Here is a 72,089-nt window from a genome sequence, read left to right as displayed (position 1 = left end):
TCCCACCCGATCCTGCAACCTGGCAGTAGAGCTGGAACGTGTGAGACTCTCCTCTGGACGTGGGAACCGGGCAGAGGGAAAAGGAGCCAACCCCTTTCAGCAGTCCAGCCGATGGTCTCGTCGCCAGCGGAGGCCGGTGGAGCGTGCGGCGAACGCGGCTTTTTCCGGACGCCGATCGCCCGGGCAAGTGGGGGACGAATATGCCTCGCTGCCGCTGCCTTTTCTTTCTTCCACGCGGACGGCCGGGGAGGCCGACAAAAGGCGCCCTCTCTCCCTTCCGTCCCCTCCCCTGCGGTGACCGCCTCAGCTGTCCCTCTCTCTGCGACGTCACCCTGCTGCCGTCTCTCCCTCCCGTCTACTTTTCCGAGATTGATAGATAGATAGATTTTGCCTGCCGGTGGTAAGCTGTTTTTCCTCGCTTCTTTCTCTGCCAGGTATCTGCTTTTGCGTGATGCGTTCGATGCCTCGCACTGACTTCCTCGGTCATGTTATCTTCCTGCGAAGATCTCTCTGCCATGGTGCATCGCCTGACGTCAGAGTCAAACGAAAATGACACGAGGGCATGGCTTTGGCTAACACGTGCAGTAGTGTTGAAAACCATGTGCACAAATTTTTCTCAAAACTATTTGGACACTATATCTGCAGCTTTATTAGATTTTGGTCAAAATCGTGGTTTGGGGACCAAATCAGTATGCCAAGATGGTAATTTTTTGTGAAAACGGGGGGATTAGACATGTGATGTGTTCTGTTTTAAACACCTGATGTAAGAACACCCATGTGATGTGATTGTATCGACTCTATCCCTGCTTGCGTGTCAAAGTATGTTACTCCCTACCCTCTTAATTGCATAGTTACTCTTTTAAATTTGTCATCGACAATGATCCATCATATCTGGGTGTTTCCCCCATTATGGTATCGAGGTTACATTTTCTGAATCAATGTTGCGTAAAAGTGCTCCCCGGACCCCTTTTTCTAAACGGAAGCAAAAGATTTGCCTTATATATAATTAAAAAGGGAATAAAGTTTGAGTTACAAGGTCCCCACAACCATCAACAAGATTACTCTCCCAACAACAATGACCCTAATTTCTTACTCTTCCCAACAACAATGACCCTAATTTCTTTTGCATGCGCGGTACCAAAGCTTCATTTCGTCGACGACCATGTTAAGCAAGATCGCAGGGGGGTGCTTTTATGGGAGAAGAAGTGTTTCTCTCATTCCAAATTGACCAAGAAACAAGCATGGTTAGGATGGTCATGGCCTTCCTATTGGGGATGCCAAGACCGAACCGTTAGCCCACCAATCCTCGACATTGTGCTCAAGGTACCATGATGATGTGTCAATGTTGTCAAGTTGCGGTTTTTCTATGACCATATTCCAAAGGCGGAGAGTGAACCGCCACTTGAAGAAGAGGCGGTTGCTGGATTCTTGCACCCTCTTGCAAAGTGGGCAAAGACCACAATTTGACCACCCTTACTTGTCTAGTCTATCGGTGGCCCAAATTCGATCTTGGATTGCCAACCACGAGAAAATTTAACTTTTGGTGGTGCCCAAACTTTCGACACGGTATGCTCCATCGAAGAAAGAATCTTCCCAAGGAACTGAGCCTTGTACACAGAAGTTGTCAAGTAGTGCCCGCACTAGTCGTGTGCTTCCACACAATGTCATCTTGGGTGTGCTCATCAAGATGCGCCTCATGGAGAAGCATCCAAAGCGTGAAAAATTTGTGAAATGTGTTGGATGGAGATAATGGTAGAAGGCGATGTTGAAGATCCAAGCATTGTCTCATAGAGCGTCTCTAACTTTCCAGTTATTTATCGAGGATGCCTCGAAGATAAGAGGTGCAATATCCATGGGTCTACGCCCAAGAAGCCAATGGGAGCTCTGAAAGGATCGATATAGTTGACTAGAGGGGGGTGAATAGGCAACTAACAATTTTTAGCTTCTCTTTACCAATTTAAACTTTGCATCAAAGTAGGTTGTCTAGATATGCAACTAGGTGAGCAACCTATATGATGCAACAACAACAAGCACACAAGCAACCAAGGGACACAACACAATATAAGCTTGCACAAGTAAAGGTAAGAGATAAACAAGAGTGGAACCGGTAGAGACGAGGATGTGTTACCGAAGTTCCTTTCCTTTGAGAGGAAGTACGTCTCCGTTGGAGCGGTGTGGAGGCACAATGCTCCCCAAGAAGCCACTAGGGCCACCGTATTCTCCTCACGCCCTCACACAATGCGAGATGTCGTGATTCCACTATTGGTGCCCTTGAAGGCGGCGACCGAACCTTTACAAACAAGGTTGGGGCTCTCTCCACAACCGAATTGGAGGCTCCCAACGAAACCACGGAGCTTCACCACAATGGAATGTGGCTCCGAGGTGACCTCAACCGTCTAGGGTGCTCAAACACCCAAGAGTAACAAAATCCACACAAGAAAGTATGGGGGAATCAAATATCCTTTGGTGGAAGTGTAGATCTAGGTCTCCTCCTTCAATCCCTAGCAAATCAACAAGTTTGAGTGGCTAGAGAGAGAGATCAGGCAAGAAAGCTTGAAGGGCATTAATGGTGGAGAGAGAGAGAGAGAGGCAAGAGCTGAATGTGGTAGGTGGAAGAACCTCCTATATATAGCAAACCCTAAAATCCAACCGTTACTGCGAAAACAGCACTGCAGCGGTACAACCGCTCATTACCCCGGTACAACCGGGATTCATGGTTACACTGCAGAAAACCTGACAGGCGGTAGTACCGGTTGTGAAGAACAACCGGAACAACCGCTCGGCCACCGCTCGACCACCGCTTTGAAACAGTAGGGAGTCACCCCTGTGAGCGGTGATTGAGCGGTAGTGCGCCGGTGCAACCGCCTGGCCCTGGTACCCTGGGTGGCTAAGTCCTAAGCGGTAGAACCGCTTAGGGCACCGGTGGTACCGGTGTGCGGAGCACAACCGGAACAAACGGGCCACCGCCGCCCAAGTACCACATCAAAACATAATCATGTCCGGTTGTTGAGCGATACCTGGCCGGTTTAACCGCCAAAGAACTCCATAGATATTTTTAAGCGTGGTGGCGGTACCACCGCCCGGGGGCAGCGGTACAGCCGCTTGGTCATATACTAGGAAGTTCAACCCCGGGGTATCACCCCTGGGGTGGTGGTTGGGCCGGTACCAAGGGCCAGCGGTACAACTGCTCAAGCGAGCAGTACATCCGCTGAGAGATCACCGCAACAGTTGAAAATAAGGAGAGCTCTCTCTCAAGCAAGGAACGGAAGGCAAAGGTGGGTGAGGAAAATGTGTACGTGCAATGATTCACCCAACTCCTTCCGATGTGGGTTCCCTCTTAATAGTACGGGTTTCCTACGACCAAAGAGATAAACACGTAGACAAACACCGTCTTCGATCTTTTCCTTCCAGAGAGAATACCAAATCGAAGCAAGCCTAATCACCGAGAACCTGAAGCACTTAACACAAGATTAGACCAACAGAGAGTTGTCATCATCATCCAAAACACAAAGTAGGGAAATGACCTTACAATCTCCCCCTTTTTTGGTGGATGATGATAACAATTTGCAAAGGAGAGGTCTCAAAAATATAGACGGGACTCCCCCTAGATGTGTGCACTATTTTGAATTTGCTTTTGGAATGCAAAGGCACGCATTAGGAGCAAGACTCCCCCTAGATTTTATAGACCCACAACACTACTAGACATGCGAAGATAAGCAGTAAGCGCATAATAAAGACTTCAAGGATAACTGACATTAATGATAGATAGAGTAGCACATGTCTCACGCCATGCAAGATGAGATAAGAAACAAGGTCCATAAACTGAAGTTCAACACCAAGCACGAAAAACACAAACCCAAGCAAATCCCATGCAAATCCCGAGACCTAATAGAACTCTCTCCCCCTTTGGCATCAAGACACCAAAAAGGAAAAGAGCGAAGCTAGCGCCCCAGAGCTCAATAGTCCTCCTCTGACTCCTCGGTCGCATCTGGATCCTCATCATCATCAGACTCCTCATCATCGTCCTTGTCAGCGTCCTCCATGATATCATCATCAGCAGCAAAGGAGGTAGAAGGCTGGCGAGGAGCCTCATCATCAGACCATGTGCTGTGCGCAGAGATCCACCGGTCCTCAGGGGTGATGCTCTTCTCAGATCCACTCTTGATAGGCATGTTGAGGTGTTTCATCATAGCAATCTGACGATGCCTGGCAAGCTTCTCATTGACATGGGCCTCATACATCTTCTTATGAATGTCGGTATGAAGGCAGAAAGTCTTCTTCACTTTAGCAGTGAGCTTGGTCACCCAAGAGGGCTTGGCCCCTGGATCCAGCTCAAAGTCCTCGTCATCTGAAGTAGCATAGACATCCTCGGGACCATTGGCAGGAAAGTGAGGCTCGGCATGCTTCTTCTTCTTGAGTTGCTTGACCTCATGCACGGTGAGGTTATCTGGGGAAGTGAGACGCTCTCCAGGGCGGCGAACAGCCCACACTGAGTTCATAAAGCACATGACAAAAGGAGCATAAATGGGGACCTTTCTGTATATGACCATGTTGTACATCTCGTGCCACATCCAGTTGGACACATCAAAAGTAGCACCAGAGCCCACCTTGGTCTTCATAGCAACAAGCAAGTCAACAAGGTACCCATAGACTTCATCCTGATTTCCAACCTTGGGCAAAAGCACATTGCGGAACACCCGATGCATGATATAATAGACCTTCTAAAGATCCTTGGATTCTCCAATAATGCCTCATCCACGAATGTATAGAGGATCAAGTTTCTCCTTAGGCATAGAATGGGGATGGTCGTGAGGACGAATGCCACCATTCCCTTCGAGGCCGATATCCTCATACCCAATGGCATTGCAGAAAGCCCTCCAGGGCACTTGAAATAGCTCATCACGACACATGAACGAGAGAGTGCAAGCGTCATCTTCTCCAAAGTGAACAGTGGCATAAAACCGATGAATGAGTTGAACATCAAAGTCACAGTTGACAGACATGAGCTTGACCAAATCAAACTCCTCACAAAGAGCCAAAGCCTCACCAAAATGCTCCAAGTTGCCCCTCCAATGATCAAGATAGATGGTCCACTGCTTGGCATACCTATTCTTATTGTGCTAAAAAAGTTCATGAACGATCCTCACTTGCATCTCATTCCGGAACTGAAAGGTGGTCCAACGAGGCGCAATGGGAACCTCGTATGGATTTTTTGTCCGGAAGGCTTCCCAATCCTTTGCTTTCCACCGGTGCAAGGGCATAACCACACGTTGCTTGGCAGCGGCAGACTTCTCACAACGAGTGGGCTTGGTGGGAATCACAACTTCTTCTTCTTCATCAGTCTCAACCGGGCGCTTGCATCTCCGAGCCCTCTTCTTGGTCTTGCTACGAGGAGCAGAGCGAGAACCAGAGCCACCTGCACACACACACACGGGAAGAACACAAGAAACCCAACAAAGATGAGAGGATTGCACACACGAGCATAGGAATAGATTGCTTGTGAAACAGAGAAGATAGAACAGTGCTACGTGGTTCAGACATCGCGGTTGTACCGGGTCTACAACCGGTAGTACCGCTCCAGTGGTTGTACCGCCCCTAGAGGCGGTAGAACCGCTGGGAGAGCAGCACTACTAGTTGTAGAAAGACTATCCATGAGATTTGAATCAAACTAACAATATTCTAACTTCTAAGAAATGCAAACAAGGCAGGAGGCATATATAGATCTCTTCCACCCAATAGTTTGAACAATAAACGCGGAATGTCAAGTAATGCCCTAGAAGAAGGGAAACCCTAGGGAGAAGAAAACAGGGCATTACCGGCATCCGTGGGAAGAGATCGGGAAGGAGGGGGCCTCCACGGAGCGGATCCACCAAGACCCCACGGATCCGAAGTGCGACGAGCACTCCGAGGCAGGGGCAATGGCGACTGGCGGCTAGGGCAGGAGATGGAGGAGGAAAGGGGATGAAGGGAAAAGAAAACTCTTCGGCCCCGACCCTATATATATGCCCGCAGACGCGAAGCGGTTGTACCGCTCCTAGGAGCGGTTGCACTCCTTCCTGATACAAACCAGTGGTTGCGGGCGGTACTTCCGTTGCCTGGAAGGCAGCAATAGTACCGCCTGTAACCGAGTAGTAGTACCGGCCAGGAGCACGACCTGGGGTCGAGCGGTGGAACCGCTTAGACACCCCTGGGAGTCCTCCTGGGACGGTACAAACCGAGTGTACCAGCGGTTGAACCGCTCGGGCCACCGGTTGTACCGCCCAGCCAGCATTACCCATACCAAGATCAAGATGTGTGCAATTGGATTAGATGTTTAAGAGGTAGAGAAAGGCTTGGGATGGAGAAAGACACTGGAATATGGTGTGATGATCTCCAAGAGCAAGAAGCAACCAACGAGAAAAACCACAACTTGGAGATCACAACACCTAGGACCTAATAAAGGACTAGGCAAGAGCGAAAAAGACCCAAGGAAACCAACTCCAACTCCCCTTCGAAAAGGAAGGGCGGTGGCCGAGGCCACCTATGTTTGAGTGTAAAGGCATGGCACGGCGAAGATTTTAACCTTGGGCCCATGATCAAAACTCATCTTTAAAGCACAAGTACCATCAAAAATGGGTAATGTGAAAGACTTAATCAATTTATGCATAATGGGGGGAGGAAAAGTTCATTGAGAGAACAATACTCCCCCTATGTACATGCCTACACCTAGAACAAGACATCACGATGAGTATGATGGGGTGTGCAAAGGTTCAAGCCACATTGCTTGAATTAATGACATTTAGCTCATGCCTTAACTCGTGAAATCTTGCTTCATCCAATGGCATCGTGAAGATATCTACAAGGTTATCATGAGTGTTGACATAGTTGAGCTTGATCTCCCCTCGCCTAATATGATCTCGGATGAAATGATACCGTATCTCAATATGCTTCGTCTTGAAGTGTTGCACCGGGTTGAGAGAAATCTTGATGGCACTTTCATTGTCACACCAAAGAGGCACTTTGTCACAAATGACACCGTAATCCTTTAAAGTTTGCCTCATCCATAGAAGTTGTGCACAACAACTACCGGCGGCCACATACTCCGCTTTGGTGGACGAGAGAGACACACAACTTTGCTTCTTAGAAGACCAACTCACCAAAGAGCAACCAAGAAATTGGCACCGTCCGAAAGTTGACTTCCTATCCACTTTGTCTCCCGCCCAATCTGAGTCCGAAAAGCCCACAAGGTTGAAGTTTGCTCCTCTTGGGTACCATAAGCCAAAGTTTGGGGTATGAGCCAAATATCGAAAGATTCGCTTGACCGCCACATAGTGGCTTTCCTTAGGTGCGGCTTGAAACCGTGGACAAATTCCCACACTCAACATGATATCCAGTCTAGATGCACAAAGGTAAAGCAAGGAGCCAATCATGGAGCGATATACCTTTTGATCCACCGCTTTACCATTGGGATCTATGTCAAGTTAGCATTTGACGGGCATTGGACTGGAAGCTGGCTTCACATCACTTAGCTTGAATCTCTTGAGCATGTCTTGAGTATATTTGGCTTGGTTGATGAAGGTTCCTTCTCTTCTTTGCTTGATTTCGAACCCGAGAAAGAACTTCAACTCTCCCATCATGGACATCTTGAACTTCAAGGTCATGAGAGCGGCAAATTCCTCATTGAAAGCTTTGTTAGGGGAACCAAAGATAATATCATCAACATATAGTTGGCATACAAACAACTCCCCTTTGACCTTCTTAGTAAAAAAGAGCGGGGTCGATTTTCCCAATTTCAAACCCACGATCTTGCAACAACTCGGTAAGGTGCTCATACATGCACGTGGGGTGTGTTTAAGGCCATATAGTGCCTTATCGAGTTGGTACACATGATCGGGAAAATAGGGATCCTCGAACACCGGGGGTTGTTTGACATACACCAACTCATTAATAGGGCCATTAAGAAAAGCACTCTTCACGTCCATTTGTTGCAACTTGAAGTTATGATGAGACGTATAAGCAATCAACAGACGAATAGATTCAAGGCGAGCAACGGGAGAAAAGGTTTCACCATAGTCGATACCCTCGACTTGGGAGTAGCCATGTGCTACCAACCGAGCCTTGTTGCGAACAATGATTCCATGAGCATCTTGCTTGTTCTTGAATATCCACTTGGTTCCAATGACATTATGGTTCCCCGTTGGTCTCGGCACCAATCTCCACACCTTGTTGTGCTCGAAGTTGTTGAGTTCTTCATGCATGGCATTAAGCCAATCCGGATCCTCGAGCGCCCCATAGACCTTTTGGGGTTCAACACAAGAAACAAACGCGTGATGTTCACAATAGTTTGCTAATTGCCTACGAGTGCTTACCCCCTTTCTTAAGCTTCCAAGCACATTCATCATGAGATGATATTTGGTAGTGAGCTTGGATGCAATCTTGGCGGCACGACGCTCCAATTCCTCCTCAGGAGAGAGTTGAGAAGCGGTAACTTGATCATCTTGAGCTTGTTCTTGATCTTGAGCCTGCTCTTGATCTTGAACTTGCTCGGTGGTGAGAACTCGACCTTGGGCATCACTTGGTGGATCACCACCAACTTGAGGTTGAATTGCCCTTGATCTTGTTCATTTGGTTGAGGGACTTCACTTTGTTCTTCGGAAGCATGTGGGTCTTGGGTTGGTGATGGTTCCACTTGAGTGGAACATTGTCCTTCTCCTTCGGCCACAAGGGGTTCCTCAATGGGTAGGATATGACCAACACCCATTCTTCTTATGGCTTGGGGAGGAATTTCATCACCTACGTCATAAGTACCACTTTGCTCCACTTGGGAGCCGTTATTCTCATCAAACTCCATGTTACACGTCTCCTCAATAAGTCCCGTGGACTTATTAAGGACACAGTAAGCATGAGAGTTTGTATCATAACCAACAAATATGCCCTCATGAGCTCTAGCCTCAAATTTAGACAAGCGAACACCTTTCTTGAGAATGAAACACTTACACCCGAACACCCGGAAGTACTTGAGGTTGGGCTTGTTGCCGGTGAGTATCTCATATGGAGTCTTGTTCAAACCTTTGCGGAGATAGAGCCGATTGGATGCATGACAAGTGGTGTTGATGGCTTTGGCCCAAAAGTTGTATGGAGACTTGAATTCCGCCATCATGGTCCTTGCCGCATCCATCAACGTCCGGTTCTTCCTCTCCGCTACACCATTTTGTTGAGGGGTGTAAGCTGCGAAATATTGATGCTTAATCCCCTCGTCACTAAGAAACTCATCCAAGGTGCAATTCTTGAACTCGGTGTCGTTGTCACTTCTTATTGTCAAGATCTTTGTATTGTGTTGACGTTGAGCTTCATTTGCAAAGTCAATCACGGTTTGTTGGGTCTCACTCTTCCTCTTGAAGAAGTATACCCAAGTGTATCTTGAATAATCATCCACAATCACCAAGCAATACTTTCTACCCCCAAGACTATCAAAGGATGGAGGCCCAAAGAGATCCAAGTGAAGGAGCTCCAAAGGCCTCTTCGAGTAGATGATAGTCGTGGGAGGGTGAGCCTTCTCATGTAGCTTTCCTTCGATACAAGCACTGCAAGCACGATCTTTGGCAAAACTAACATTTGTTAGTCCACGGACATTGTCACCCTTGAGAAGACTTTGCAAAGATCTCATATTGGCATGGGCTAAACGGCGATGCCAAAGCCATCCCACGTCAACTTTAGCCATTAGGCATGTCGCGGTCTTAGTGGGTCGCTCCGAAAAGTTAATCACATAAAGACCGTTCTCGACATGCCCAACAAAGGATACTTTAAGAGTCTTGCTCCACAAGAGGGCGACGGTATCAATATCAAAGAAAGTGGCAAAGCCCATGAGTGCAAGTTGACGAACGGAAAGTAAATTATAAGCAAGGGACTCAACAATCATGACTTTCTCGATCGTGAGATCATGAGAAATGACAACCTTGCCAAGACCCAATACCTTAGAAGACGAGGCATCACCCCACTCGACATTGGTGGGCATAGATGAAATCTTGTGCATGTCCACCACCAAGTCCTTGCTTCCGTTCATATGATTTGCGGCTCCACTATCGAGCAACCATGATCCCCCACCGGAAGAAAACACCTACAAGAGATCAATGCTTGGTTTTAGGTACCCATTTTGTAATGGGTCCTTTGATGTTAGTAACAAGGGTCTTAGGAACCCAAATAGACCATTCAATGTACTCATAAGGAGAACAAACAAATTTAGCATAAACATGCCCATCACTTGCACGACATAACACATAAGAAGGGTTAAAGTCGTCGGCTTTGTTGGAAGGGGTGGCATTGCCCTTCTTGACACCACCACCCTTCTCCTTGTTCTTCTTCTCCTTATAAGCACCCTCTCCCTCCTTCACAAAAGTTTGCTTGAGAGGTGGAGGTCGTTTGGCCTTGTCATTCTTCTTCTTGTTCTTGGGCTTGAGAGGAAACCCAATTCCCTCCTTGGCCACAACTTCCTTTTGATTGCTCAAAAGGTCGTTGAGGTTCTTCTCACCTTGTATGCAGGACACAAGGCCTTTCTCAAGTTGCTCCTTCAACTTAGCATTCTCCTCCACAAGATGCACATGCTCACAACACGGGTTAGTAGCATTTGCATTATCAATAAAACCATGTGGAGAAATGTGGCTTTCTCCTTGGTTAGCTTCACTTGGAGTTGATCATGAGACTCTTTAAGGCTAGCATGAGTACCCTTCAAGGCCTTGTGAGCCTTGTAAAGTATATCAAACTCCCCCTTGAGTCTAGCAAGATCAACCCCAAGTTTGGCCTTCTTGGAATTGAGCACACGAGATACAACAAAAGCATGATCAAGATCTTTCTTTAAATTAGCATGATCATCGTTGTGTGACTCCTCAAGAGCCAAACGATGACCACGCTCTTCCTCAAGCGCATTAGAGAGATCCGATATCTCATCGGTATAGTCACGACTATGCCCCTCCATCTTAGAGATGGTTTCTTCATGAGCCTCGATCATGTCATTGGCTTCACCAAGTTGTTCCAAGAGAGCAACAAAGTGCTTCTTGGATTTACCCTTGAGCTTACTCATAATAGACTCAAATTCATTTTCCTCCTCATTAGACACATCACTTTCATCAATGCAACACGTCAAAGAAGGATTAGTAATGATGATGGCTTTGATGTTGGGGTACCTGTTAGTGCCTTTAGCCATGAGGCACTTGGCGGTGATATTGTCATTGGACGAATCAAAGAGGGACACCCGTGGAGTTGAGGCAATGGCAACGGAGGCCATGGCAACCGTCTCACCGTCATCATCATCCTCATTGTACTCTTCTTGTGCCACCAACCCCTTGGGAGGAGTCTTCTTGGTGAAGTTGTTCTTGTTGGGGAAGGACTTGGCCTTGTCTATTCGGATAAGCTTGCCACCATTGTCTTCCCTCTTCTCATATGGGCACTCCGCAACAAAGTGGCTCACATTGCCACAATTATAGCATGTCCTCACACATTGCTTGCCCTTGGTGCCACTAAGGTTGTTCTTATTGAAGTTGGGCCTTGAGTTCTTCTTGCTCCAAAATTGCCTTGAAGCGAGAACCATGTGCTCATGATAAGCATATTTTGTATCTTCGGGGTTACTCTCCTCTTCTTCCTCTTCATCCTCTTCTTCCACACTAGCCTTGGCCTTCAAGGCAAGGTTAGGCTTCTTTGTGCGTTGAGAATGCAACACCGCATTGTCGGCGGTCTTGTCCAAGATCCTCATTGCCACAAACTCATCCAACACTTCACTTGAGGACAAGGTGTGGAAGTCCGGCCTTTGACGGATGACGGAGGACATGTGAAAGTGTAACTATCCCTGGGTGGTTTTGGTAATTACTAACAACATATAGCTCATTGAACTAATACTATTTCAAGATGATCATTTCAGAAAGTTCAGTGATTGCCATGGCATGGATCAGGAATGTGGACCCCTCAAAATGCTAAGGACACACATTGGCTCAAGCTCAAGACTCTACATTTTCATTTTAGTGATCCAAGATCACATTGAGTCCATAGGAAAAGCCAATACTATTAAAAGGGGATGAGGTGTTGCTTAATGGCTTGCTTGCTCAAAATGCTTAGTGATATGCTCTGATACGTCTCCGTCGTATCTATAATTTTTGATTGTTCCATGCCAATATTCTACAACTTTTATATACTTTTGGCAACTTTTTATACTATTTTTGGGACTAACATATTGATCCAGTGCCCAGTGCCAGTTCCTGTTTGTTGCATGTTTTTTGTTTCACAGAAAATCCATATCAAACGGAGTCCAAACGGGATAAAAACTGACAGAGATTTTTTTTGGAATATATGTGAATTTTGGGAAATGGAATCAACGCGAGACGATGCCCGAGGGGCCCACGAGGGTGAGGGGCGCGCCCCAGGGGGTCAGGCGCGCCCTGGGCCCTCGTGGCCACCCCGTGAGGCGGTTGGTGCCCTTCTTTCGCCGCAAGAAAGCCAACATCCGGATAAAATTTGTGTCCAAATTTCAGCCCAATCGGAGTTACGGATCTCCGGGAATATAAGAAACGGTGAAAGGGCAGAATCAGGGAGCGCAGAAACAGAGAGAGACAGAGAGACAGATCCAATCTCGGAGGGGCTCTCGCCCCTCCGCCGCCATGGAGGCCATGGACCTAAGGGGAAACCCTTCTCCCATCTAGGGAGAAGGTCAAGGAATAAGAAGAAGAAGGGGGGCTCTCTCCCCCTCTCTCCCGGTGGCGCCGGAACACCGCCGGGGCCATCATCATCACCGCAATCTACACCAACACCTCCGTCATCTTCACCAACATCTCAAACACCTTCCCCCATCTATCTATAGCGGTCCACTCTCCCGCAACCCACTGTACCCTCTACTTGAACATGGTTCTTTATGCTTCATATTATTATCCAATGATGTGTTGACATCCTATGATGTCTGAGTAGATTTTCCTTGTCCTATCGGTAATTGGTGAATTGCTATGGTTGGTTTAATTTGCTTGTGGTTATGTTGCTGTCCTTTGGTGCCCATCATATGAGTGCGTGCGTGGATCACACCATAGGGTTAGTTGTATGTTGATAGGACTATGTATTGGAGGGAAAGAGTGACAGAAGCTTCAACGTAGCATAGAAATTGATGCATACGGGATTGAAGGGGGACCAATATATCTTAATGCTATGGGGTTTTACCTTAATGAACGTTAGTAGTTGCGGATGCTTGCTAATAGTTCCAATCATAAGTGCATAGAATTCCAAGTCAGGGATGACATGCTAGCAGTGGCCTCTCCCACATAAAACTTGCTATCGGTCTAGTAAAGTAGTCAATTGCTTAAGGACAATTTCACAACTCCTACCACCACTTTTCCACACTCGGTATACTAACTTTATTGCTTCTTTACTTAAAACAGCCCCTAGTTTTTATTTACGTGCTCTTTATATTCTTGCAAACCTATCCCGTTACACCTACAAAGTACTTCTAGTTTTATACTTGTTCTAGGTAAAGCGAACGTCAAGCGTGCGTAGAGTTGTATCGGTGGTCGATAAAACTTGAGGGAATATTTGTTCTACCTTTAGCTCCTCGTTGGGTTCGACACTCTTACTTATCGAAAGAGGCTACAATTGATCCCCTATACTTGTGGGTTATCAAGACCTTTTTCTGGCACCGTTGCCGGGGAGCAATAGCGTGGGGTGAATATTCTCGTGTGTGCTTGTTTGCTTTATCACTAAGTAATTTTTTTTGCTGTTTAAGTTGTTCTATATGTTTAGTTATGGATATGGAACACGAAATACCAAAAAAAATTAGGTTTACTTGTTACTCATGGAGATGGGGAACCTCCTAAAACCCTCGATGCTCATTATGTGAAAGATATTATGTACTACTTTGATAATCCTGAGAAAACCCCATTCAATTATGTTATGGGAGACATGTTGGATCAACGTGAATACTTTAGGGATTATCGCTTGACTCAAAAAGGGAAACTATTATGGGATCAAATTTATATGTTGTATTCGTATGCTAGGCAACTATGCTTGAGATATGATTATACTTGTTGCTCCAGGATGAAGGCTCCACACCTTCCCTTTTCATGCATATTTAATGATAATAAAACCTTGGCTTCTTATGCTAATGGTATATATGATTACTATGATGTGGAACAAATAGAAGAATTTGTTGCTTTTAAGGGTGCATGTGAAATTGAATCTTTGTTTAAAGAGTTCAAAGATTTTGATGATTCAGTTTATAGACCTGAAAATTTAGCTATCCTTAAATATTGCTACGAGAATTATGAATTCAATTCCGATATTGATGATTTTATTGAGAGAGTCTCCACTGTCCAAGAAGAGACTAATATTTGGCAGGAGTCTACGGAAGAAGGAATTGGTGAAACTGTGGGCTCATTGGATGAAAAAGATGATGAGGAGAGAGAACAACAAAAGGAGGAAGAGCGGATTAGCTACCCGTGCCCACCTTCTAATGAGATTAACTCTTCAACTCATACATTGTTTAATTTCCCTTCGTGCTTGCTGAAGGATGATTGCTATGATGATTGTTATGTTCCCGTTGATTCTTTTGAAATATCCCTTTTTGATGAACTTGATGCTTCTTATGCTTGTGGCCATGATGCCAATATGAATTATGCTTATGGAGATTAACTTGCTATAGTTCCTTATGTTAAACATGAAATTGTTGCTATTGCACCCACGCATGATACTCCTATTATCTTTTTGAATTCTCCCGACTACACTATATCGGAGAAGTTTGACCTTATTAAGAATTATATTGATGGGCTGCGTTTCACTACTACACATGATGATTTTGATAGATATAATATGCATGTGCTTGCTGCTCCTACTTGCAATTATTATGAGAGAGGAACTACATCTCCGCCTCTCCATGTTTCCAACACGATAAAATTGCAAGAAACTGCTTATGCTATGTATTGGCCTTTACTTTGTGTGCATGAATTGTTCTTTTATGACATGCCGATGCATAGGAAGAGAGTTAGACTTCGTTTTTGCATGATATATGTTACTTTGTGCTCACTACTAAATTACAAATCATTGTTAATTAAAATTGGCTTTGATATACCTTGGGATCCGGGTGGATCCATTACTTGAGCACTATATGCCTAGCTTAATGGCTTTAAAGAAAGCGCTGCCAGGAGACAACCCGGAAGTTTAGAGAGTCATTTGTTTCTGTTTTGTGCTTTCATAAAGTTTAAAAACAAAAATAATGTGCCAAGATTTGCCTTTAGGATGTTTACATTGCTTGTTGGTTTGTGCGGTACAAAACAGAAACTTAGGCTGTAGTGCGCGATTTTATATTTTTTACTGGAACGTCAAACGGTTCTGAAACTTGTTGCACTGTTTTTTTATACAAATTTTTAATTTTTCCTATTTTTTCAGAATTTTTGGACTACCAGAAGTATGGTGAATGTTCAGATTACTACAGACTGTCCTGTTTGAGACAGATTCTGTTTTTGATGCATAGTTTGCTTGTTTTGATGAAACTATCAATTTCTATCAGTGGATTAAGCCATGGAAAAGTTGTATTACAGTAGCTACAATGCAAAAACAAAATATGAATTGGTTTGCAACAGTACTTAGAGTAGTGATTTGCTTTATTATACTAACGGATCTTACCGAGCTTTCTGTTGAGTTTTGTGTGGATGAAGTGTTCGAAGATCGAGGAGGTCTCCATGTGAGGAGAAGGAGGAGAGGCAAGAGCTCAAGCTTGGGGATGCCCAAGGCACCCCAAGTAAATATTCAAGGAGACTCGAATGAAGGAATTGGAAGATGCTTCATGGCTAAAGGTCCAAAGGTATCACACCCCGAGTATGTTGATTTCAATAGTGATGAAGATGACTTGCTAGGTGATGATGATTTACTTGTTGACAACTCTAGTGATGAAAACAATGATGAATTTGCTATAATCATGCTAATCAAGATAAAATGAATGATGATGATAAGAAGGATATTGAGCGGCTAACTAAAAAACTAACCACTCTTAAGTTAGCTCATGAAACTACCTTGGAAGATCATCGAGAACTTTTAAAGACTCATGAGAAGTTACGCTTTGAAAGGCTCAACCTTGAGCAAGAGCATGGGTTCTTAAAAGCAATCAATGATGATCTTCGCAAGAAAAGTTCTTCTTACATTGCCAAGCATTTACTCTTGTCTACTTACATGCCACAAGTTAAAACTAGCAACAAGAGTAAGAAAGATTCTTCTTCTAGTAGTAACAACAATCATGTCAAATCCAATGTTGTTGGTTCTAGTAGTTCTCTTGATTCCACTAATGATTCTCTTAGCCAAGTTACACTTGAGCAAGAAAATAGCTTATTGAAGGGAATTATAGAGAAAGGTGTTTACAAGAGCCTTGCCGGGAGTAAGCAATTTGAGGAAATTGTACGCAAGCAAGGAAGGCACCGGAAGAATCAAGGTGTTGGTTTTGAATGGAAGTTCAATGCCAATGGAGTTGAGTGGGAAGAAGATCAATACCCCAAGACGAAGTTTGTCCCTCAACATGAGAAGTATGATCCTACTTCTTTCCAAGGGACACAAGCTCAAGATGATCTTCCACAACAAGACCACAAGCAAAAAGGCAAGGACAAGCTTCAAGAGGAGATTGATGCATTTGAAAAGCTCCTAAGGCCTTGGTCAAGTGGGTTCCCAAGACTACATCAAGTTCTACCTCATTAAGTACGACTACAACACCAAGGATTCCCATCAAGATGATGTGGATCCCGAAGAAGAAGAACTAGAGAGTTCTTGAGGGTGACTCCGCCAACATATTTCACTCATATCATCTTGGCAAGAACATGTGCAAACCACTTCCACATCTTGCACTAGTTCAAGGAGTCACAAACCCTCTTGTTGGTAAGACAAGGGACAAGGTAACCTAATGCTTTCATGGACATCATCTTATGTGTACATCACTCTATGTCTATGGATATCCTTGTTTGTTCCTTGTGGGACTAACCCATGTAGGTATTGAAAGTGCAACTCACTCCAATGGATTGCTCCGAATGATCTACATCAACATTGAGCGTCCACATCTTCAACATCTATATGAAGTCATCATCGACAAAACCCAAGGTTAGTTCATCCCTCTTAGGGGAGATATCACATCTAGGGGAGCTTTACTCTAATCAATTGAGCTAAAGCAACTCTAATGGTGTGAACACAACAATGCTTTATGTAAAAGTGGTAACCCCAATGTTCTCATTTGACTCCTAATTCAATATACTCATATATAGATGACCTAGTCATCGCCAATTGCTTGATAGATGCTAGAGTGTTTGTGCATGCTTTGTCACATATTTCATTTGCCATTTTATTGTGTGAGCATGTTGATTGCATATTTATTTCATTCGAGGACATCCACTTGTCATTTTGATTGATTGGCTCTTTTTCTTTTGCCAAGTGGATGGACAAGAATGCCTAAGAACGCCCTCTAGCTATCTATGCTTCTCTCGTCTCAAACTCTATTCATGCTACATCACAAAGTTTGATCAAGTCAGATTCGAACCACTCTGTGTGAGGAGCACTCGGAGTCCCCGATTCATCATAGACTTAAACTTCCAAAACCTCTCTGTGCATTTCGGTATGACCGATCCATCCACTTCGGTCACACCGAGTTCACTGAGTTGATCTAGGTTTTCAATCTCGGTGCAACCGATTTGAACTTTTCGGTCACACCGAGTTGCAGTAACCGCTTGCGATTCTGCATCTCGGTGCCACCGAGTTGTTCCACTCGGTCACACCATAGGGTCAGGATATATATACCCATGGGTGAGATTTTGGAAATTTCTTCAAAACTCTCCATCCCGCGCGTGTCCTGCTCTGCCGCCTCGGGTCTCCGGATCATCTCTTCGTCGCCAGCGACCTCCCGCCACTAGTCTCCATCGCCGTCAACGGGATTCTGCCCCGCCGTTGTCGCCGTAGAGAACTCCCACCGAACTAGGGTATGAGTTCGACCTTGTGTGCTAATTCCTTACTCCGATTCCTAGCACATTGCTTTGCCATGATCATTACCACGTATGAAATCAATCTATCTAGAGAAAACCTCCTTTAGGTTAGGTTTGATTCAAAAATTTAGGGTTAGGTCTCCGTCGAACTCATCTCGGACCGACCGAGTTGTAGAAATTGGTCTCATTGATTTGGCTTAGGCCATTGCACATGCGTTTTTTGGTCTGACCGAAAATTGCAAATCGGTGCGACCGAGTTCAATTCTCTGTGAAACCTTAGCAATCTTGGAGCCACCGAACTGTGACTCGGTCTGACCGAGTTCACTAGTTTAGACTACAAAAGTTGCTTCGGTGTCACCGAGTTTAACAAATCGGTAGCTCCGAAATGCTTTCTGTGGAGAACTAAAACTAAGTTTTTGACTCATCTGTTTTGCAAAAACTCTGCACTTTGTGATGCTCATCCACTCTACCTCATCTATATCTATTCACAGGGTCTACTGTCAGTTTGCTTGCCAGAATGTCTGACCAGAGTGATAGCCAGAACAAATCAGAAGAGCAAGTGCAAATGAGTGAGGTCACTAGTCCCTCAAGCAGCTATGATGAGGGCAGCGGGAGCACTCCAAGTAATTTGCCCAAGGCAGCCACCAGATCAAGGAAGAAGAGAACCTCAGGTTCTGAGGATGAGGACTATGTGGCTGTTGAGGAGGAAGTGAGCTCCAAGAAGAAAGTGCTGAAGAAGGAATATGGAGCTGCAGCTGCAACAAAGCCTGGCTTGAACAAGAAGGCACGAGCTAAAAGAGTTCCAATGTCTAAGGCCAGGGCCTCCACTCAGGAACCTTCCAAATCAACTGGAGGCTGCTGGTGAGGGTAAGAAGAAGAAGGAGAGAAAGAGAGGAAGATGGTGCAAGAAGGTGGACCCCATGGCAGAATTTGAAAGGCACTCATTAGATGAAGATGAAGAAGATGATGATGCACCAGCACCCAAGTCCCAAAAGCTTATGGGGGATGCAATTAAGTCAGGGGCTGCTCCATCAAAGCCCAAAACTGCACCCAAAGCTACTGCTCAAGCTCAGAAGTCTTCTAAGCCCAAGAGAAGCACCAGGAACATACCAGCTAAAGAGAAGAACAAGGCCCCAGTGCCTGAGGTTGAAGAAGAAGATGCTGAAGCCCAAGTGCTGAGAAAACTGAAACCAAAGATTCTAGACCACAATGACACTCATCCAGTGGCTGAGGACATGCACATCAGGAAGGATGTAGGACTGAGACTGTGGAGACAGTCTGATCCCTATGCTGTGAGGAGGAGGACTGCTGTGGACTACAGGTTCCACACCAAAGAACAACAAGATTTCTATGAGACCATTCTGTTGGACAAGAAACACATAGTTTGTGATATGAAGTGGGTTGATTGGGAATTCATTGATGAGACTGAAGATTATTTTCCAGGAGTGCATGAAAGCTTTAAAGCTTGTGGAGTTGAAAAGTTTGTGGGACAGAAGCTTACCAAATGGAATGATGAGCTCATTATGCAGTTCTATTTAACAGCTCATTTCTATCCAGATGGTAGAATAGTATGGATGTCTGAAGGTACAAGGTACCAATCAACTGTTGATGAGTGGGCCAAGTTGATCAATGCCCCAGAAGAGCATGAGGATGATTTGGATGTGTATGCCAAGAATAAAAAAGACCACAACTCTATGGAAAATATGTACAAGGAGATCCCAGACAAAGCTTTGGAAACCCACAAGTTTGGATCTGTGCATTATTTGTTGTCTGGTCTACCTACAATCAACACAATCTTGAGGCACACTCTGTTACCCAAATCTGGAGATCACAAGATGATTAGAGGACATTCAATCAACTTGCTGCAGATATTTGATGTCCCTCAAAAAATTCAAGGTCATGAGTCTGATTGTTGAAACAATCAAGAGGACAGTTGCTGATCAGAAAAGATCTTGTGGGTATGCTCCACACATTCAGGTGCTCATCAACTCCAAGATGGGCACAGGCACTTACTTGTTGGACAAGGAGCATTTACCTTTGCACCCAGAATTTGAAGATAACACTGTTATCATGAATGAGGATGATCCCACCTCAGTGCAAGCACAAGAGAAAAGAGCAAAGGCAAAGGCAGAAAAGGCTGCAAAGATGCCAAGTGTTGAGGAGGCATCTCAGGTGTTCTTAAAAAGCAAACAAGATCAGTTAGCCTATCTGATTCAAGTAACTTTGAGGATTGAGAAGGGCTTGGCCACCCTGACTCAGAATCAGGAGAGCTTGGAGAGGATCATCGAGACCAAGTTTTATGATCTTGATCTGAAAATAACTGAGATACAGACAACTGTTGACCAGCTCCAGGAGGAAGCAGAGGAGAAGAAAGGACAGGGTACTACAGATGCTTTTCAGTGAGTGCCAAGAGGTCAGAGGTCAGCTGCAGTGCCAGTGCCAGATACAAGAGCTACTTCGTCTGCACCAGCAACAACAACTTCAGTGCCACCTCCAGGTTCCACTCCACCAGCTCCAACAACTTCAACTGATGCCTTAGTCCTTGGAGTTCTCTCTATACCATCTCCCGAAGACCAAGCCTGAGAGACGCATAGCACTATGCATTTTCAAACTTTTTGGTAACTTGTTGCCAAAGGGGGAGAAATGCATAGATCATAGGCTTCGAGAGATGGTGTTGCTTTTTGTCTCTCTTGTTATTTGGTTGAAACTTTTGTGTGCTTGTTTGATACTTTATGTCTGTGTGTGAGATACTTGTATGGTCATGTGTTTGATCATATCATACTTTAATATTTGCTTGGTGATGAGTGCATGTTTTAATTCCTATCATTTTGAGCGCTCCACCAAGATGTATGGGACATGGAAGAGTAACCCATGATCCTAATCGATTGTGCATTTGCATTCAAAAGCAAATTTTAAATAATGCACAAATTTAGGGGAGCTCTTGCTTATCACATACTTCTCAAAGCGATGATGTATTTCAATCTTATTATCAATTGTCGAAGCTTTGATCTATATGTTGTCATCAATTACCAAAATGGGGGAGATTTAAAGTGCAACTATCCCTGGGTGGTTTTGGTAATTACTAACAACATATAGCTCATTGAACTAGTACTATTTCAAGATGATCATTTTAGAAAGTTCAATGATTGGCATGGCATGGATCACGAATGTGGACCCCTCAAAATGCTAAGGACACACATTGGCTCAAGCTCAAGACTCTACATTTTCATTTTAGTGATCCAAGATCACATTGAGTCCATAGGAAAAGCCAATACTATTAAAAGGGGATGAGGTTTTGCTTAATGGCTTGCTTGCTCAAAATGCTTAGTGATATGCTCCAAAAGCCCTCAACCACTTTCTCATTTCCACATATGTCCCAAACCAAAAGTCGAACTCGGCCCTACCGATTTGATCTATCCGGCGCCACCGAGTTCATTTGACATAGCCACTGCCAGAAACCCTAGTCACTTCGGTCTCACCGATAGGGATCTCGGTCTCACCGAGATGGGATATCAAACTCTCTGTTTCCCTTTCGTAACATTTCAGTCCAACCGAGATGAGCGATCGGTCCCACCGAGTTCGCAATGAAAACTCTCTGTTTCCCTTTCGTAACGTTTCGGTCTCACCGCGATGAGCGAATCGGTCCCACCGAGTTTGCCTGACCAACTCTCTGGTTAGCTTATTACCAAAGTCGGTCCTACCGAGTTTGTGTAATCGGTCTCACCGAGATTATGTTATGCCCTAACAACCCTAATGGAATCGGTCCCACCGAGTTGACATGTCGGTCCCACCGAAAAGCCTGACGTTCACATTTTGAACTAAATCAGTCTGACCGAGTTTTCTGATTCGGTCCCACCGAGTTTGGTGAATTGTGTGTAACGGTTAGATTTTGTGTGGAGGCTATATATACCCCTCCACCCTTCCTTCATTCATGGAGGAGAGCCATCAGAACGTGCCTACACTTCCAGCATACATTTTCTGAGAGAGAACCACCTACTCATGTGTTGAGACCAAGATATTCCATTCCAACCACATAAATCTTGATCTCTAGCCTTCCCCAAGTTGCTTTCCACTCAAATCATCTTTCCACCATATCCAAATCTGTGAGAGAGAATTGAGTGTTGGGGAGACTATCATTTGAAGCACAAGAGCAAGGAGTTCATCATCAACACACCATCTATTACCTTTTGGAGAGTGGTGTCTCCTAGATTGGTTAGGTGTCACTTGGGAGCCTCCGACAAGATTGTGGAGTTGAACCAAGGAGTTTGTACGGGCAAGGAGATCGCCTACTTCGTGAAGATTTACCCTAGTGAGGCAAGTCCTTCATGGGCGATGGCCATGGTGGGATAGACAAGGTCGCTTCTTCGTGGACCCTTCGTGGGTGGAGCCCTTCGTGGACTCGCGCAACCATTACCTGCGTGGGTTGAAGTCTCCATCAACGTGGATGTACGATAGCACCACCTATCGGAACCACGGGAAAAAATCTCTGTGTCTACATTGCGTTTGCTCCCTCCAAACTCCTCCCTTTACCTTCATATGCAATGTTTTACATTCCGCTGCTATACCCTTAGACTTGCATGTGTAGGTTGATTGCTTGACTTGTTCTAAAGTTGCTAAAATCTGCCAAGACTTAAAATTGGGAAATGGCTAGATTTTTATTTGGTCAAGTAGTCTAATCACCCCCCTCTAGACATACTTTCGATCCTACAACATGGCCTTATGGTAAGGCATCATGGCCTTGAGAAACTTGCGCTTGATCCAATTGTCATCCGTATCCTTGCTCCCATGATCTCGGAGTGAGACCGCGAGAGTGGTTAATCTCCGGTAAAGCTCACGAGGTTCTTCATCTTCATTCATTGCAAACTCATCGGCTTCATCTTGAACCACTTCATAGTTGGAGCGTTGAATGCTTGCACTTCCATTGTAAATGGAAACAGCATGTTGCCATGCTTCCTTGGCCACGGTGAAAGGTCGGAGATGCGCAATATCTTCGGGAGGGATGGCCTCTTGGAGAATGCAAAGAGCGGACTCGTTGAATTGATGATCCGCGGCTTCTCTAGGAGTGAAGTTGCTTGGGTCATGCGGGTAGAAACCTTGCTCAATAATTCTCCAAAGGTTAGTAGAACTATGATTTAAATTACGTTTAAAGCGATAGACCCAAGAGGCAAAATCCTCATTTTTCACAAGCTTAGGAGGAGGACCAACATGATTCAAATGAGTGGAAGGAACCGGTCCTCCATAAGTAAGTGGAGGTTCAACATGGGCAAAGATGCCATTTCCACTTCTACCACTAGATAAAGGAACTTTGTCACTAGTAGCTCCCCCCTTGTTGGAGTTAGCATCCGTCACCTTGTTAGAGGGATCACCCACTTTCATTGGTGCGGTGGATAATTTAAGGCCTTATAAAAACTTATTGAACATGCCTTCAACCTCGGTAGTCATGGAGGTTTTCAATGTGTCCAAAGCCGCATTGAACTCCTCACGAGAGACCGAGGATCCCCCATCGGCCGTAGACGAGGACGGAATCACACCAGGGTGCTCCTCCCCACCGTCTACGGTGTCAACCATACTCTTCGGACGGCAAAGTTCTTAATAAAGAGACGAGGCTCTGATACCAGTTAAAAGGATCGATATAGTGGACTAGAGGGGGGTGAATAGGCAACTAACAATTTTTAGCTTTTCTTTACCAATTTAAACTTTGCATCAAAGTAGGTTGTCTAGATATGCAACTAGGTGAGCAACCTATATGATGCAACAACAACAAGCACACAAGCAACCAAGGGACACAACACAATATAAGCTTGCACAAGTAAAGGTAAGAGATAACCAAGAGTGGAACCGGTGGAGACGAGGATGTGTTACCGAAGTTCCTTTCCTTTGAGAGGAGGTACGTCTCCGTTGGAGCGGTGTGGAGGCACAATGCTCCCCAAGAAGCCACTAGGGCCACCGTATTCTCCTCACGCCCTCACACAATGCGAGATGCCGTGATTCCACTATTGGTGCCCTTGGAGGCGGCGACCGAACCTTTACAAACAAGGTTGGGGCAATCTCCACAACTTAATTGGAGGCTCCCAACAAAACCACGGAGCTTCACCACAATGGAATGTGGCTCCGAGGTGACCTCAACCATCTAGGGTGCTCAAACACCCAAGGGTAACAAAATCCACACAAGAAAGTATGGGGGAATCAAATATCCTTTGGTGGAAGTGTAGATCTAGGTCTCCTCCTTCAATCCCTAGCAAATCAACAAGTTTGAGTGGCTAGAGAGAGAGATCGGGCAAGAAAGCTTGAAGGGCATTAATGGTGGAGAGAGAGAGGCAAGAGGTGAATGTGGTAGGTGGAAGAACCTCCTATATATAGCAAACCCTAAAATCCAACCGTTACTGTGAAAACAACACTGCAGCGGTACAACCGCTCATTACCCCGGTACAACTGGGATTCACGGTTACACTACAGAAAACCTGACAGGCGGTACAACCGGACAGACAGGCGGTAGTACCGATTGTGAAGAACAACTGGCACAACCGCTCTGCCACCGCTCGAGCACTGCTTTGAAACAGTAGGGAGTCACCCCTGTGAGCTGTGATTGAGCGGTAGTGCGCCGGTGCAACCGCCTGGCCCTGGTACCCTAGGTGGCTAAGTCCTAAGCAGTAGAACCGCTTAGGGCACCGGTGTTACCGGTGTGCGGAGCACAACTGGAACAACCGGGCCACCACCGCCCGAGTACCGCATCAAAATAGAACCATGGTCGGTTGTTGAGCGGTACCTGGCCGGTTTAACCGCCAAAGAACTCCATAGATATTTTTAAGCGCGGTGGCAGCACCACCGCCCGGGGGCAGCGGTACAACCGCTTGGTCATATACTGGGAAGTTCAACCCTAGGGTATCACCCCTGGGGTGGTGGTTGGGCCGGTACCAAGGGCCAGCGGTACAACCGCTCGAGCGAGCGGTACAACCGCTGAGAGATCACCGCAACAGTTGAAAATAAGGAGAGCTCTCTCTCAAGCAAGGAACGGAAGGCAAAGGTGGGTGAGGAAAATGTGTACGTGCAATGATTCACCCAACTCCTTCCGATGTGGATTCCCTCTTAATAGTACGGGTTTCCTACGACCAAAGAGATAAACACGTAGACAAACACCGTCTTCAATCTTTTCCTTCCAGAGAGAATACCAAATCGAAGCAAGCCTAATCACCGAGAACCTGAAGCACTTAACAAAAGATTAGACCAACAGAGAGTTGTCATCATCATCCAAAACACAAAGTAGGGAAATGACCTTACAAGCTCCAAAAAGGTGCCCTCGCTGGCGGTAATGGTGGTGGAGACATAGATGAAGTTGAGGCCATCCTCATCACATGGATTGCACATCCCCACCCATAGCTTGGAAGGCTCCTTCTACTCATACCATGGCCATCGAAGCAAATTTGTCGGTATTGAGCACACCAAGCCCACCATATTCCCTAGGCCTACAAACTGCCCCCCCAATTGACCTTGCATCTTGCGTCGGCCGTCTTGTCTGAAGCGGACCAAATGAAAAATCATTCAAGATTTTTGACATCATCAACAATATCCAGCAGCACTACTAGGGATTGAAGGAAATATGCCCTAGAGGCAATAATAAAGTTGTTATTTTATATTTCCTTATTCATGATAAAGGTTTATTATTCATGCTAGAATTGTATTGATCGGAAACTTAAATACATGTGTGAATACATAAACGAAATACATGTGTTTCGGGATGCACCGGTTAGTCATCGGGTCACCAGAAGGGGTTCCGGACACCCCCCGGTAGGTATATGGACTTAACGGGCCAAGCAGGGGACAAACCAGCCCATAGGCGGCTGGTGCGCCCCTCTCCCTGGCCGGCCAACCCTAGGGAAGGAAAGGGGGGAGGGCTAGCCCCTCCTGCCTTCCCCTTCTCATGGGAGAAAGGAAAGGCGGGGGGGGCTCCCTCCCCTGCCTTTCCCCCGCACCTAAACATGGCAAGGGGGCGCCACTTGGGAGGAGACCCCAAGTAGGATTCGGCCTACTTGGGGCGCCCTCCTGGCTGCTCCCTCCTCCCCCCACCTATATATACTCGCCGTCTTGCTGGATCGAGATGTTGGAAATATACCCTAGAGGCAATAATAAAATGGTTATCATTGTATTTCATTGTTCATGATAATTGTCTATTGTTCATGCTATAATTGTATTAACTGGAAACCATAATACATGTGTGAATACATAGACCACAACATGTCCCTAGTAAGCCTCTAGTTGACTAGCTCATTGATCAATAGATGGTTATGGTTTCCTGACCATGGACATTGGATGTCATTGATAACGGGATCACATCATTGGGAGAATGATGTGATGGACAAGACCCAATCCTAAGCATAGCACAAGATCGTGTAGTTTGTCTGCTAGAGCTTTTCTAATGTCAAGTATCATTTCCTTAGACCATGAGATTGTGTAACTCCCGGATACCGTAGGAATGCTTTGGGTGTGCCAAACGTCACAACGTAACTGGGTGGCTATAAAGGTGCACTACGGGTATCTCCGAAAGTGTCTGTTGGGTTGGCACGAATCGAGACTGGGATTTGTCACTCCGTATGACGGAGAGGTATCTCTGGGCCCACTCGGTAATGCATCATCATAATGAGCTCAATGTGACTAAGTAGTTAGTCGCGGGATCATGCATTACGGAACGAGTAAAGTGACTTGCCGGTAACGAGATTGAACGAGGTATTGGGATACCGACGATCGAATCTCGGGCAAGTAACATACCGATTGACAAAGGGAATTGTATACGGGATTGATTGAATCCCCGACATCGTGGTTCATCCGATGAGATCATCCTGGAACATGTGGGAGCCAACATGGGTATCCATATCCCGCTGTTGGTTATTGGCCGGAGAACGTCTCGGTCATGTCTGCATGGTTCCCGAACCCGTAGGGTCTACACACTTAAGGTTCGATGACGCTAGGGTTATAGGGAATAGATATATGTGGTTACCAAATGTTGTTCGGAGTCCCGGATGAGATCCCGGACGTCACGAGGAGTTCCGGAATGGTCCGGAGGTAAAGAATAATATATAGGAAGTGAGGTTTTGGCCACCGGAAGAGTTTCGGGCGTCACCGGTAATGTACCGGGACCACCGAAGGGTTCCGGGGGTCCACCGGGAGGGGCCACCAACCCCGGAGGCCTGCGTGGGCCAAGTGTGGGAAGGGACCAGCCCCTAGGTGGGCTGGTGCGCCTCCCACAAGAGGCCCAAGGCGCAGGGAGGGGGGAAGGGGGAAAACCCTAGGCTCAGATGGGCCTAAGGCCCACCTAGGGTGCGCCCCCCCTCTCTCCCCCTCTGGCCGCCCCTCAGATGCATCTAGGGCTGGCCGCCACCGCTAGGGGGGGAACCATAGATGGGGGCGCAGCCCCTCCCCTTCCCCTATATATAGTGGGGTTTTTGGGGCTGCCAGAGATATGAGTCTCCCTCTCTCTTGGCGCAGCCCTACCCCTCTCCCTCCTCGTCTCTCGGAGTGCTTGGCGAAGCCCTGCTGGAGTGCCACGCACCTCCATCACCACCATGCCGTTGTGCTGCTACTGGATGGAGTCTTCCCCAACCTCTCCCTCTCTCCTTGCTGGATCAAGGCACGGGAGACGTCACCGGGCTGCATGTGTGTTGAACGCGGAGGCACCGTTCTTCGGTGCTTAGATCGGATTCCGCCACGATCTGAATCGCTTCGTGTACGACTCCACCGACCGCGTTCTTGCAACGCTTCCGCATCGCGATCTTCAAGGGTATGAAGATGCACTCCCCTCTCTCTCGTTGCTAGTTATTCCATAGATTGATCTTGGTGATGCGTAGAAAATTTTGAATTTCTGCTACGTTCCCCAACAGTGGCATCATGATCTAGGTCTATGCGGATTCTATGCACGAGTAGAACACAAAGTAGCTGTGGGTGATGATTTGTTCAATTTGCTTACCGTTACTAGTCTTATCTTGATTCGGCGGCATTGTGGGATGAAGCGGCCCGGACCGACCTTACACGTACTCTTACGTGAGACAGGTTCCACTGACTGACATGCACTTGATGCATAAGGTGGCTAGCGGGTGTCTGTCTCTCCCACTTTAGTCGGATCGGATTCGATGAAGAGGGTCCTTATGAAGGGTAAATAGCAATTGGCATATCACCGTTGTGGCTTTTGCGTAGGTAAGAAACGTTCTTGCTAGAAACCCATAGCAGCCACGTAAAACATGCAACAACAATTAGAGGATGTCTAGCTTGTTTTTGCAGGGTATGCTATGTGATGTGATATGGCCAAAAGGATGTGATGAATTATATATATGTGATGTATGAGATTGATCATGTTCTTGTAATAGGAATCACAACTTGCATGTCGATGATTATGACAACCGACAGGAGCCATAGGAGTTGTCTTAATTTATTGTATGACCTGCGTGTCAATGAAAAACGCCATGTAATTACTTTACTTTATTGCTAACCGTTAGCCATAGTAGTAGAAGTAATAGTTGGCGAGACAATTTCATGAAGACACGATGATGGAGATCATGATGATGGAGATCATGGTGTCATGCCGGTGACGAAGGTGATCATGCCGCGCCTCGAAGATGGAGATCAAAAGGCGCAAGATGATATTGGCCATATCATGTCACTTTATGATTTGCATGTGATGTTTGTCATGTTTACATCTTATTTGCTTAGAACGACGGTAGCATAAATAAGATGATCCCTCACTAAAATTTCAAGAGATGTGTTCCCCCTAACTGTGCACCGTTGCGAAGGTTCGTTGTTTCGAAGCACCACGTGATGATCGGGTGTGACAGATTCTAACGTTCGCATACAACGGGTGTAAGCCAGATTTACACATGCGAAACACTTAGGTTGACTTGACGAGCCTAGCATGTACAGACATGGCCTCGGAACACAAGAGGCCGAAAGGTCGAACATGAGTCGTATAGTAGATACGATCAACATGGAGATGTTCACCGATGATGACTAGTCCGTCTCACGTGATGATCGGACACGACCTAGTTGACTCGGATCATGTATCACTTAGATGACTAGAGGGATGTCTATCTGAGTGGGAGTTCATTAAATAATTTGATTAGATGAACTTAATTATCATGAACATAGTCAAAAGGTCTTTGCAAATTATGTCGTAGCTTACGCTTTAGTTCTACTGTTTAAGATATGTTCCTAGAGAAAATTTAGTTGAAAGTTGACAGTAGCGATTATGCGGACTGGGTCCGTATACTGAGGATTGTCCTCATTGCTGCACAGAAGGCTTATGTCCTTAATGCACCGCTCGGTGTGCTGAACCTCGAGCGTCGTCTGTAGATGTTGCGAAACATCTGACATACACATTTTGATGACTACGTGATAGTTCAGTGTGTGATGCTAACGGTTTAAAATTGTGGCACCAAAGACGTTTTTGAAACGTCGCAGAACATATGAGATGTTCCAAAGACTGAAATTGGGATTTCAGACTAGTGCCCACGTCAAGAGGTATGAGACCTCCGACAAGTTTCTTAAGCCTACAAACTAAGGGAGAAAAGCTCAATCGTTGAGCATGTGCTCAGATTGTCTGAGTACTACAATCGCTTGAATCGAGTGGGAGTTGTCTTCCAGATGAGATAGTGATGGTTCTCCAAAGTCACTACCACCAAGCTACTAGAGCTTCGTGATGAACTATAACATATCAGGGATAGATATGATGATCCTTGAGCTATTCGCGATGTTTGACACCGCGAAAGTGGAAATCAAGTAGGAGCATCAATTGTTGATGGTTTGTAAAACCACTGGTCTCAAGAAGGGCAAGGGAAAGAAGGGATACTTCATGAAACGGCAAATCAGTTGCTGCTCTAGTGAAGAAACCCAAGGTTGAACCCAAACCCGAGACTAAGTGCTTCTGTAATGAGGGGAACGGTCACTGAAGCAGAACTACCCTAGATACTTGGTAGATGAGAAGGCAGGCAAGGTCGACAGAAGTATATTGGATATACATTATATTAATGTGTACTTTACTAGTACTCCTAGTAGCACCAGGGTATTAGATACCGGTTCGGTTGCTAAGTATTGGTAACTCGAAATAAAAGGCTACGGAATAAACATAGACTAGCTAAAGGTGAGATGACGATATGTGTTGGAAGTGTTTCCAAGGTTGATGTGATCAAGCATCGCATGCACCCTCTACCATCGAGATTGGTGTTAAACCTAAATAATTGTTATTTGGTGTTTGCGTTGAGCATAGACATGATTGGATTATGTTTATCGCAATACGGTTATTCATTTAAGGAGAATAATGGTTACTCTGTCTATTTGAATAATACCTTCAATGGTCTTGCACCTAAAATCAATGGTTTATTGAATCTCGATCGTAGTGATACACATGTTCGTGCCAAAAGATATAAGATAGTAATGATAGTACCACATACTTGTGGCACTGCTATTTGAGTCATATTGGGATAAAACACATGAAGAAGCTCCATGTTGATGGATCTTTGGACTCACTCGTTTTTGAAAAGATTGAGACATGCGAGCCATGTCTATTGGTATATATGAAGAAACTCCATACAGATGGATCATTTGGACTCACTTGAGACATGCAAATCATACCACATGGGAAAGATGACTGAAAGGCCTCGTTTTCAATGAGATGGAACAAGAGAGCAACTTGTTGGAAGTAATACATTTGATGTGTGCAGTCCAATGAGTGCTGAGGCACGCAGTGGATATCGTTATGTTCTTACTTCACAGATGATTTGAGTAGATGCTGAGAATATTTACTTGATGATACACAAGTCTGAATTATTGAAAGGTTCAAGTAATTTCGGAGTGAAGTTGAAGATCGTCGTGACAAGAGGATAAAATGACTATGATATGATCATAGAGATATCTGAGTTACGAGTTTGGCACACAATTAAGACATTGTGGAAATTTATTTCACACCTAATACCGCCTGGAACACCATAGTGTGATGGTGTGTCCGAACATCATAACTGCACCCTAATGGATATGGTGCATACCATGATGTCTCTTATCGAATTACCACTATCGTTTATGGGCTAGGCATTAGAGACAACCGCATTCACTTTAAATAGGGCACCACGCAATTCCGTTGAGACGACACCGTATGAACTATGGTTTAGAGAAACCTAAGCTATCATTTCTTAAAAGTTTGGGGCTGCGATGCTTATGTGAAAATGTTTCAGGCTGATAAGCTCGAACCCAAAGCGGATAAATGCATCTTCATAGAATACCCAAAACAGTTGGGTATACCTCCTATTTCAGATCTGGAAGCAAAAGTGATTGTTTCTAGAAACGGGTCCTTTCTCGAGGAAAAGTTTCTCTCGAAAGAATTGAGTGGGAGGATGGTGGAGACTTGATGAGGTTATTGAACCATGACTTCAACTAGTGTGGAGCAGGGCACAGGAAGTTGTTCCTGTGGCACCTACACTAATTGAAGTGGAAGCTTATGATAGTGATCATGAAACTTCGGATCAAGTTACTACCAAACCTCGTAGGTCGACAAGGATGCGTACTACTTCAGAGTGGTACATAATCCTATCTTGGAAGTCATGTTGCCAGACAACAATGAACCTACGGCTATGGAGAAGCGATGGTGGGCCCGGATTCCGACGAATGGCTCGAGGCCATAAAATCCGAGAGAGGATCCATGTATAAAACAAAGTATAGACTTTGGAAGAACTACTTGATGGTCGTAAGGCTGTTGGGTGCAGATGGATTTTAAAAGGAAGATAGACAATGATGGTAAGTGTCACCATTAAGAAAGCTCGACTTGTCGTTAAGATGTTTTCCAACAAGTTCAAGGAGTTGACTACGATGAGATTTTCTCACTCGTAGCGATGCTAAGAGTCTGTTGGAATTATATTAGCAGTTACTGCATTATTTATGAAATCTTGCAGATAGGATGTCAAAAACCATTGTTTCCTCGACGATTTTCTTGAGGAAAGGTTGTATGTGATACAACCAGAAGGTTTTATCAATCCTGAAAGATGCTAACCAGTATGCAAAGCTCCAACAATCCTTCTAAGGACTGGAGTAAGAATCTCGGAGTTGGAATGTACACTTTGATGAGATGATCAAAGATTTTGGGTTTATACAAAGTTTATGAGAAACTTGTATTTCCAAAGAAGTGAGTGGGAGCACTATAGAATTTTTGATGAGTATATGTTGTTAACATATTGTTGATCAGAAATGATGTAGAATTTCTGGAAAGCATACATGGTTATTTGAAAAGTGTTTTTCAATGGAAAACCTGGATTAAGCTACTTGAACATTGAGCATCAAGATCTATATGGATAGATCAAAAACGCTTAATAGTACTTTCAAATGAATACATACCGTGACAAGATTTTGAAGGAGTTCAAAATAGATCAGCAAAGAAGGAGTTCTTAGCTGTGTTACAAGGTGTGAGTATTGAGTAAGACTCAAGACCTGACCACGGCAGAAGAGAGAGCAAGGACGAAGGTCGTCCCCTATGCTTTAGACGTAGGCTCTGCAGTATGCTATGCTGTGTACCACACCTAAAGTGTGCCTTGCCATGAATCAGTCAAGGGGTACAAGAGTGATCCAGGAATGCATCACATGACAGCGGTCGAACTTATCCTTAGTATCTAGTGGACTAAGGAATTTTCTCGATTATGGAGGTGGTAAAAGAGTTCGTCGTAAAGGGTTACGTCGATGCAAACTTTGACACTAATCCGGATGACTCTGAGTAGTAAACCGGATTCGTATAGTAGAGCAGTTATTTGGAATAGCTCCAAGTAGCGCGTGGTAGCTGCATCTACAAGATGGCATAGAGATTTGTAAAGCACACACGGATCTGAAAGGTTCAGACCCGTTGACTAATAACCTCTCTCACAAGCGAGATATGAACAAACCCCATGGGTGTTGGATTCATTACAATCACATAGTGATGTGAACTAGATTATTGACTCTAGTGCAAGTGGGAGACTGTTGGAAATATGCCCTAGAGGCAATAATAAAATGGTTATTATTGTATTTCCTTGTTCATGATAATTGTCTATTGTTCATGCTATAATTGTATTAACTGGAAACCATAATACATGTGTGAATACATAGACCACAACATGTCCCTAGTAAGCCTCTAGTTGACTAGCTCGTTGATCAATAGATGGTTATGGCTTCCTGACCATGGACATTGGATGTCATTGATAACGGGATCACATCATTGGGAGAATGATGTGATGGACAAGACCCAATCCTAAGCATAGCACAAGATCGTGTAGTTCGTCTGCTAGAGCTTTTCTCATGTCAAGTATCATTTCCTTAGACCATGAGATTGTGTAACTCCCGGATACCGTAGGAATGCTTTGGGTGTGCCAAACGTCACAACGTAACTGGGTGGCTATAAAGGTGCACTACGGGTATCTCCGAAAGTGTCTGTTGGGTTGGCACGAATCGAGACTGGGATTTGTCACTCCGTATGACGGAGAGGTATCTCTGGGCCCACTCGGTAATGCATCATCATAATGATCTCAATGTGACTAAGTAGTTAGTCGCGGGATCATGCATTACGGAACGAGTAAAGTGACTTGCCGGTAACGAGATTGAACGAGGTATTGGGATACCGACGATCGAATCTCGGGCAAGTAACATACCGATTGACAAAGGGAATTGTATACGGGATTGATTGAATCCCCGACATCGTGGTTCATCCGATGAGATCATCGTGGAACATGTGGGAGCCAACATGGGTATCCAGATCCCGCTGTTGGTTATTGGCCGGAGAACGTCTCGGTCATGTCTACATGGTTCCCTAACCCGTAGGGTCTACACACTTAAGGTTCGATGACGCTAGGGTTATAGGGAATAGATATATTTGGTTACCGAATGTTGTTCGGAGTCCCGGATGAGATCCCGGACGTCACGAGGAGTTCCGGAATGGTCCGGAGGTAAAGAATAATATATAGGAAGTGAGGTTTTGGCCACCGGAAGAGTTTCGGGCGTCACCGGTAATGTACCGGGACCACCGGAGGGTTCCGGGGGTCCACCAACCCCGGAGGCCTGCGTGGGCCAAGTGTGGGAAGGGACCAGCCCCTAGGTGGGCTGGTGTGCCTCCCACAAGAGGCCCAAGGCGCAGGGAGGGGGGAAGGGGGAAAACCCTAGGCTCAGATGGGCCTAAGGCCCACCTAGGGTGCGCCCCCCCTCTCTCCCCCTCTGGCCGCCCCTCAGATGCATCTAGGGCTGGCCGCCACCCCTAGGGGGGAACCCTAGATGGGGGCGCAGCCCCTCCCCTTCCCCTATATATAGTGGGGGTTTTGGGGCTGCCAGAGATATGAGTCTCCCTCTCTCTTGGCGCAGCCCTACCCCTCTCCCTCCTCGTCTCTCGCAGTGCTTGGCGAAGCCCTGCTGGAGTGCCACGCTCCTCCATCACCACCATGCCGTTGTGCTGCTGCTGGACGGAGTCTTCCCCAACCTCTCCCTCTCTCCTTGCTGGATCAAGGCACGGGAGACGTCACCGGGCTGCATGTGTGTTGAACGCGGAGGCACCGTTGTTCGGTGCTTAGATCGGATTCGGCCGCGATCTGAATCGCTTCGTGTATGACTCCACCGACCGTGTTCTTGCAACGCTTCCGCATCGCGATCTTCAAGGGTATGAAGATGCACTTCCCTCTCTCTCGTTGCTAGTTATTCCATAGATTGATCTTGGTGATGCGTAGAAAATTTTGAATTTCTGCTACATTCCCCAACACGAGAAGGCGGAGGATGTCATCAAGCTAAACGTGTGCTGAACGCAGAGGTGCCGTACGTTCGGTGCTCGATCGGTTGGAACGCGAAGAAGTTCGACTCTATCAACCGCGTTGTCAAACGCTTCCGCTTATGGTCTACGAGGGTATGTAGACACACTCTCCCCTCTCGTTGCTATGCATCTCCATGAATAGATCTTGCGTGTGCGTAGATTTTTTTGTTTCCCATGCAACATTTCCCAACAGGGATGTGATGAAGCAAATAGCTTGGGAGGTGACCACGGACTTGACAAGAGCCGTGCGACCAATGGAGGTTATGTTTTGGCCCTCCCAAGTGACTAGCTTTCCGGCGACCTTATCCACAAGGTATTGAAGACCCAATTTTTTGAGGCGTCAAATGGAGAGAGGCAGCCTGAAATAACGCATTGGGAAGGAGGCTCTAGATGCCAGTAAGCTTTGCAAAATGTGCTAGAGGTTGATGTGGTTGCGTCGAACAGGAACCACTGAGCTCTTATGGAAGTTAGTACAAAGGCCCGTGACCTCCCCGAAGCCTCTCAAGATGCCTGAGAGGTTATCAATGTTGCCCTTGATAGGATCCATAAAGATTGCCGCATCATCCACATAAAGTGGAGTTCACACGGCTCCCCTTGTCGAAGACCGCGGCCATGCTTGACGCGAGGGGGGGGGCATTTAGAAGGACCCTTGAAAATTGCGAGCCAAGGAGAGCAGTGATTCAATCCCTAAATTTGCTTGGGAACGCACGCTTTTGAAGGAGGTTGATGATGTATTCCCATTTGACCGAATAAAATGCCTTGTGAATATCAAGTTCCACAGAGGAGGGAGCGGGTCTTCCTTTTGTGCAATCGACGGGCAAGGTTCCGGACGTACATGGAGTTGTCACGAATACTTCTCCTCTTGATAAAGGCACTTTGGGCATTGGAAATAAGGGCATCCATTTGCGGTCCAAGCCGACGGGAGAGCACATTTGCAATGGCATGAATAAGACTAATGGGCCTATAGTCCGAGATCCCGTCCACACCCTCCTTCTTGGGCAAGAGTGCGACATTAGTGGAATTGAGCCAATGGAGGTTTGCCGCATGAAGGGAGTCAAAATAATGAATGACTTGCATGATATCACCCTTTATGATACCCCCAACATTTCTTAAAGAATGCACTGGTGAAGCCATCCAACCCGGGTGCCTTGTCACTTGTATGTCATTGATGGCCTCCTTGACCTCTTCTTCCGAGATGGTGTTGTCAAGTTCATACAAGTCGTGAACCTCCAAGTTGAGTTCATTCCAATTAAAATCTCTGGCACTCCAGTCTCCCCTCCCATGACGTTGGAGAAGTGCTCATGTATGATCTTCTTCTTGGTCGGTGACCTAGCCTTGCCAATGCATGAGCCTATCAATGTAGTCCTTCCTCCTTGCATTGGTGGCGATGAATTTTTGTGCGTGTACGTGTCTCCTTCCTTTAAATTGGCAATCCTCGCACATTGCAAAATTAGTGTTCGCGTCTCCTTCCTTTAAATTAGTGATCCTCGCACATTGCTCACCGCGCCCTTAGCTTGGTTGCATATGTCTTCAGATATTTCTAGCCATATATGGTTGCTAGCATAGGTAATATTTTGCTGAAATCCATATCACTTGAGCTTGTTGAAACCTTGACGAATATGTTTATGTGTTAGGCTATAATTAGTGAAGTGCTACGTGTTTGAATCAAACACATATAGCCAAACCTAATATCTAAAAGCACGGGGTAGCCAAAACAGACTACACATAACTAAAAAGATAGATAGAAGGTTATGAGAGGGATGGACCGGGCGACCAGATCATTTACGGCGCGATGGTCGAGAGATGATGTCAGATATATTATATTGATTTAGTACACATGGAGAAGCGCCCATATTCATGGCTTGAAAAATGTAGGCGTTTACTTTGAAGGTCGTTAGGTTTCATCACGCAATCGATTATCTCATATGGCCGACATAGGCTTTGGATTTCTAGCAAATGTGGCTGAGATTTACCACTTTTTAGACAACCGGGAGAGATCGAAATGTAATGAAAATGCTTTACCATGCCTTTACCTCGAAGCAGAGTTTTATTAATGCAAGTCGAAATGTGCTCTGCACGTAGACGATGACTGGTTGAAAGAGCGCGCTTTTGCCTTTTTGAGGAAAGATACAGCGCTGTTTTAGCTTCTCAGGAAACGAACCTGAGTCTGTTTTCTCTACAGAAAAAACGTGTCTATCAACCTTCTGATGAGGCTAATCTTGGACAATTTGCCCAGCAATAGCATCCACACACAACCTGACTGGTAGATTGGATTTGCCGGTGCGTGCAGCTCTCTTCCTTTTGTGACCTTGGAGGCTGTTTCGTTGTCAATCACCTGTCTCCTGATTTATGTACGATAAAGGAATATAACACGGGCACGTTACGATACTGCAGTAGAACAGTGGCGACCGGGCGAACGTCTAGAGTTTGAATTGTCTTCTAATAGTACCATTTATAGAGGAGAAGAAAGAGCAAGAAGAACAGTGTTTGATCAACGCTTCCCTCCCCCGTCTTCCGAATATCCTTGGAATCGCAAGACCAAGATAGAACAAACTCGTGCAAATTCTGCTACCATTCACGTGATGATGGCATGGGCAATGAGATACAGAATTCAGGATTGCGATAGCCAAGGCGATAAGATGCATAACAGCCACTGCGTGCCTCTGTGGGATGAGAAAAAAGATGGGCAGCAGCAGCAATACACAAGAGCAACATCAGCGTGGGGAACGAACATGTATGTAGGTTCTTGTAACTGTTTACGTGTAGTGTAGTTTCTTATGAGTGCTCCTGGTCCTCGACGGCTTCTGGCACCTGGTCCTCGACGGCTTCTGGCGCCTGCTCCTCTTCCTTGGCCGCCTCTGGCTCTTCGGCGTTCTTGGAGGCGGGCTTGAGCAGGTTGCTGTAGCTGCCCGTCTCCTTGAACAGCTGCCAGAAATGGTTCTGGCAGTACAGGATCCCGTTAAGGGAGGCATAGGAGGCAGTCGTCAGGATGCAGCCGCCGTGAGCGCACTTGAAGCAGGTCTTGTGGTAGGGCTCGCCCTCCAAGGTCATCTGCCAAGGAATTGAAATTATCAGACAGACTTTTGCATATGGAAACGAGGCAACAGGCGCATGCGTAGTCTGTCGTGTCCAAAGATTACTCAGGAAATTTGGGTAGGTTGATCAAGGACTGAAATGATGCAAACACATATATGCATGTGCATTCTATTGCTCTTCAATTTTGTTAGCCAAAAGTTGAGATTTCCCAGTTACCGAAGTTTCCACTGCTTAATCGCGACCGGCTTAATCGTTCAAGAACGGGAATTTCTTACCTTCTCCAATGGGTACACAGTCTTCTTGCAGGCAGCACACTTGTCCTGAGTTCCACAGAACACAGAGCCATACTTGTTTGGGACCTTAGACTGTAGGAAAAAAAACGAATTATGAGCTGCAATCTGTGACAAATTGGGAAATAATGATATTGCTGATTGTACTCTACGAAATACTCGTATTAAATCAGCAGCAAAGGATAACCTATCAGGCTGCAATATATATTTTTTCATAATCATTTCACAACAAATATAAGTGTGGCCCACAGAATGGCGAGAAAGCAATACCTGCTCATTATTTGCCTTTGCGCCTGAACAAAAAAAAAAGAACAAGTACAATGTGATGAGATTTCTGTTGTAATTGCAAACAAAACAACAGCGGGAAGAGCAATGCAGGACAAACTTACATGTGGGGAAGTTTTTCTTGAAGCTGCCTGTTTCCTTGAAAAGCTGCTCAAAATGAGTCTTGCAGAAAAGAACTCCATCCATGGAGGAGTAGCTGCACATCTAGAAATAGTGCAGTTCAACGTGAGCTCATGCACATGACATAATTCAGAAGATCACAGAGCAAAGGGATGTGAGAAACTGATGCATCCGACAGCAAATGTCAAGAAGGGGGCATTACCGAAAGAGTGCCTTTGCAATGGCTGCATTTGAAGCAATACTTGTGGTAGGGAATGCCATCCGCAGTAAGGAGGTCAATGAAATGAACGGTCTTGTCACAAGCCTTGCACTTGTCCTGTGTACCATAGAATGTCATCTTGATATTCTTGGTGGTGAAACCTAGCGAAATATGCCACTCAGTTGCTGACAAGAGTTGTCTGGCTCAAGCCTTCTAATGCTATCAAGATAACCTGTCTTCGGCTCTCGATCTGCGACCTAATAGAAGCAGATGAAAGCCAAAGAGAGGTTGGACCCAGAAGCAGTGGAAGGCTTTAAATGAATGCCTGAAACCGGATTTGGGAGAGGCAGAAGGAAAAATAGAAAAGGCTAGGCTCTAACACCAAGCCACAGGAAAAGGTCAGAGATGAGAATAGATGTGCCACGTCATAATGCTAACTTTGGAGATTACTCCTTGCACGGTTCTAATTTGTGGTTATTCTCCTATACAAAGTGGTCAACTATATTTAGTGTCCAAAGATAACTAAATACTAACAATAGTCCAAGACATAGGGAGAAGTATTGCGAAATTAGAAGGCATTGTTATCTATCGGTCAAGTTTTTCTTGGACGAAGAAGGTGGTCGATGTTAAATCTATTCTTAGTGCACCCAGAAAGACACACATGCATTCTCAATATAACCAGAAAAAACATGCTCGTTTACAGCACATATGATAAATATCAAATAACATGCACTTGAATATACAATGAATAAACGCCAAGACCTTGTTTGGCCTTGAACCCGAACCGCTTTTCAGAAACAAAGAAACGATGCAGCAAAAAGCTTATATAAAAATTCAAGGCGCAAAAAGATAACTCCTAGAATTATATAAATGAACAGTTAAGTTGCTACTAGCTTTAGTCTATGAACTGGAGAAACAAAAGAAATGAAGGTGAAACATTACCAATTTGTATTCACATTATGTACATACTCTGTTTTCTCAGAGCCACAAACCAACAAGCAATCAGGATACCTCTGATCTAGCTTCAGTCCCAAGAATTTGTTCTGCAAAAGAGTGACCTGTCAGTCCTGTCTGCTTCAATGCAAAGTAAAGTTACGATGGATGTGCAGGAAAATTACCTGACAATTAGTCAGTCTGTTCTCTATCTTCCAACAAGGAATGCCGGTATGAAGGATATTCGGATTTGACACAATAATTTTTGAAGAAATCGAAGCTTGGAAAACATTGTTATTCCAAGTTTGAAAATTTGCATGGTTATCCATATCATAATATAGTTCGCTGTTTGTACACTCCAAAGCAGAGCAAATATATTTGAACAAAAATGGGCTACAGTGTTGTACAAGCGCCCACATAGGCAGAAACAAAAAATGAGGTAGTACAACATGTTTGCGCCTAGTCCACGTCAGAATAAAAAGGCCTTTAAGTCTCCCATTCTTCAGCCAGGTAGTTGTATTGTGGATGCCAATCATAAAAAACGATAGGCTCCGGTGTATGGTGGTCTAGTAAACAGACACTTCAATCTGAACCTTGTATTCCAACCAAATTTACTTGAGAAATCTCGAGACATCACCAACGGGACGCAAGGAGAATCAGGTCTTAATCAATCTTAAGACATCACCAACGAGATGAAGGGAGCCAGTAACCAAGACCTGATTCAGTACACAAAAACAAACCTATAAGCATCGAGTAGGAAAGAAGTTGCAACTTGCAAGAGAATAAATACAGATACATAACACATGTTCTTAGTCATGGATTAGCAGAAATGAACAAATATAAAAGCAAACAAAAACACCAGTGTAATAAATTTTATTTTTTTCGAGAAAACACAAAGGACTCTTTGCATTTCATTTCATTGAAAAGATGAGAAGATACAAACCTCCTAGGAGGTGGTGGTTACATGGATTAGCACCCTATCAGTGAACATCCCAGTTAGTGGGAAGGACTACCCTGAGACCCAGTGAGCCAGCTTGTGCCCAACATTTGGCTTCGGCCTTAATCCTATCTACGAGTGTGGTAACCGAGGGGCGCGCATTCTCGAAGACGCACTCATTGCGCTGTTTCCAGATCATCCAAGGGACGAGCATGGCGATGGATTGCAGGCCTTTCCGTAGCGCATGTGGGGTCTGCCCTTTCGTTCGTTGCCACCAGTCCGGGAGGGTGGGCTCATTGCTTGGCGGTTGTGAAGGTATCCTCGCCCAAGCCAGCACGTCGTGCCAGGTTTGCCGCGTAAACGGGCATTCTAGGAGCAGGTGCCACATCGACTCTGGGGCCTGATCACAAAGGAGGCATCGTGGATGGTGCTGCACGCTGTCCAACACCGGTCCTGGCTGGCCAACCAGTGAAAGAAATGGACGCGGCGCGGTGCCCAGCTCTTCCAGGTAAGCTTCCAGGAGGGGCATTTCATGGATCCGTGGAAGGTTGCAGCGTAGCAAGACCGTGCCGTATAGGTGCCACTAGCCGTCCATCTCCAGAGCATTCGGTCAGGCCGGTTTGATAGGCTGATGTGCTGCACGGCTTGCCAAAGTCTGAGATATTGGCCAATCTCATGGATCCCTATCACTCCTTGAATGTCACGAGCCCAAAAGTTGCCCGCTAGGCCTGCGGCCACCGTTCTTGACTTGCATCGCCGTTTGGGAATGCATTGGTAGAGTGCCGGTGCGAGTTCACGCACGGACTGACCGTTGAGCCATCGGTCATCCCAAAACAGTGCCGTCAGTCCATCGCCAAGCTCCATGGTCGTCGATGCGAAGAACAACGCGCGCTCCTCGCGGGAAAACTGGAGGTCGAGGCCTCGCCATGCGCGGCCGTCGTCCGTGTTCGCGCGGCCGTCGTCCGTGTGGGAGAACCACATCCAGCGCAGGCGCAGCGCGAGGCCAGCATGCTCCAGGTCCTGGACCCCGAGCCCGCCGTACTCGAGCGGACGGCACACACGTCGCCAGTTGACGTGGCAGTGTCCGCCATTAGCAACAGCGCGCCCAGCCCACAAAAAGCCGCGCTGGATCTTTTCGAGCTGTCTCAAGGTCTTCTTGGGCGGCGCAAACGCGAGCAGTTGATGTATCGGAATCGCAGCAAGCACCGATTTGACCAAAGCCAGCCGCCCGGTTTTGTTCATGAGCCATGCTTTCCATGTGGGGAGCCGAGCAGCCACCGAGTCAACGAGGGGTTGTAGTTGGGCAGCTGAGGGGCGGCGTAGCGTGAGCAGGATGCCAAGATAAGTAATGGGCAGCCCCGCTTTCGCGCATCCCACCTGATCAATTGTTGCATCCGCCTCGGGGTCGCCATTGAGGGTAGTGGCGGAGCTTTTGGCATAGTTCACGCGGAGGCCGCTTGCTTCACTGAATAGGGCCAGGATAGCGCAGACGGCCTCCACGTCGCCGTGCGTGGCGTGGCAGAATAGCATCACGTCATCGGCGTACAGGGATATGGCCGGAATGTCTCGTCGGGGGTGCAGCCGCTGCAAGATGCCGGCGTCGTGGGCGCGGCTGATCAGGCGCCCAAGGACGTCCACGGCGAGCACGAAGAGCTGCGGGGATACGGGGTCGCCCTGGCGCAGCCCGCAGCGATGCCAAACTGGCGGTCCCGGCTCACCATTGATCATGATCCGAGTGCTCGAAGATGAAAGCAAGATCGCGAGCCACTCCCTGAAGCGAGGTCCGAATCCGTATTGGCCAAGAGCCTCGAAAAGGAAGGGCCAGGATAGGGAGTCGAAGGCGCGCGTTAGGTCTAGCTTGAGCATCACTCTCGGAGCCCCAAGTTGGTGCAGCAGCTTCATCGATTGCTTGACGAGGACAAAGTTGTCGTGCAGGCTCCGTCCCGGGATGAAAGCGTTCTGGTTGCGGCTAACCATGTCTCCCAATCTGGGCGCTAGGCGGAGCGATAGCACCTTCGCGAAGATCTTCGCCACAAGGTGAATGAGGCATATTGTCCGGTAGTCACGGAGTTGGCACGCGTCTGCTCGCTTTGGGAGTAATGTCAAGAGGGCCTGGTTGAGCTTGCTGAGTCCACGACCGCGCAGCTCAAAGAGCTGCTGGAAGACGTCGAAGAAGTCTTGCTTGATGATGCTCCAGCAGGCCCGCAAAAATTCCGCGGTAAATCCGTCCGGCCCCGGCGCTTTGCGGGCCGGGAGGCGCTTGACGGCGTCCCAAATCTCCTCCGGGCTGAAAGGTGCCTCGAGGTCAGTCAGGTCATGGGGCTCGATGATCTGCGATAGATCCAGCATGTGGTTGCGGGCGGCGGAGGAGCCAAGGAGATCGTCAAAGTACGTGAAGGCCGCTTGGGCCATTCCCTCCTGATCAGTGATCACTTGTCCTTCGACCACAAGGCTGAATATGTGATTCTTCTGTCGGCGGAATGAACATTGCCGGTGGAAGAAGGCTGTGTTAGCATCGGCGTCCTTGAGCGTGGTGATCCGCGCTCGCTGCCTCGCGATCGTGCGCTCGAGAGAAGCCAGCCCCAAGTATGAGATCTTGAGCTGTTTTCGCAGCCAACCTTCCGGGGGAGAGAGCGTGCGGTCTTCCTGGGTTTTGTCAAAACGCGATATGAGCTCGCGGGAGATGGCCATCTTGTCACGAATGCAACCCTTGGACTTGGCGCTCCAACTCGTCAGTGCGCGGGCAGTGCTCTGAAGGCGCAGCATGAGACGCCGGAAAGGGTCCGGGTCGAGCACCGATCCCCAAGCCGCGGCAACCGTGTCGTGGAATCCGTCGAGCCGGAGCCAGAAATCCTCAAAATGGAACCTCCGATGCGCTACATGCGTGGGCGCGCAGTCGAGGAGGAGCGGGCAATGGTCAGACACGACGGAGGCGAGGCATCTCAAGTGGCAGTCACCATGCGCGTCCTCCCAGTCCACGGTGCAAAACACGCGGTCCAGGTGCACCAGGGTGGGCGGAGTTTGCTCGTTGGACCACGTGAATCGTCTGCCATTGAGGTATACCTCCTTGAGCGCGAGGTCGTTGACGAGGCGGCGGAATCTTCCCATCATGCGGCGATTCAGGTTGCCGTTATTCTTGTCTTCATCGCGTAAGATCAAGTTGAAGTCACCGCAAAGCATCCACGGCCCGGGGCAGTCCGCGCGTATATCGCGGATCTCCTGCAGAAAGGCGATCTTTTCCTCGTCCTCTTGGGGGCCGTAAACGACGGACATCCACCACGGCGTGAATTGAACGAGTAGAAGAAGAATATATGCCAAAAAGACAAGACAATTACATACATGTGTGAATGAGGGTCAGTAAAGGATAAGTGATAACAGATCCTACAATGCCTAGAGGGGGGTAGCTAGATATGGATGGCTGGGTGAAATATTCCAGTCATCGCATGACATAATGTAGTACTGCTATGAGACATTTCAGAGAACATCACTGAAAATAATCAAATATGCCCAAAAAAATTACCTGGCATGAAGTAGATTGGTTTTGTTGAGAAGTTTCCCTTAGCCACTTAATTGCTGATGGAAGAGATTCAAAAACTAAACTAGCCCCGCTAGAACTTGTGCCATTTAGACCTGCATTGTTCCCATTGAAGTTCATCAATCATCTTTAACTCAAATGGTCGTGTTGACAGTACAACCCAGTTTGAGAACTAACTGCGACGAATTTTTAGTATACCTTTCTTGCCGCGAAGCAAGTCTTCCCAGACTGTTTGGAGCGACAACTGCCATGACAAATCAATTTGCTCTCTCCCTGGAGGTGGTGATGCATGCGAACCAAGCTTGTTATATTGCGATTGGTTTGGCACAAATAAGGCCTGGTCAAAGCAGAGGCCTGGGCAAAATAACTTGTCATTATAGAAGAGCAATGAAAGCATCCACTCAACTTACAGTACGAGTATATTGTTCATTTTGAAAAGTAAGCACAAAGAAAATTAGCCAGTGACTTCAGGCAGTCCTCAGCTTGCTGGTAGTTCATTCAACCACACAAGCAATTAAGGAAATACAAGACAGATTATCTACATGCCACGCAAATGAACAACTTCTCTTTGACGTTAAAAGCGGGGACTCTGCCCATTTCATTAACTGAAAAAAACAAGGAGTACAAGCTTATTTACAAAAGCCATAGCTAAAATAAAAGCAAAAGGTAAAAGCAAACCATTGCTCTAGTAGAAATTTGTTTCCTCCAAACACGCTGAGTGATCCTGTATAAAGCAAGGTGATATTCTTGGTTTCGTCCCGTCATTAATATTTATAAAAAGGACCCTGTATTTTTTTAACCAACCCGCACTCCGTCATGAATATGTGAGCCTCGTGAAAAGAGTAGCTACGGCTGGGGGATCGTACGGCAAAAAATCATGCGCCTAGCCCGGTCTGCGCTACTGGGCCACAGATGGGCCTTTTCGTATGGACCGTCCACACAAAAAAAATTGCCGCGCTGGGGGATCAAACTCGTGACTTGAAGTATACGAGTCGCAAGACATCTGCACCAACCAACTCAGCTGTTCATATTTACTGTTAATAATACCACCTCGCTCCTGAAGACACATAAGGACCAGTTTATATAGGATTGCAAATTCACATCAGCAAGGCGCCTTGACAACAACAGGGAGGATGGACGAGATGAATTATGGGCTGTAGAGATTCTGATCGTTAAACAGAAATTGTGGGCTGTCATGTGGGGCTATTAAAAAGGAAAGGTGTGCATCTAAGGAAACGAAATGGAATTTGTGGGCTGTGTCTTGGAGCTATTAAAAAGGGAACGGATTTAATGTCATGAAATGTGGACGGACTGCAAGAAATATATTCCATAGGATGGACGTGCGTGCACACTCAAACCAGCTTTGTGGGAACTCATGAATTTCAGTATTGTGAGCACGAACAGGGACGTGATGTGCCCAAGATTCGAACCAGACTAACTGGCCTGAACAGGATTCCAATTTCAGCATACAAAAAGTTTGTGTCCCGTCCCTCTAGCAAGGCGAGAAACGAGCCAGCAATTAGGCGGCCATCTGAGAGCGACTGGGATCTCCACTGTCCATCAGCGAGGCAAGAAACAACCCAGCGATCACTGGTGGCTAATTAAAGGCAGGGGGAATTAAAACAACAACAACAAAGCCTTTAGTCCCAAACAAGTTGGGGTAGGTTAGAGGTGAAACCCATAAGATCTCGCAACCAACTCATGGCCCTGGCACATGGATAGCAAGCTTTCACGCACCCCTGTCCATAGCTAGCTCTTTGGTTAGCTAGCTCTTTGGTGATACTCCAATCCTTCAGGTCTATCTTAACGGACTCCTCCCATGTCAAATTCGGTCTACCCCGCCCTCTCTTGACATTCTCCGGATGCTTTAGCCGTCCGCTATGCACTGGAGCTTCTGGAGGCCTGCGCTGAATATGCCCAAACCATCTCAGACGATGTTGGACAAGCTTCTCTTCAATTGGTGCTACCCCAACTCTATCTCGTGTATCATCATCCCGAACTCGATCTTTCCTCGTGTGGCCACACATCCATCTCAACATACACATCTGCGCCACACCTAACTGTTGAACATATCGCCTTTTAGTCGGCCAACACTCAGCGCCATACAACATTGCGGGTCGAACCGCCGTCCTGTAGAACTTGCCTTTTAGCTTTTGTGGCACTCTCTTGTCACAGAGAATGCCAAAAGCTTGGCGCCACTTCATCCATCCGGCTTTGATTCGATGGTTCACATCTTCATCAATACCCCCATCCTCCTGCAGCATTGACCCCAAATACCGAAAGGTGTCCTTCCGAGGTACCACCTGGCCATCAAGGCTAACCTCCTCCTCCTCACACCTAGTAGTACTGAAACCGCACATCATATGTACTCGGTTTTAGTTCTACTAAGCCTAAACCCTTTCGATTCCAAGGTTTGTCTCCATAACTCTAACTTCTTATTTACCCCCGTCCGACTATCGTCAACTAGCACCACATTATCCGCAAAGAGCATACACCATGGGATATCTCCTTGTATATCCCTTGTGACCTCATCCATCACCAATGCAAAAAGATAAGGGCTCAAAGCTGACCCCTGATGCAGTCCTATCTTAATCGGGAAGTCATCAGTGTCGACATCACTTGTTCGAACACTTGTCACAACATTATCGTACATGTCCTTGATGAGGGTAATGTACTTTGCTGGGACTCCAAGGCCCACCACATGACATTCCGCGGTATCTTATCATAGGCCTTCTCCAAGTCAATGAACACCATATGCAAGTCCTTCTTTTGCTCCCTATATCTCTCCATAAGTTGTCGTACCAAGAAAATGGCTTCCATGGTCGACCTCCAGGCATGAAACCAAACTGATTTTTGGTCACGCTTGTCATTCTTCTTAAGCGGTGCTCAATGACTCTCTCCCATAGCTTCATTGTATGGCTCATCAGCTTAATTCCACGGTAATTAGTACAACTCTGAACATCCCCCTTGTTCAGGGGGAATTAAAAGAAGGAAAGAAATTTTATATGAAGATTAAAGGCATCACTGTATGCGGCTAATTTTTTGGCTAATTGTGCAGCCCGGCGCGGTACGCCCGGCAGATGCCAGACTCAGACATGGCAAACAGAGAATGTAAATAATAAGGATTGTTCGGTAAACTGATTTGGCAGTCCCTCTTATAAATCCAAACAGAAATCAGAATGCAGAAATGAGATAGAACATAGAAGAAGAAGAAGAAGAAGAAGAAGAAGAAGAAAGCTCATGGGAAATATAACTGAAGTATCTTCTTTATTCTTTTTTCATATGGGTGTCTTTTTTTAGGGGAGAGTTGAGAACTCGGTGGCGATCCATTTGTTAATTAGAACTTAGAATTGTATGATTCTTGAATCTACACATACAGGCTAAATATTCATGGTTTTGAGTTGAAGGAAGGAGGGAAAGATTCATGAATCTGACATTTAATATTTTAAGCAGCACTCATATCTATATCTGTATCTATCTATACCTACTATTAAAGGGAACAGGTATTCTTGGTTTGGTTTAGTTCTTTTCGTTTGGTTTGAGTGCACGCTAAAGTTTCATACTGTTGGCTCGTACACAGGCTAAGCGATCTGGGCCAGGTACTTGTATGTTGATGGGCCTTTTATGGGTTTTCATAGAGACCGCGAAAAATAATTGGGTCAAAATAAATCAACATTGTGGGAATTGAACACAGGACCTCTTGTCTGGATCTTTGATGTAACAACCAACGACCTATGCGCCATTCACATTTACTAAGTCCTCATGTTTAGGGCGAGCTAATTAAGCGAATGAGCTAATTAAAGGAAGGATTGTGGGCTTAAATAAAATATTTAAACGGATGTGGCTAATTAAAGAAAGGATTACAGGTAAACCGGTGGAATAATTAAAAGAAAGATTGTGGTCTTAATAACTAGAATATTCAAATAGATGAGGCTAATTAAAGGAAGAACTTGAGGTAAAAAGGTAGGGTAATTAAAAGGAAGGATCTGTAGGCTTCAATGTGTTGGGGCTACTAAATTAGAAAAGGAAGGATTTGATTCCCGACTAAAACGGGTGAGGACGTCATGGTAATTAAAAGAAGAATTATACTTAAATGGAACCAGTGGGAGATTATGCCCGGCAAAGAAACTATGAACACGGCTAAACTGCATCGTATTTTTTTATGTTCATTTTGTAGAAGGATGCTGCGTTGCAGCATGTTCTTCATAGTGAATCCGGTGTTGTGGGACATTATGCTTGCACGAAACATCAATTTTTCCCGTTGCAACACACGGGCATATGTGCTAGTGGTACATATAGAGAGATATATTTGTTAGACTAACTATGCATGCAGATTTTTGCATATGCTATTATATTTTAAGATCCTATTTAGATAGATACATTTTTTGTATTTGGTTCAACTATAGTCTGAGACTGGTTTGATCAACCCGCAACCTGGTGTCCCGTTTGAGTGGGGCAACAATGACGTATTAGCCAATGGAGTAATGAGTAATTTTATCATAATTGATCGGTTCAGTTTTGTCAGTTTGATTAAATTATTGGGCATATCGTTCATCTCATTTCGAAGCATGTACATGTGGATATAGTACAATTCTATTATGCAAATCAACTGCACTTCGGTTGAGTCGTACATATGATTTTCTGTTTCACCATTTGATCACACTCTCCTTAAATACCGGGCAAGTCGTGTGAGTTGTCAAAAGAAGGTGTTACCAATTCCCAGGTAATCATGATGCTATTTAAGATGTTTAATTAAACATCATCCTGTGCTGCGAATTTATTCCATGTTTGTTTTATTCTGCCGCGGATCAAAATGACGGAGTAAACATCTCTTCTCTCACTTTCAGAGCACAGTTGGTCCTCAATTTGAAAACCGACAAAGGTGACTTCTTCCTTATTCACGCCTTGATGCACCTTTTTTCGTGTTCAATCTCACCTGAGAGCAGTGCATCGATACAACAGAGTTCTTATTCTTGCCCTTTAGGAGCAGGCTACCGTTAACAAAAAGTGAGGTGAATTACGGTGGTAATCCGAGCAAGGACACGATGGATAATAATATATACAACATCCTGAGAGGTTGAAAGGAGCGGCTGGCGTCCGAGCTGCAAAAGGGCTCCAAGACATGAGCATCGAGTTTTGCAACACAGGAAAGCGGCCATAGAAAAGGAAGATGAGTGGCAACATGAAGATGAGTGCCATGTTAAAATAGAGTATGTGAAGGTCAGGAGGGGGATCGTCAATGCTAATTTGTTTACAGATCTATGATTTTTCCTCCCGTTGCAACGCACGGGCATGTTTGCTAGTAACTACAAAATGAAATAGTTGCATTGTTCAAGATCATTATTAATACATCAGCAAAGAATTATGTTGACGTACCTTTCTGAGCACATGTATCTAGAAGACGTGGAAGCAATATCTGAGGATCTCTTACTGACATGCAATTGAACAGGAGAATCTGAAAGCATCCCACAAGAGAATGTGTGTGTGTGTGAGAGAGAGAGACCATTTAAACATTGCTTTAATCCGAGAGGCTGCCACTGCAAGGCATAGCATACCTTCTTAGAATTGATACCACTACGAGGCTGCTCCAAAGGACCTGGTTGTGCTGCATCCTTTTTCGTAACATGGGAAAACCACTTTGCGCATATTTCCATACTTTCTGGGCTATGTGCCCCGTCCAAATAGAAAACTAAGGGACAACTGGTGTCCTTACATTCTGAGCTCACTTGTAGATCTGGGACAATCTGTGCTCGGCCTTGCAAACAAGCAATTGATAGCCCTTTGATGAACTGATCTGGTAAGGTGCCCTGCACTCCATGCTAACATGATTAACTGATCCTAACACATCCTTTTGCGGAAAATAAATAAATGCCAGTTTGGAGTACTTACATGATCTTTGACATGTATTCTGTCCAAATGTCCTTGCCTCTCAAGCCAGGTATTAGCCAATGCAACTGCAAGGCCTGCATTCATGTACTGGTGCTCACCATGCAGCCCAAGAGGTTGATCTTCTAATTGCCGTGGGTCCAAAGGTGGAACTATTCGGATAGAAACCTTTAATGAATTTAAGTTTCATAAATTAACTGGACCAAACTATAGTCATGCTCATTGCAATCAGAATGTGGCAGGCAGAGAGGCGACCAAAAGAATGTGTAGCACGGAATATAACATACACCCAATTCAGAAGCTCTCTGCTTCAGTACAGACATTGCCACCTCTGGTTGTGGAACTGTATAGGCTGGAACTCCCTTCTGTGTTTTGATAAAAAAAAAGTCATGCAGGTACAAAACAACAGTCAAATTTAGTTACAGAAGTTGTCAGCTGAAGGAGATAGGAGCAAAGCAAACATGTTACATTCTCCTAAAAAATATGTTAAGGAAAAAAAATAGGTCGAGAGAAACCTTCAATATTCCAGCCTTCTCCCCAGCAATTTCTACAAGTGAATTTCCTGCTCAAGCATTGGCAACATGAATGAAACCAGTTTACTACGGATGCAAAGGATTTATTTTTTCATTCAGTTTCATGACTAACCAAGAATTTCCATGTGATCGTATCCGAGGGAAGATATCCCACAAACTACAGGTGCTTTTACCTGCAAAAGTTTCAATTTTCACAGCAGTTATGCTCTCCAGTCTTTTAAGTCAAGATGTTGACGGTGATCTCAACGGGCTAAAATAGGAAGAAAGATAAGCTTAGTATGCATTCCAAACAGATTCTAGATATCTTACAGGTGAACTTAGGTTAAACGAACTACATGACTGTCATTCTGCTATAGTTTGCACTGTGATCTCCGACCAGCCTTTTTGCAGCTCAAGTACATATGCAAGTTTAGTATTAAAATCAGAACCAAAGTGAAGTATCAAAAGGACAACATGTGCTGGTGTATGAGCTTTCTTTTTGGTTGGCGATCATGTCATACAGACACTTCATATTAATGTGGATTATTTAACTACAAAATGATCATAGAAATGTCACAAACCACATTTGTTGCATCATATTTCCCTCCCAAACCGACCTCCAGCACAGCTACATCCACCTGCTTAAACACACAACACAAAAAATGAGTACATTCTAGGAAACCATCATAAATGCAGTTCTGAAAATAGAGAAGTATACCACAGGCTCATCTACCTAGAAAATCATGATGCCTTTGAATAAACCTACCTGATAACTGACCCTTTCACAGTTCAAATTACCAGTCATATGACACCCGTCAGTAACATAGGCTACAGACAGTTCGAGTGAAGATGAAAATTATAATGGAGGTGGGTACTGGCAGCCTTTTTACAGAAAATAAAGCCATTTTCTTTCATAAGCGTACAAATAATCTGCATAAGCGTACAAATAATCTGATACACAATGAGCCAATGTCCACAATATCTAGCCTTTAGATGGGAAAGTCTTCAAAATTCACATATAAGAAAAGGCTCAAACATGTATTTATCTAGATTCATGACAAGAGTGAAAGCTTGTCGAACAATAAGTATTCGAAAAGTATTAACCTGCTCATCTGAAAAAATCTTGAATGCTAGCAGCGCAAGGAACCTAAAGTAGGCTGGCATTGGAATATCATCACCAGTTTTGACCTGAAACGTAAACAAAATTCACCACATTAATGGGTGTTTTAAGGAAAGTATCAAAGTTCACGAAAAGAAATAATGCAGATTCTACTAGTATTTATTTCATATAGTCCCACTTCAACATGATACAGCCGCAATGGCATCATATGAAACAAAACAGGTGATATTTACCTTCAATTTGTTCCAGCACCACCAGAAATACCTAATGAACTTTTCTTCTGAAATGTCCAGCCTGTAACCTCACCAGAAAAAAAGGGTAATAGGTAAGTACAATGATGCATAGTGATAGGACGAATTAAATAAGTCACTCAACAATAGTAATTCCCTCAAGTCTAATTATAATGAGAAGCAACTAAAGACTTCATTTTAAAAAATGTAGCATCACAGCAAAGAGAAAAGTACCCATCAAGCCGAAACCGCTCACGGACATCGATCAAGTGTGGAGAGGTGAAAAGTCCAGTGCGGAAACCACATGATCGAAGAATTGACTCGGCAAATGTGCATGTTGAACCCTGACGGATATAAAAAGCCCAGAGAAGTTAACAGCCGCTCTGCTGCAAAATTTTCTTTGCAAGAATATTACAAAGGATAGACTCAGTAAGTGCGCACAAAAACAATGAGAAAGTGCTATAGTCTGTTTACATTGTTAGATATCACTAGGTCATAGTCCATTATCACAAACAACTAGAAACACGACACAGACTACAAAATTACAAACACTTCATTAAAATAAGCAAGGCCTCAGGTAAAGGCTACTTCAGCAATTATGTTAGTTTCTAAAGTAAACTGCTTGATGCCAACTTGTATTACTCCGTGTTTCAAGCCAGATGAGACACGCATAAAAAACAAAGGCAATCCAATGTTTTATTTTCCTTTTCTTTTTTGAAAAAAAAGTAGGGGCGCTGTCATTCATTCAGAGGAACAAAGTTCTAAAAGTATAGGGGGGAGGGGGGCTCGGTCGCCTCGGCAAAACAAAGAAGCAGGCTGTCTACCCGTTGGCTTAAACACTGCAAGACACACAATAATGCAAGATATCCTCTTGAGTGAGGAAAGAAATCCCCTCGGCATCTAAGAAGTCATTTCATTTCTAAAAATGTGTCTGTTCTGCTCCTTGCAGACATTCGACCAAACATATAACAGTGCGGCACCTGCGTAGAGTCTTGGATGAAGGCCCGAGGTTGTGCCCCCACCAGCGTCCAGGGAAGATTGAGACAGAGGCAGAGGGGCAATGTGGTCATCTTGCCAATCCAACGTCTCACGAGAAAATAGAGTTGAAATGCAAACGATGTAGATAACACTAGTTCATACAGTTACAACTATTGCTGTGCTTGGTTACCAATAAACTAAAACCGCAAGCCTAAACCCATCCAGAATTCCAGAACAGTTCAAATCTTAACCCAGCAACGCCATCCCTAACGCTGCATCCAGCTGTACTCACCTTCCCTTTGGTCCCGGCGACGTGAACCACCTTCAGCCGCGCGATGGGCTCCTCCAGCTCCAGTATCTGCAAACCAAACCAAACCAAACCAAACCAAACCGCAATCAGAAACAACAGAACAAGCCACAGATGAATCGAACATACCGCCGTCGCAGCAACACCACCTGCAGGTACTTGGCCATGAGCTCCCACTGGTTGCCGCGGTTGCCGGTGTCCGCGCGCACCTTCTGCTTGATCAGCGACGCCAGGCACCCCAGCACCTCCTCGTACTCCGCCGACCCCGTCGCCGCACCTGCGCTCACCCCCCACGCACCGCCGCATCATTCGCTGTCCCCAAATGGAGCAGAGAGGAAGTTTCTGTTTCGGTCCGGTTCGCGAGCTTACCTGCCTGTGCGGCGCCGGCCATGGCGCGGGGGAGGATGAAGGATGGGCGGAGGGGGCGGGCAGGGCTAGGGGCGAGCGGGTGGGGAGGCGGAGAGTGGAGCGAGAGTAGGCGGCGGAGGTGGGCGAGGCGAGGTGCCGGCATGGCGAGGGAGGAGGAGGCGGGTACTGGTAGTTTGGTGGTGGTCGGAGTGGCGGAGCGCTTCGGTGGTGCGGGTCGTGGGCTCGCGCCGCCGCTCGCGCGCATCGCTCACCCACCAATCGTGTGATGTGGAGCGCTCAGCTTCCTTTATCGCCGTTGTGTTGGGTTTTGGGTTTTTTCGGGAACGCTGTGTTGGGCTCTAGCGCTGTGCGGGAGAAACAGCAGGCCTCATTTCTTTATAGTTTTGGGCTTAACAGGTTACTACGAGGTAGCGTAGCCCATTATTTGAAGCTTTTTCCCGCAATCCTGGCCCATGACATGCACCGATTGTGAAGGAAATTACGGGAGCTACTATGCGTTCGGAAGCGCCTATAGGGCGCAGCACGCGCTGCGAAGGAAGCGGGCGCGCACCCCCCGCTCCCCTTCTGGGCCGGCCCATGTGTGGCCGGGACTCCACCTGTTTTTTTGCGGATGTTTCCTTTTTCTTTTTTTTCTTTTCTTTTTTTCTTTTTTCAATAATTCGGGATATCAAAAGGTCCTAAATTTCAGAAAATTTCTAATTTTTAATAAAACAATCATGATTTCCAAAAATATGCTCGGTAATTTAAAAATTGTTCATGAATTTGGCAAAAGATCTTCACAAATTTAAAAAATGTTCATGAATTTAAAACAATGTTCATGATTTCAAAAAAATGTTCCTGAAATTGAAAAATGTTCACAAAATAAGTAAATCATGATTACAGAAAAGTGCTCTGAAATTCAAAAACTGTTCACGAATTTGTAAAAAAATATTCACAACCTTAAAAAATGTTCATAATTTAAAAAATTCAAACAAATGTTCGCTAATTCAAAAAAAGTTCACGAATTTGGGAAAAATGTTCACGATTCAAAAAAAGTTCACGAATTTGGAAAAAAATTCACGATTCATAAAAGTGTTCGCTAATTCTAAAAGTGTTCACGAATTTGCAAAAAATGTTCATGATTTTGAAAAAAGTAGTCTTTAATTTTAAAATTTTCATTATTTCAAAAAAAATGTTCATGATTTGAAAAACATGTTCATGACTTAAGAGAATGGTCACAAATTTCTTAAAAAATTGTTGATGATTTCAAAAAGAATGTTCGTGTGTTTTTTAAAAATGTTCATGATTTAAGAGTAACGATTTAGTAAAAATAAAACCACGATTTTGGAAAAAATGTTCATCATTCAAAAAAATACGATTTAGAAACAAATCGCAAATTAATAGATTTTCAGAAATTGAAAAACAAGAATAAAAATGAAAACATAAAAGTAAAGAAAAAATGAAAAGAAAACAGAAAAGGGAAAAGAAAAACCAAAAGAAAAACATAAAACCCGGTTCAGGGAAGGTTCTAGAACCTTCCCAAAACCAGTTGGGGTTTAACCCCGAAATGGGCCAGCCCATAGAAACAGCAGCGGGCGAGGGGGGGTACGCGCCACGGCTCTCGCGGGCGCGGTACGCGCCGTATAGGATCCCCGTATGCATTCAGCTGATTTCTCCAAATGTGAATTTATTTTCGAGGGTCGATCTTTGAACTAGGAGGTTCATAATTTAGCGAAATTTTGTAGTTCTCTGGAAACTGGCCGCCATGTGTGGCTTGGGGATCCCCATGATCCTCTTATTATTCCTGTAAACCTTGTTATCATTCAATAAAGTGTGGTTTATGGGCTCAATTTTTTTTCTAAATATCACATTTTTGGGGGCCAAAAAACACCTTTTTCCTATTTTTCTGAGAAAAAACACACATGTTTTCGAGTTGAGGTTGTTACACACTATATATATGAATAATAAATGTGTAAAGGAAAATGAGCTTGATGGGTTGTCCTATGTATGCCCCTGACTCTGACAATGTCTTGCTCCGTCCTTGAACATGTCACCAAAGTTCATAGTTGAAAATGTCTTCCTATCATCGTCCATTTTTTTCTCCTTTGGGCATTGGCTATATCCCGCGAGCCTTCTTCAGCATTGGCAGGATGAGCTGCCTTTCGTTGTCGCCCGAGAATGCATGTGTCACCATTTCTTGGGTTTTTTTCTTTGACAAATCTAACCCTATGTTCAGTGCCATGCTTGAGGGATGATAGCCCATGGGGTTTAGTGATGTGGTTGTAACGCTTGTGTTAATGAAGTAGCGCTGATATTTGTAATCTCCACATTAGGATGGTTGGCACCGATTAAAGTTGGAAGGACACTTCCTACAACTATTATTACATTTGAATGAGAGCATGAGTTCATTTTTTTCATCTTCTTCCATGAAAACATAGTGAAAATAGCCTATACAATACAAGGCTCCTTCCTCGCAAAAAATATAATACAAGGCTCTGATAGTTTTCTGTGGACTTGCATTCAAGCCCACACAATGAGAAGGCGTGTGTGAAGCATCCATGAATAGCAAATTGATAGCGTTATTTGTGATACTGGTTGAATGCTCATGGGTTGCAATGGGAAAAATTATAGATCCAAATGTATGCCATTTTATGCATGTGATTTCAATTAATACAGAGGTCGATTCTCTCCCGCTTCTTTCATCATTGGATATCGTCATGTCTCCTTAACCACCATCACCTTGCAAGAAAACATAGTAAGATATTTCGCTTGAGCCCTACTACCACTTCACTTCCATTCTATTCACCCCATTATTCTAGCATTGTCACCGCTTCAAAAGTCTAGTCCATTGTATCTCTAATTTACAAATGAAATGCTTCTAACCTATCGTGAGAGATAATGGCATGTTAATTTTCTTATTTACAAGATGCATGTAGTGCAATGACATGTTTGTGTCTCCTTATTCTTTGATGAAAACAAATAAAACGGTTTCGTGACCACGAGAAATGTAAAGAAAAGTAATATGGTGTATATCTGAGAAAAATCAAACTAAAACAAAGGCCTGACTACAAAATGGACATTTCCTTATACTTCTCCATTTTCATGCTAAGCACATTGTCCAACGGTGTTTCGTGATTTACAAATTTTGAAGAAAATATGCCCTAGAGGCAATAATAAAGTTGTTATTTATATTTCCTTATATCATGATAAATGTTTATTATTCATGCTAGAATTGTATTAACCGGGAACTTGATACATGTGTGAATACATAGACAAAACAAAGTGTCCCTAGTATGCCTCTACTAGACTAGCTCGTTAATCAAAGATGGTTAAGTTTCCTGACCATAGACATGTGTTGTCATTTGATGAACGAGATCACATCATTAGGAGAATAATGTGATGGACAAGACCCATCCGTTAGCTTAGCATAATGATCGTTAAGTTTTATTGCTATTGCTTTCTTCATGACTTATACATATTCCTTTGACTATGAGATTATGCAACTCCCGAATACCGGAGGAACACCTTGTGTGCTATCAAACGTCACAACGTAACTGGGTGATTATAAAGATGCTCTACAGGTGTCTCCGAAAGTGTTTGTTGGGTTGGCATAGATCAAGATTAGGATTTGTCACTCCGAGTATCGGAGAGGTATCTCTGGGCCCTCTCGGTAATGCACATCACTATCAGCCTTGCAAGCAATGTGACTAATGAGTTAGTTGCGGGACGGTGTATTACGGAACGAGTAAAGAGACTTGCCGGTAACGAGATTGAACTAGGTATGAAGATACCGACGATTGAATCTCGGGCAAGTAACATATCGTTGACAAAGGGAATAACATATGTTGTTATTGCAGTTTGACCGATAAAGATCTTCGTAGAATATGTAGGAACCAATATGAGCATCCAGGTTCCGCTATTGGTTATTGATCGGAGATATGTCTCGGTCATGTCTACATAGTTCTCGAACCCGTAGGGTCTGCACGCTTAACGTTCGATGACGATTTGTATTATGAGTTATGTGTTTTGGTGACCGAAGATTGTTCGGAGTCCCGGATGAGATCACGGACATGACGAGGAGTCTCGAAATGGTCGAGAGGTAAATATTGATATATTGGATGATAGTATTCAGACACCGGAATGGTTTCGGGACGTTTCAGATATTTATCGGAGTACCGAGGGGTTACCGGAACCCCCCGGGGAAGTAATGGGCCTTCATGGGCCATAGGGGAGAAGGAGAGGGGAGCCCGCAGGGTGCCCCCCCCCCCCCCGCCCAAGGGAGTCCGAATTGGACAAGGGAGAGGGGGTGCGGCCCCCTTTCCTCTTTCCCTCTCCCTCTCCCTCTCCTTCCCTTTTCCCCTCCGATAGAAAGGAAAGGGGGGGGCGACTAGGATTGGGAGTCCTAGTCGGTTTCCCCCCTATGGCGCGCCCCTAGTGGTCGGCCTCCTCCTCTCCCTCCTTTATATACGTGGGCAGGGCACCCCTTGGAGACACAATAATTGTTCCAAGCCGTGTGCGGCGTCTCTCTCCATAGTTTACTCCTCCGGTCATAGTGTCGTAGTGCTTAGGAGAAGCCCTGCGCAGACCACATCACCATCACCATCACCACGCCATCGTGCTAACGAAACTCTCCCTCGACCCTCTGCTGGATCAAGAGTTCGAGGGACGTCATCGAGCTGAACGTGTGCTGAACTCGGAGGTGTCGTACGTTCGGTACTAGATCGGTTGGATCGTGAAGACGTTCGACTACATCAACCGTGTTAACCTAACGCTTCTGCTTTCGGTCCCTCTCGTTGCTATGCATATCCTAGATAGATCTTGCGTAATCATAGGAATTTTTTTGAAATTGCATGCTACGTTCCCCAACAGTGGCATCCGAGCCAGGTCTATGTGTAGATGATATGCACGTGTAGAACACAAAGAGTTGTGGGCGATAATAGTCATACTGCTTACCACCAATGTCTTATTTTGATTCGGCAGTATTGTTGGATGAAGTGGCTCAGACCAACCTTACATGACCACGTTCATGAGACCGGTTCCACCGACAGACATGCAACTTGTTTGCATAAAGGTGGCTGACGGGTGTCTGTTTCTCCAACTTTAGTTGAATCAAATTTGACTACGGTCGGTCCTTGTTAAAGGTTAAAACAGCACACTTGACAAAAAATCTTTGTGGTTTTGATGCGTAGGTAAGAACGGTTCTTGCTAGAAGCCCGTAGCAGCCACGTAAGACTTGCAATAACAAAGTAGAGGACGTCTAACTTGTTTTTGCAGGGCATGTTGTGATGTGATATGGTCAAGACATGATGAGATATACGTTGTTGTATGAGATGATCATGTTTTGTAAAAGGTATCGGCAACTGGCAGGAGCCTTATGGTTGTCGCTTTATTGTATGAAATGCAATCGCCATGTAATTGCTTTACTTTATCACTATGCGGTAGCGATAGTTGTAGAAGCAATAGTTGGCGAGACGACTACGGCGCTACGATGAAGATCAAGGTGTCAAGCCGGTGACGATGGAGATCATGAAGGTGCTTTGGAGATGGAGATCAAAGGCACAAGATGATGATGGCCATATCATGTCACATATTTTGATTGCATGTGATGTTTATCTTTTATGCATCTTATTTTTCTTAGTATGGCGGTAGCATTATAAGATGATCCCTCACTAAATTTCAAGGTATAAGTGTTCTCCCTGAGTATGCACCGTTGCTACAGTTCGTCGTGCCGAGACACCACGTGATGATCGGGTGTGATAAGCTCTACGTTCACATACAACGGGTGTAAGACAGTTTTGCACGTACATAATACTCGGGTTAAACTTGACGAGCCTAGCATATGCAGATATGGCCTCGGAACACTGAGACCGAAAGGTCGAGCGTGAATCATATAGTAGATATGATCAACATAGAGATGTTCACCATTGAAAACTACTCCATCTCACGTGATGATCGGACATGGTTTAGTTGATATGGATCACATGATCATTTAGATGACTAGAGGATGTCTATCTAAGTGGGAGTTCTTAAGTAATATGATTAATTGAACTTTAATTTGTCATGAACTTAGTCTTGATATATTTTTTTGCATATCTATGTTGTTGTAGATCAATGGACCGTGCCACCGTTCCCTTGAATTTTAATGTGTTCCTAGAGAAGGCTAAGTTGAAAGATGATGGTAGCAACTACACAGACTGTGTCTGTAACTTGAGGATTATCCTCATTGCTGCACAGAAGAATTACGTCCTTGAAGCACCGCTAGGTGCAAGGCCTGCTGCAGGAGCAACTCTGGACGTTATGAATGTCTGGCAAGCTAAAGCTGATGACTACTCAATAGTTCAGTGTCCCATGCTTTATGGCTTAGAATCGGGACTTCAAAGACATTTTGGACGTCATGGAGCATATGAGATGTTCCAGGAGTTGAAGTTAATATTTCAAGCAAATGCCCGAGTAGAGAGATATGATGTCTCCAACAAGTTCTATAGCTGGAAGATGGAGGAGAACAGTTCTGTCAATGAACACATACTCAGAATGTCTGGGTACCATAACCACTTGACTCAGCTGGGAGTTAATCTTCCTGATGATAGTGTCATTGACAGAGTTCTTCAATCACTGCCACAAAGCTATAAAGGCTTCGTGATGAACTATAATATGCAAGGGATGAACAAGACGATTCCCGAGCTCTTCGCAATGCTAGAGGCTGCGGAGTTAGAAATCAAGAAGGAGCATCAAGTGTTGATGGTTAACAAGACCACTAGTTTCAAGAAAAAGGGCAAAGGGAAGAAGGGGAACTTCAAGAAGAATAACAAGCAAGTTGTTGCTCCCGGGAAGAAGCCCAAGTCTGGACCTAAGCCTGAAACTGAGTGCTTCTACTACAAAGGGACTGGTCACTGGAAGCGGAACTGCCCCAAGTATTTGGCGGATAAGAAGGATGGCAAAGTGGAAGGTATATTTGATATGCATGTTATTGATGTGTACCTTACTAATGCTCGTAGTAGCGCCTGGGTATTTGATACTGATTCTGTTGCTCATATTTGCAACTCGAAACAGGGGCTATGGATTAAACAAAGATTGGCTAAGGACGAGGTGACGATGCGCGTCGAAAATGGTTCCAAGGTCGATGTGATCGCCGTCGGCACGCTACCTCTACATCTACCTTCGGGATTAGTTTTAGACCTGAATAATTGTTATTTGGTGCCAGCGTTGAGCGTGAACATTATGTCTGGATCTTGTTTGATGCAAGACGGTTATTCATTTAAATCAGAGAATAATTGTTGTTCTATTTATATGAGTAATATCTTTTATGGTCATGCACCCTTGATGAGTGGTCTATTTTTGTTGAATCTCGATCGTAGTGATACACATATTCATAATATTAAAGCCAAAAGATGCAAAGTTAATAATGATAGTGCAACTTATTTGTGGCACTGCCGTTTAGGTCATATTGGTGTAAAACGCATGAAGAAACTCCATACAGATGGGCTTTTGGAATCACTTGATGCTTGCGAACCATGCCTCATGGGCAAGATGGCTAAGACTCCGTTCTCCGGAACAATGAAGCGAGCCACTGACTTATTGCAAATAATAATACTGATGTATGCGGTCCGATGAGTGTTGAGGCTCGCGGCGGGTATCGTTATTTTCTGACCTTCACAGATGATTTGAGCAGATATGGGTATATCTACTTAATGAAACATAACTCTGAAACATTTGAAAAGTTCAAAGAATTTCAGAGTGAAGTGGAAAATCATTGTAACAAGAAAATAAAGTTTCTACGATCTGATCGCGGAGGCGAATATTTGAGTTACGAGTTTGGTCTTCATTTGAACCAATGTGGAATAGTTTCGCAACTCACGCCACCTGGAACGCCACAGCGTAATGGTGTGTCCGAATGTCATAACCGTACTTTATTAGATATGGTGCGATCTATGATGTCTCTTACCGATTTATCACTATCTTTTTGGGGTTATGCTTTAGAGACGGCTGCATTCACGTTAAATAGGGCACCATCTAAATTCGTTCAGACGACACCATATGAACTGTGGTTTGGCAAGAAACCTAAGCTATCGTTTCTTAAAGTTTGGGGTTGCGATGCTTATGTGAAAAAGCTTCAACCTGATAAGCTCGAACCCAAATCGGAGAAATGTGTCTTCATAGGATACCCAAAAGAAACTGTTGGGGTACACCTTCTATCATAGATCCGAAGGCAAGATATTCGTTGCTAAAAATGGATCCTTTCTAGAGAAGGAGTTTCTCTCGAAAGAAGTGAGTGGGAGGAAAGTAGAACTTGATGAGGTAGTTGTACCTTCTCTAGAATTGGAAAATAGTTCATCACAGAAATCAGTTCCAGTAATGCCTACACCAATTAGTGAGGAAGTTAATGATGATGATCATGAAACTTCAGATCAAGTTACTACCGAACCTCATAGGTCAACCAGAGTACGGTCCGCACCAGAGTGGTACGGTAATCCTGTTCTAGAAGTCATGTTACTAGACCATGACGAACCTACGAACTATGAGGAAGCGATGATGAGCCCAGATTCCGCGAAATGGCTTGAAGCCATGAAATCTGGGATGGGATCCATGTATGAGAACAAAGTATGGACTTTGGTTGACTTGCCCGATGATCGGCAAGCCATAGAAAATAAATGGATCTTCAAGAAGAAGATTGACGCTGACGGTAATGTTACTGTCTACAAAGCTCGACTTGTTGCAGAAGGTTTCCGACAAGTTCAAGGAGTTGACTACGATGAGACCTTCTCACCCGTAGCGATGCTTAAGTCTGTCCGAATCATGTTAGCAATTGCCGCATTTTATGGTTATGAAAGTTGGCAAATGGATGTCAAAACTGCATTCCTTAATGGATTTCTTAAAGAAGAGTTGTATATGATGCAACCAGAAGGTTTTGTCGATCCTAAAGGTGCTAACAAAGTATGCAAGCTCCAGCGATCCATTTATGGACTGGTGCAAGCCTCTCGGAGTTGGAATATACGCTTTGATAGTGTGATCAAAGCATATGGTTTTGTACAGACTTTTGGAGAAGCCTGTATTTACAAGAAAGTGAGTGGGAGCTCTGTAGCATTTCTAATATTATATGTGGATGACATATTGTTGATTGGAAATGATATAAAATTTCTGGATAGCATAAAAGGATACTTGAATAAGAATTTTTCAATGAAAGACCTCGGTGAAGCTGCTTATATATTGGGCATCAAGATCTATAGAGATAGATCAAGATGCTTAATTGGACTTTCAAAAACCACATACCTTGACAAAGTTTTGAAGAAGTTCAAAATGGATCAGTCAAAGAAAGGGTTCTTGCCTGTATTACAAGGTATGAAGTTGAGTCTAACTCAATGCCCGACCACTACAGAAGATAGAGAGAAGATGGAAGTCATTCCCTATGCCTCAGCCATAGGTTCTATCATGTATGCAATGTTGTGTACCAGACCTGATGTGTGCCTTGCTATAAGTTTAGCAGGAAGGTACCCAAGTAATCCAGGAGTGGATCACTGGACAGTTGTCGGCGTTCTTGGAACGGGGGTGCCCAGACTTGCCCGCCTACGGCCCGTGGCGTGGCTCCATCAACGGCCCGGTACAGCCCAGCTTCAGCAGCGGCAAATCGAGACCCTCGCGAGGGGCCAAGCCTCGCGAGGCGGATGACACCAAGACCTCCTTGGGGGCAGTCTCACTAGGCTGGCTCCCGAGGAGCGGAGATATCTATGCAAGGGGCACCTCGCGAAGTTTGCGTGACGTGAGCCATGACGACCAAGGCCAGGCGGGCGCCAACGGACGCAGTGTACCAGTTTCCTATTTGGTGCTAAGGAGGCAAGCGCAGGCGCAGGGTCCCTAGGAATCAGGCAAAGGTTTCCATATCGGTGCAACAAGACCAAGACCAGCAGGACGACAGGATGGAGGTCATCGCAGAGCCCATAGCAGTGTCACCACCAGAGCCTTTGGCAGGCGAAGACTACTTTTGTCAGGATAGCTTGTACTAGTTGTCCCCCTTCAAACTTGGCCGTTGTGGGATCCCTTCCCGCCTAACATTTGGGAAGAGGACCAAGGCCACTATAAATAGGACCTAGCCACCACCGTAGCAGGGGAGATCATTCAGACCATCCTCACACTCACCAGCTCATCGAGCTCAAGAACACTTCACCTCCTGAGGTTGTTCATCCATTGTACTAGTTCATCCTCGGCCCCTCGAGGCAATCCACCCACAAACTGGAGTAAGGTATTACACCACAAGGTGGCCCGAACCAGTATAAACCCCTGTGTCTCTTGTTCTTCGGGTTCGTTGAGCTAGGTCGTGGGATCATTGAGCGTGCGAGTTGGGGAGAGAGTGTCCTTCGCGCGCACCCCAGAGTTCGAACCTCTCAAGGGTTTGCCAGTAGCCGTGATCCGACATTTGGTGCGCCAGGTAGGGGTGCGCTGAAACCTGTCTTCCGCCAATCGATGTATCACTGCTCCACCGCTTCCATGGCTGACGCTCGTCGAGCCCGTGCTGAGCGCCGAGCCACCCTTGCTGCTCACGTCGCCCAGACGGCGCCCGTCGGTGGACCTCCCCGTCGCTCTCCATCGCCCGCTGCCAACGCCGCCACCGGCCCGACTGGGAACGAGTAGCAAGCCTCGTCGCTGCACCCCTCTATGCGGCGGGACGGACGCACCGCCACCCTGTCACTGACTCCGGCCGGCTCGTCGTCCCACGCTCGTTGCGCACCCGCAGATGCACATGCTGCGCTGCTCATGGCGCGCGAGCTCCTGCGTTACCGCCCCGTCGATGACCTCTACGAAGACTGGCTGGACCGCATCACCAAGCTCGTCAGCGCCGCTGGGGGCTCTCCTGCACCGTCCCGCTCGCTGCCTCGTCCACCTCCTGCCGCGGGTGGCGTAGCCCATGGAGCAGCCCGCCACCTCCACATCAAGACGTCGCCCTCGCACCAAGACGCGCGGCCCCGCTGCACGACCCACCGCACAGGGCACCTGTGCGTGAAGAAGAAAGCTGTCGGGAGGTCCAGCACCCGCAAGGGGACGCTCCCGCACTCCCGGCACCACCACGTCAAGAGCGCGCGCCCCTGCGGTGGCGGCGCATGGGTACCAAGACCAGGTTCTACCTCCACGACGGGCTCAAGTGACCACGGTGGGCTGTCGCGCCTTCACCCCCGAGCTGCGTAGCGTTGTCTGGCCCGGCAAGTTCAAGCCCGACCTGCCTCCGCGCTACGACGACACCCCCGACCCTGCTGAGTTCTTGCAGCTCTATGAGCTGAGCATCGAGGCGGCCAATAGCGACGAGAAGGTCATGGTGAACTGGTTTCCCATGGCTCTCAAAGACGACGCACGCTCGTGGCTCGCTGAACTTGCCCGCGGGGTCGATATTCTCCTGGGGAGAGATGCGCGAGCGCTTCGTCGCCAACTTCCAAGGCACTCGCGACCGCCCGCCTGCCGCTGGTGACTTGCGGCGCATCAAGCAGCAGCCAGGGGAGACCCTGAAGAAGTACATCCAACGTTTCAACAACGTTCGCCTCAAGATCCCCAAGGTGACGGATGAGGCCATCATCTCAGCTCCGACGGCGTCCGTGATCTCAAGATGAAGGAGGAGCTCGCCATACACGAGGACCCGTGCACGGCTCTGGAGATGTTCAACATGGCGACCAAGTGCGCGAGAGCTGAGGAGGGACACCTCTCCCTCCTCGAGCTTTCAGCTGCCGACCCAGAAGACAAGTAGGCCAAGACCAAGGACGTGAAGCGTAAGGGGGCTGCCGTTCTCGCGGTGGAACCAGAGATGAAGCGCGGCTACAACCACCCAGAGTCGTCCAAGGCCAACCGCCCGTTCTGCGCCTTCCACAACATGCACAACCACAACACCAACGACTGTCAGGAGCTCAGGGCCATCCGCGACGGGCGCTTCGGTCGACGCCCCGAGCGCAACGATAGACGCTACGGTCGCGGAGGAGGCAGAAGTGGTGGACGCTGGGATGACCGCGGCCCCCACCAGGAATGGCGCGACCGACCTCGTGAGCATCGCTGGCAGGATCAACCTCGCGAGGGTGCCTGGAGGGATCAACCTCGTGAGGATCACCCTCAGGGCAATTCTGGCCTCCCTCCGCTGCCGCCACCACCAAGGAGGAATGACGACCATCACCAGGACGAGGGGGCTGGGGGCTTCCAGGAGCCTCGCGCCATCGCCTGCATCTTGGGTGGCGCTCAGGCCCTAGCCTCCCAGCATATCTTCAAGCAGTTTGCTCACGAGGTGAACGCAGCCCTCCCTAGGCTCGAAGCCACGCACCCACTCAGGTGGTCCAAGTACACCATCACCTTCAGCTCGTCGGACCAGCTCAAGTGTGCGGCAACCGCCGGTGCCCTCCCGATGCTCTGCTCGCCCATCATTAGCAATGTCCTTGTCACCAAGACCCTCGTCGACGGCGGCGCAGGGCTCAATGTCCTCTCCGTCGAGATGTACGACCGCCTCCAAGTGCCATATGATCAGCTACAGCCAACCAATCCCTTCTCAGGAGTGACCGACGGCTCCACCACCCCGATAGGGCAAATCCACCTCCCTGTCACCTTCGGCAAGCGCAACAACTACCGCACTGAACTCATCGACTCCGACGTCTCCCACATTCGCCTTCCGTACAATGCCATCCTTGGGTATTCGGCCTTGGCCAAGTTCATGGCGGTGACCCATCATGGTTACAATGTCCTCAAGATGCCAGGGAGCTGCGGCGTCATCATGGTCGCTTGCGAGGAGAAGGATGCGGTGTGCTCTCTCGAGCGCGCCTACCAGGCTGCGGCTGCCGAAGACCCAGACAACGAAGGTGCCACCTACCCTCCTGAGGTCGTCCCCAAGAAGAAGAAGAAGCTGTGCGGCCAAGAGCCTCAGGAGAGCGGTGTCTCCAGCGACACCACCTCAGGACCTGCGCCCACGGATGGGGCGCCTCCCTCTCTCGCATAGGAAGGCGCACCCGACGCCCTCCTCAGGCTGGGCTCGGGGGCTCTCTTTTGGAGGGGCTCTGACTTAGCCAATGTCACGAGGGAGGCGCTCGGGCACCACGTGGAGGCATGCTTCACCACATGCTTCCCTGATGAGGCCACAAGGCATGGAGTGCCTGGTGCTCAGGAGTTCATCACCAAGGCGACCGAGGAGCTTCAAGAGGTGAGAACCATGCGCGGCGGCCACCGCCCACCACCTGGCACAACTCCTTGTCCTGGCGAGGACGATGAGCTGCGCATCTGCATCGACATCCCAGGGCTCAACAAGGCCGCATCCCAGGAGCATTTCTGGCCTTCGCATGTTGGTTGGTGCAAGGGTCCACCTCACAGCTATGTTCGCATGCCATTCGGCCTGCCGAACGCGGCTGTCACCTTCCAGCGCCACCTGCGGAGAGTCCTGGCGGCTCAGGAGGCCAGGCATCACGCAGTCCTGGTGGAGATGGCGACGGTTCTTCATGAGCCTCCCGGGCCCCCAAAGCCTCCCGAGTCTCTCGACCCAGGCGGCTCATGAGGAGCGACTTCTTCAACGCGCGTCTTCAGCTGTGTCAACACCCCTCCAACAACGGTGCCAGGTGACTCTTTCCGATTCATTCAGTTGGGGGCGCCCCTCGGGCAGCATTATCCCCAAGTTGCACGGGCATGTCCCTGCGAGGTGTATCCCTTTGCATCTTTAACTTACTCTGTTGGGGGCGCCCCTCGGGCTGCATCATCCCCAGGCCGCGTGGGTCCGTCCCTGCGGCATGTATCGTTCTTGCATTTATCCAAGCTAGCTTGCCTTCTCCCAGGAGTTACCTTATGATTATCGCCTGCTCGCATGTTTCCCTTCGCAGCCTCCCGCGTTGCTGACCAGCCTCCTGCTCATCCCGCAACGGGGGCTACACTTGCTGGCACGGCGCTTGTGCTCCGGTCCGTCCCTGCAATGTTGACAAACCTGGGAGATCGAGCTCTGGCTCGCGGCTCGCCCCGCGCACGTCACCTCACCAGATCCTCAGTGCCTTCGTCTTCTTGCGGAAAGATCAACGGCAGGACAATAAACGCAATTACAAGTTGTACTCTCCCCTCGAACTAACCTGCAAGAACCTATGGAGCTTGGCTACAGGTGGCCTCGCCGGTTGCCCTCCTTTCGCGTGATTCGCTTGCCCGTTAAAGGGGGGCTCCTGAGCATCGCGCCTCATGAGCTCTTACTGACTCTCCAGCCCTCACCCCCTGGCCTTGACCACGGCATACCAGCGGCAGCTGAGCTTGCTCGAGGGTCGGGACCCGAGGATGCAGAGCATTTAGATGAGCAAGGAAGGGGGAAGCCGACATGAGCCTCACCTAATAGCACTGCCGCAAAAGCGCAAATCGGACGATGTGCAAGGAACCGCCTCGGGCTCAATAAGATAAGTCACATATTCGCGTTAGCACGACGTCGCAATTGAAATTTTTGGTTCGGGCAGCCTTGCTCTAGCAGTGCCGCCTTCCTTTTCTGCCTTCGGGACGCTGCTTGCACGCCAAAAGAGGACCTCTTGAGCATCGCGCCTCAGGAGCTCTTACCGGACCCTGGGCCGCTCACCTCCTGGCCTTGACCATGGCATCGCCACCTGGCATACCAGCGACGGCTGAAGCCTGCCTAGGGAATCACTACAAAAAAAGACACATCCCTGACATTTTGGGCCAAACGAATTTTTTTCCTGTCATACTTATGGCACTTCTATGACGATAATTGTGACAAAACCTGGTATCATCATAGATGTGGTGGGGTCCTACTTCTATGACAAAAAATCATGATAGAGAATGTGCTTTTCGTCCTGGGCGGGCCTAAGACGCAGCTGCATGACATTCTTTGGGCCGTCCATGAAGGAAAAAAACGTGGTAGAAGCGAGGGCGAGGAAATTATCGGGGAGTTCCCTGTTACGGTGGGTGTTCGGGGGCCGAGTGATGCGCGTTTCTCTCGTACATACACGCGTGTGTGCGAGGCGTTGGGCTCTAACTGAACCCGAGCGAGGCATTGGGCTCTAACTGAACCCGAGCGATTGCACTACGTGTTACTGAACCCAAGCGATCGGTTGATCTCTTGCTGTTAACTGAACCCGAGTGATTCCTTCGCTACTGCTGCTAACTGAAGCCGATCGAACACTACTGCCTCACTCCCTGGATGAACAGTGAGCATTGTTGAGGGGGTTTGGATGAACAGTTCCCGGTGGGGGGTTGGATGAACAGGAACCCGTGGTAGTAGAGGCCGTTGCCGCTGGATGAACAGTACCCTGATCGATCGAGCCGGTGGATGAACAGGACCCCGTGGAGGGCTGGATGAACAGGACCCCGTGGAGGGCTGGTTGACAGTAGCCAGTGGAGGGCTGGTTGAACAGTAGCCGGTGGAGGGCTGGATGAACAATAGCCCGTGAGGGGTGGTTGAACATGACCCCGTGGAGAGGGCTGGTTGAACAGTAGCCGATGGAGGAGCGCACGGTGGAGGCTGGATGAACAGGAGCCCGTGGATGAACAGTCGCAGGTGGAGGCTGGAGGAGGTCGACGGTGGATGAACAGGATCCCGTGGAGGCTGGAGGAGGTCGACTGTGGAGATGAATAGTATCCCGTGGAGTCTCGTTTTGCGGTACGCCACACCCCTCCCGATGAACAGGACCCCCGTTTCGACCGTAGCGCTCCAACACAAGTCCGTTTCCTCTGTTTTGCGGTACGCCACACCCCTCCCGATCAACAGGACCCCGTTTCGACCGTAGGAGTTTCCTCCCTTTTGCGGTACGCCAGACCCCTTCCGATGAACATGATCCCGTTTCCACCGTGGCCGGTCGAACACAAGGCCGTTTCCTCCGTTCTGCGGTATGCCAGGCCTTGTTTCCATTGCCTGTTCCGTCCAAGCCGGTTGGCTCCCGATGAACAGCACACGTTCCTTTGCCTCCCGATGAACACGACGCATTCCGTTGCCTCCCCATGAACACGACGATGACGCAGTTTCTCCGTTCCGACCCAGCCACAGCCATGTACACGAGCCCTGGCCGTACGTATGCGCGAGTAGGCGTTCGAGACCCCGCCCGTATGTACGTACGTGGCCGTATTTACTTTCTTGCAACATGGCCGCTGTACGTACGTGTACATGCTACGTGCACGCCTCTACTACGACACGTGCGCGCCTCTACTACGACACGTGCCCTTCCTTACACGGCCACGGTTCATTGCTGCAGCTTGCAGACAGACCGATCGTATGTACGTACACGTTCGCGACCAGAATGACAACGCTACGTACGCTTCGACCAGGTGGGTCCCGACTGTCAGGCACTTCCTTGCGTGTGAAGATGTAGCTGGTGGGTCCCAGCAGTCAGGGGGGCGAATCATTTTTTTGCCCGTAATATGGACGCACTTCCTTGCGTGCGAAGATGTAGCTGGTGGGTCCCAGCAGTCAGGGGGGAACGTTTTTTCGCGAAATACGGTGGCCCGTCCGGTGGGTCCCTGCTGTCAGGTGGAGGAATCATTATTTTCCGTGAAATAATGAGGCACTTCCTTGCTGCGGCCGTGGACCCAGCTGTTAGCCTCTCCACGTACAGACTCTTCCGATGGAAGTCGTTCCTTGACCACGTTGACCACGCCGCGGCGAGAGCACCAGGGCAGTGGACGACGGCGAGGCCTACGAAGGGGACGACGCAGAGCCGGGGAAGACGCGGCAGTGGATGCCTACGCGGAGAGGAGTACGAGGGTTCACTGGTTCGGCTGCGGTGTGAGGCTGCCATCGCCGCAGGGCCTAGCCAGCGGTGGGAGTAGTAGGGGGCGGTGAGGCCTCAGCGGCATCACAGCCGGCCATGGGAAGCAGGATCACGCGACACGACTGGCGCTGGTTTGGGCGGCTGGAGCAACAAGACTAGAGGTTGAAGAAGCACTACCACCGTTGGATGGACATCGTACGGTCATTGGAGCTAGAATCATTCATATTGACTAAGTTGACAAAGCCCTCCGTCCCCGTCAACTTAGTAGGCCCACAAGTTAGCCTCCCACTATGGAGGGTCCCAGCTAGCAGGGGGTATTCATTTTTTTGTGCATAATAAGGAGGCACTTCCTTGCATGCGAAGATATAGCTGGTGGGTCCGACCTGTTAGCGGGGGGAACGTTTTTTTCGCGAAATGCAGAGGCCCTTCCGGTGGGTTCCAGCTGTCAGGTGGAGGAATCATTATTTTGCACGTAATAAGGAGGTATTTCCTTGCGTGCGGCCGTGGACCCAGCAGGTGGTCCCGGCGGCGCTGGAGGAAGAAGATGAGAGATTGAAGATGGATGCCGGTCGTTGGATGTAAATCCAACGGCTAATGATGTCAGAATCATTTGTTGACTAAGTTGGCAACTGTGGCACCCCGGCTCAGAGAAAACCGGAACGCCCCGTATTCCAGCCCAGAGATCGAGGTAAAGTCTTCTGGAATACGGCACTGCTTAGTATAGAACAAACCAGCTCTCTATTACAACACGAATATGAATACAAGGGTTCTGATATTACAATGAATAACATCGGCACGGCGACACTAGGCCAACCACGCTTGCTCTATACAAGCAGCATAGCAACTCGAAGCAGCGGAACAACTACTGGCAGCGGAACAACGAACAACGATGATGGACTCCAATCCGCAGGGACTCTGGCTGGAACGTTTATCCTAGCTCACGAACACAGGAACAACACCAAACAAGCAAGCAATCCAGGCACGACCTGCAAACTGGCATGACACGCTAGGTCAGTACATTGAATGTACTTGCAAGCTCACAATAACCAGAAGCATTCAAGACAAACAACAACATGGCAATTATAGGTTAAGAAGGAATTATCACGAGGTCATCAGGATAACATGGCATCAACAATATGAACATGATACAGCTAGAACAATATGAGCATGGCATGAGCATATAAATCTGATGATACTAGCATGCAAGATGATGACACTATATGCACTATTTATTCTGCTCGGGTTACTTCGTAACCATCACATGCATCACTTACCAACCTCGGACATCACACGATCATATCAGGATCAAATCAAGCTTGGTATAAACAATACCGTAGTAATCATTAAATGACCACAAGGAGCTTGATTTTTACCCACGATTCTCACACAACATCATGAATATACAACAACTCAGTATCCTCGATACCACGGTGATCATCCACGGATCACAAACGGAACCACTCTAGGTTCAATGGGCTACCTCGTAGCCAAACGGTGATCTTTCCGGCGATCACAACCATCTTATCTCATCATCGAACCGGGGTTGTTATTAAGCACATTATTATTAATATTGTTGACTCACAGTGTGACGGACACGAACTGGGCCCTTATCCGCGGGCGCGGCTATCGATAGATTTAATATACACTCTGCAGAGGTTAGTACACTGTACCCACACTACGGAACCCATGGCCTCGCACTCCCATTCGGGTGGACCAACGGCGTTCCGACAAAACCGTCCTACTGCCATGACACTCTCCCGGCCACTCCGACCAACTCCCCTTTGGGCTAAGTCCTGGGTGGCCCGTGCCTACCAAAGGCACCAACGGCCACCGTCGTGGCCAAAACATAAACGGTCCCAACAGGGACAACCCGGGTACAACAACAACAACGGGCACACAAGGTTATGTCTGCTTACCGAGCCAGGGTACCGCACGCCCATAACCTTCC

At 46.7% G+C, this 72,089-nt stretch overlaps 1 protein-coding gene across 3 annotated transcripts; it reads right to left on the bottom strand.

Annotated features, from left to right (window-relative positions):
• Window positions 1-39,878: 39,878 nt before the first annotated feature.
• LOC123181205 (folylpolyglutamate synthase) lies at window positions 39,879-53,741 on the bottom strand. 3 transcript variants are annotated; one of them, XM_044593460.1, is made up of 16 exons: window positions 53,472-53,741; window positions 53,252-53,379; window positions 53,088-53,153; window positions 52,052-52,161; window positions 51,821-51,881; window positions 51,572-51,655; window positions 51,049-51,105; window positions 50,601-50,661; window positions 50,471-50,517; window positions 50,243-50,320; window positions 49,959-50,123; window positions 49,625-49,876; window positions 49,446-49,524; window positions 44,268-44,423; window positions 44,055-44,164; window positions 39,879-40,313 (listed from the first exon to the last, which is right to left on the bottom strand). In XM_044593460.1, the coding sequence occupies exons 1-16, from the start codon at window positions 53,713-53,715 to the stop codon at window positions 40,254-40,256; spliced, it is 1,758 nt and encodes a 585-aa protein (XP_044449395.1). In that variant the 5' UTR covers window positions 53,716-53,741; the 3' UTR covers window positions 39,879-40,253. The 3 variants fall into 3 exon arrangements, with proteins under 3 accessions (XP_044449395.1, XP_044449397.1, XP_044449396.1); XM_044593462.1 differs by lacking the exons at window positions 53,088-53,153; window positions 53,252-53,379; window positions 53,472-53,741 and adding an exon at window positions 52,798-53,067; XM_044593461.1 differs by lacking the exons at window positions 39,879-40,313; window positions 44,055-44,164; window positions 44,268-44,423 and adding an exon at window positions 46,958-49,171.
• Between the last annotated feature and the right edge of the window lie 18,348 nt (window positions 53,742-72,089).

This window comes from Triticum aestivum, chromosome 1D, assembly GCF_018294505.1.
Source record: "Triticum aestivum cultivar Chinese Spring chromosome 1D, IWGSC CS RefSeq v2.1, whole genome shotgun sequence".
Taxonomy (NCBI): domain Eukaryota; kingdom Viridiplantae; phylum Streptophyta; class Magnoliopsida; order Poales; family Poaceae; genus Triticum; species Triticum aestivum.
The sequence above is the reverse complement of the archived record's forward strand: the minus strand, read 5'-3'. Positions and strand labels throughout refer to the sequence as shown.

Bases quoted from the DNA above. Each gene is read 5' to 3' on its own strand.
- LOC123181205 (XM_044593460.1), bottom strand. From the start codon at position 53,715: ATGCGCGCGAGCGGCGGCGCGAGCCCACGACCCGCACCACCGAAGCGC. The intron at 51,882-52,051 runs GTACTTTTCTCT...GTGAGGTTACAG, and splicing joins GAGCGGTTTCGGCTTGATGG to GCTGGACATTTCAGAAGAAA. The intron at 50,518-50,600 runs GTTAGTCATGAA...ATGCTTGAGCAG, and splicing joins CGATCACATGGAAATTCTTG to GAAATTCACTTGTAGAAATT.